The sequence below is a fragment of the Nicotiana tabacum genome, chromosome 17, assembly GCF_000715075.1.
Source record: "Nicotiana tabacum cultivar K326 chromosome 17, ASM71507v2, whole genome shotgun sequence".
Taxonomy (NCBI): Eukaryota; Viridiplantae; Streptophyta; class Magnoliopsida; order Solanales; family Solanaceae; genus Nicotiana; species Nicotiana tabacum.
The window spans coordinates 150,549,136-150,621,224 of record NC_134096.1 but is presented as its reverse complement, the minus strand read 5'-3'; the positions used below and the strand labels follow the sequence as shown (position 1 = coordinate 150,621,224).

At 37.4% G+C, this 72,089-nt stretch overlaps 3 protein-coding genes across 6 annotated transcripts; 2 read left to right on the top strand and 1 right to left on the bottom strand.

Moving 5' to 3' along the window:
• Positions 1 to 34,419: 34,419 nt before the first annotated feature.
• On the bottom strand, positions 34,420 to 46,831 carry LOC107821800 (kinetochore protein NUF2 homolog). 2 transcript variants are annotated; one of them, XM_075235295.1, is made up of 11 exons: positions 46,503 to 46,831; positions 46,194 to 46,412; positions 45,966 to 46,056; positions 45,705 to 45,884; positions 42,725 to 42,814; positions 41,905 to 42,012; positions 41,022 to 41,075; positions 40,032 to 40,146; positions 39,794 to 39,951; positions 39,615 to 39,710; positions 34,420 to 34,835 (listed from the first exon to the last, which is right to left on the bottom strand). In XM_075235295.1, exons 1-11 carry the CDS (start codon positions 46,661 to 46,663, stop codon positions 34,794 to 34,796), a joined length of 1,314 nt encoding a protein of 437 aa, XP_075091396.1. In that variant the 5' UTR covers positions 46,664 to 46,831; the 3' UTR covers positions 34,420 to 34,793. The 2 variants fall into 2 exon arrangements, with proteins under 2 accessions (XP_075091396.1, XP_016503745.2); XM_016648259.2 differs by lacking the exon at positions 34,420 to 34,835 and adding an exon at positions 37,661 to 37,913.
• Positions 35,346 to 37,421, top strand: LOC107821803 (putative glutamine amidotransferase GAT1_2.1). Its single transcript, XM_016648262.2, has 4 exons — positions 35,346 to 35,639; positions 35,739 to 36,469; positions 36,577 to 36,786; positions 36,944 to 37,421. The coding sequence occupies exons 1-4, from the start codon at positions 35,552 to 35,554 to the stop codon at positions 37,193 to 37,195; spliced, it is 1,281 nt and encodes a 426-aa protein (XP_016503748.1). The 5' UTR covers positions 35,346 to 35,551; the 3' UTR covers positions 37,196 to 37,421.
• Positions 46,832 to 48,624: 1,793 nt separating the features above from the next.
• LOC107821802 (LEAF RUST 10 DISEASE-RESISTANCE LOCUS RECEPTOR-LIKE PROTEIN KINASE-like 1.4) lies at positions 48,625 to 67,649 on the top strand. Of its 3 annotated transcripts, none has more exons than XM_016648260.2 (4): positions 48,625 to 49,508; positions 65,948 to 65,983; positions 66,070 to 66,423; positions 66,503 to 67,649. In XM_016648260.2, the coding sequence occupies exons 1-4, from the start codon at positions 48,689 to 48,691 to the stop codon at positions 67,387 to 67,389; spliced, it is 2,097 nt and encodes a 698-aa protein (XP_016503746.1). In that variant the 5' UTR covers positions 48,625 to 48,688; the 3' UTR covers positions 67,390 to 67,649. The 3 variants fall into 3 exon arrangements, with proteins under 3 accessions (XP_016503746.1, XP_016503747.1, XP_075091395.1); XM_016648261.2 differs by lacking the exon at positions 48,625 to 49,508 and adding an exon at positions 53,377 to 54,274; XM_075235294.1 differs by lacking the exon at positions 48,625 to 49,508 and adding an exon at positions 61,597 to 62,822.
• Positions 67,650 to 72,089: the final 4,440 nt, after the last annotated feature.

Sequence of the window (72,089 nt, the reverse complement as noted above, 5' to 3'; positions counted from 1 at the left end):
CCTAAATGAGCTACGGACCCACAAAACGCAATCCGGACACGCCCCTAAGCCCAAAATTACCCAACGGAGCTAACGGAATAGACAAAATTCCATTTTGGAACTATCTGCACACAGTTTCAACTACGGTCCAAATTCTAAGACTTAAGCTCTCATTTAGGGAATAAGTGTCCCAAAACACTCTGAAACTCAAAATGAATCTTCCAGGCAAGTCACATTAGCAGAAATAGATACAGGAAAAGCAGTCAATAGGGGATCAGGGCTCTAACTCTCAAAATAATTGGCTGAGTCGTTACACTCAATTGGTAAATAACCTAAGTTGAACAAAAATGGAAAAATATACTGTAACGACCCGGCCGGTCGTTTCGAGAGTTATAGCCCTGTTTCTCCCATTTATGCTTCTTGTTGTGTTCTTCAGCTATATTGTGATATACCGAGTTAGTTGGTTCGGGTCCAGAGTTATTTTAGAGTCAATTGAGACACTTAGTCTCTTTATTATAAGCTTAAGTTGGAAAAGTCAATCGGATATTGACTTATGTGTAAAAGATCTCGTATTTGAATTTTGATGATTCCGTTAGCTCTATCAGGTAATTTTGGACTTAGGAGTGCGTCCAGAATGTGATTTGAAGGTCCGTAGTGGAATTAGGCTTGAATTGGCGAAAGTTGAAAATTCGGTGATTTTGGTCGGCAATGGAAAATTTGATATCGAGATCAGAACGGATTTTCAGGAGTTGGAGTAGGTTCGTGGTGTCATTTGTGATATGTGTGTAAAATATGAGGTCATTCAGACGTGGTTTGTTAGGTTTCGGCATTGTTTGCGAATTTTGGAAGTTTAAAAGTTCTAAGGCTTGAATCCGAGGGTAATTTGGTGTTTTGATGCTGTTTTGAGTGATTCAAAGGCTCGACTAAGTTTGTATGATGTTATATGACTTGTTGGTATATTTTTTTGAAGTCCCGAGGGGCTCGGGCTGATTCCGGATGGCTAACGGGAGGTTTGGGACATGGAAATGCAGCTGAACTGTTGCTTCTGGTGTTTTTCGCACCTGCAGAGAGGGAGCACAGGTGCGAGAAGGTGGTCGTATCTGCGAGCCCGCAGGTGCGAGACCTGGGGCGCAGATGCGAAAAGGTGGAAATTGGCTAGTTCCGCAGAAGCGGAGGGAGATGCGCAGGTGCGCTATCGCATGTGCGAGATTTGTCCATAGATGCGGAACTTGGGATTTTAAGTGAGTTCCGCACCTGCGATGGGGCGTCGAAGAAGCGGAAAAGGGGACGGCAAATGCGGTTTCACTGGGCAGAATGTATAAACAGAGGACTTTGAGATTTTTCCTCATTTTCACCATTTTTTAACTTGGACTTTGGAGCTTTTGAGGTGAGTTTTGAAGGGGATTCAAGGCTATTCACTGAGGTAAGTCCATTGAGCCTAATTATCATTAGCTATGGTATTTTTCCGTTGATTTCTCATCTAATTAGTGGGGTTTTGAAGTGAAAATTGGGGGTTAGGGCTTGGGATTTTAGAGACTGTAATTTGGGGATTTGAGGGACCAAATGATGTCGGATTTTGATAAATTTTATATGGTTAGACTCGTGAGTGAATGGGCTTTCGGGTTTTGTAACTTTTGTCAGATTTCGAAACATGGGCCCGAGGGCCAAGTTTGAGTGAATTTCAGATTTTAGCTCTAATTTAGTTGTTTTCTTGTGGGATTGATCCCTTTAGCCTTTATTGATTGTGTTGTATTACTTGTGGTTAGATTCGGGACACTTGGAGGCCGAATCGAGAGGCAAGGGCATTGCGAAGTAGGAATTTGCTCGGATTGAGGTAAGTAATGGTTGTAAATCAAGTCCTGAGCATATAAAACCCCGGAGTTTTTGTGTCATGTGACTATTGAGATGTGACGCACATGCTAGGTGACGGGCATGTGGGCGTTCACCGTTGGGGAGTGTGACTTGGTCCGTCCCGTAGCAACTGTAAAGTTGAACAACTTGTCGTAGCTATATGCTCCTTATGTGTTTTAGAAAGATTTACTGTAAATCATGCTAGATACCATATCTAGGCTTTATACTGGCATTGTTTGGACCCTTAGAGGTCATTTCTTGCTGTCCTCTCACTGTTTTGGTTGATAATCCGTACTTAGTCATGCTCATGCATTTTTGCATCATAACTCAGTCTCGGTAATTCTATCTGATACATCATGTCAATGTTGTTTGGGCTGATTACTTTGATTTCTCAGAGCCCGAGAGACTGGAGATATTGATGACTGAGTTAGGCCGAGGGCCTGATTTGTAAGGACATTTATGGGATTGGGCTGCACGCTGCAACGTGTTTCATTGATTCTGCCATGATGGGCATTGATATAGCGCTTGGGCTGAAGGAGCCCCTCTGGAGTCTGTACATACCCTCAGTGAGCGCGAGTACCTACTGAGTGCGAGTTCCGAGTGCTGAGCGATTGTGAGGCATGAGTGATTGCAAGGTTGGAGTGATTGGGAGGACTGAGTGATGTTTGCACGAGATGCGGTATATGATTTCATCATTTATGCTCATAGTTGCTTTGAGTCCTTATTTGAGAACCGTTGAAAGATATTTTTAATTGATTTTACTTGAACTTGATTTAAACAAGCTGATTTGACTTAAACTTTGGTTGTAAAGCATGTCGTACTTTACTGAATTTTGTGATATGAACTGTACTTGTATCTAGATCGTCACTACTTCTCAGCCTTTATTTACTTCTATTGCTTACTGAGTTGGTGTACTCACGTTACTCCCTGCACCTTGTATGTAGATCCAGGCATTTTTGGCCATTGTAGCGGCTGCTGATATTTCTGTAGCTGATCATTGAAGATAGCAAGGTAGTTGCCCGATGATCGCAGCCCTGCTTTCTTCTTCTCTATCTTCCCCTTAGTTGTATTTTTGTATTTTTCCCAGACTATGTTAGTCTTGTTATTATCAGACTAGTTTGTAGTAGTTGCTCATGACTCAGTGACACCCTGATGTTTGGGGATTTTCATTCTGCATTTCTATTTTTGAGTGCAACTCTTGTTTCTTTTATGCAATTCGGTTATACAAAATGTCTTTTGGCATATCTTTGAATGAATTATTGTAGTATTGTGAAAATCGGATGGCCTAGTACCATCAATAGGCGCTATCACGACAGGTTTGAGTTTATACTTAGATTTGTGGATATTAACTAATGAATTAGATTCGACTAACTAACAAGAAAGTAAACTAGAAGTCGAGAATAACATAAGAAATTTGTATATGATAAAAAGGCCTAAGGTAGAGAATTGCATGGCTAACTCTGATTGAAATCATGAAACTTTGTTTAACATTATTCTATGGACCTTGGACCTAAAGTTGTTCTCTATAGTTTTCCAACTACTAACAATACCATTTCTAAACTTATTTTCCCAAAATAATCTAGATAATAAACTCATCCAATTCTAGGTCATAGTCGAATCATGATGCCCCCTTAATGATTCTAGATCGGGTTAAGTAATTCCTTAATTCAACCTGAAATACTATTGTTTGACTGACCCAACCTTGTCAATCTTTCCCAAGAATAGCAAGAAATAGGGCATAAACAATTGCGAGCTCAAACAATTGAATTCTTTAAAACCGCAGCCAAAACAAATAGAATAAGTATCAACGATTCAAGAATATTTACTCAAAACAATGGGTTCATCAATACCCTAGATTGGAAATTTAGCTGCTCATGTTTATACTAAAAAATATAATGATTATTCTCAAAACAATTTCCATAGTAAACAAAAATAAGAAAGGTTGAGAGAAATTCTTCAAATCTTCGATTAGGATGGTTTTTGGACGCTTCCAAGCCCTTACTTGCTTCAAAAGTAGCGTTCTCTTCTTTCCAGGCCGAGATCATCATTGGGGAGGCGAAAAGAAGCTTTTATGTCGTGTAAAAGTTTCTCCAAATACCAAAATTTCCTTATATTTTTTGCCAAAATTTCTGCCCGTGCGCACCGTGTGCTCTGCATTTGACCTTGTCCAGATGAGCGCACACTGAGCGCACATTAGAATGAAACTATACTATTTTTACATTTTGTCTTTTTCTTCAATTTGAGCAGGTTCTCATCCCAAAACTTTAAAAATTTCTTCAATTCTTCTTTCAACTCCTTATCAACCAAAGAGCATCAATTAGGCACATTTTTGGTGTTTTAACCACTAAACTATTCAAGAACACATGAAAATGAGGTTAAACTAATATCAAAATATAGGGAATTATGTCAAATATCAATACCCCACACTTAGGATTTTGCTCATCCTCGAGCAAAGAAGAGAAATAGCTCAATCTTAACACATAAGCAATCAAAACCAGTTCAAAACTTCTCAACAAGCAGATTCCGCTGAGATCAACCATGAAATTGAGAGACCCTTTCTTTTACTCATTCTCACGCAACGAAAATCGAAACTTCGTGACCACACAAATTTTGTTATACCTCACAAGCAAAGAAGTGCCCCAAAACTCACACACCATGTAATTAATCACATAACAATCGGGGAATTACCAATTAACAACTCTCACACTCAGCAATGAATTTCACATGCGCATGAAACAGTACCATAAGCTTGCCCATTTTGCCGTTATCCACTAATGTAGGCATCTCAAGTAAAGATCAAGTAGGACTTTTCTATGGTTGTGATGTAGGCTCAGGAACATGTAAGATAATATGGACAACAGTGACTCAACTCCCTATGGCACTATCATCACAGGATTATGTAAGGCTTTACATTAGGGAGATAGTATGACTTCATGGTGTCCCTAATCTATTATCTCAGATAGAGGTGCTCAGTTTACAGCTAATTTCTGGAGGTCCTTCCAAAAATGATTGGGGACTCCGATAAGTCTTAGTACAGTGTTTCATCTCCAGACAGACAGTCAGGCTAAACGTACTATTCAGACACTAGAGGATATGCTACGGGCTTGTGTGATGGACTTCAGGGGTTGCTGGGATGATCATCTTCCACTTATTGAGTTCGCATATAATAATAGCTATCAATTAAGCATTCAGATGGCTCCATACAAAGCTCTTTACGGACGAAAGTGTAGGTCACCTATCAGATGGTTCGAGATTGGGGAAACTAAGTAAGTTGGACCAGAGTTGGTACAACATGTAGTTGAAAAGATTAAGCTTATAAGGGAAAGGCTATTAGCAGAATAGAGTTGTCAAAAGTCCTATGCAGCTAATCGACGACGAGAGTTGGAGTTTCAGGTAGACGACCGGGTAATCCTAAAGGTATCACCGATGAAAGGCATTATGAGATTCAGTAAGAAAGGAAAGCTTAGCCCTCGGTACATTGGACCTTATAAGATCATAAGCAGAGTAGTCCAGATAGCATATGAGTTAGACTTGCCTTCCAACTTGGAGTCAGTACATCCATTTTTTCACGTGTCTATGATCCACAAGTGTATTGGAGATCCCTCTAAAGTCATTCCAGTTGATGATGTTCAGGTCATAGAGCAACTATCATATGAGGAAGCTCTCATTTCTATACCAAATATGCAAGTTCTGAGATTAAGAACTAAGAATATAGCTTTGGTTAAAGTACTTTGGATTAACAATAATGTGGAGGAGGATCAGACTGAGACATCACAGCCTTTAGGTACGTATATGGTACTTGATTCTTATGTTAGTTATTGTTATTGGTCGTGTGAGGCCATTGGTGTTATTGATGATTGTGGCCCTTTGTGTCTTTGTATTGTTGGATTTTCTGTGTGACAGGTTGGCAGTAGTACCGTTCCAGAGGAGACTCTACCAAATTTTCTATAGATTTCTGGGAGTTTAACATTCGAGGACGAATGTTTCTAAAGGGGGAAGATTGTTACACCCTGTGCGTCCCAAGGTGACGTAATAAATATGAGATTTGTTAATCATGATTTAAATAATTTTAAAGTCATAATATGGTTATATATTATGTTTGGATAGAAAATATGAAGTTTGGAAAAAATCGGATTAAAGTTGCGGAAAAACTGACTAAAGATTTACCTTGTAATATAGCTTTTTGAGAAATACATTTCATGTACTATATGAGGTCTTTTGGGACATATTATATACCAAATTGAAGGTCTTGGAATGGCGTTTCCAACGCACTTAACCGTTCATTCATACAATATCTGGATAACAAGATATAAGCGTCGGAAGATGGGCGAATGAGAAGGTGCCAAGCTAGAACCTTTTGACTTTTCAAAAGTTGATATATATGTCTTAACTCATCTTTCTCTTCATTTCTACATAGAACCTGACCAGAGAACACCATAAAACCTTTCCTTGAGCTCTCTAATAGTGCTTCAAATAATACGAATATTCCGAGTACGAAATCGAGAAGCGATAACATCAGAACGATCCCTACGATGTAAGTATAGCTATATCGCCTCTTTTTTTCTTTATAGTTTGAGTTTTGGAATGTATTTAATAGTTAATAAAATTCCTAATTTCTGTATTTAAGCTTGAAAATATCAAGGAAGGTTGATAAATTATTTTCCTAATAATTAGAACTCACGGGACGGTGATCGGAAGCCGTGAGTTCGATTTATTTCACTTTTAGTGGACTGTTTTGTAGTCCACTCGTGTTGGATTATTGTGCTGCTGATTTATGGAGTTTGGAAGAATGAATGTCGTGGATAAACGCTACATGTGGTAGGGTAGTAGGCTGGTCGCTCGTTGTTGCAATTTCAGGTTAATTGATAACTTATTGATTGGGTATGTTATAGTATATTTGGGGGTTTTGTTGTATTGAAGGTCCCGAATTGTAGTTGGGTTGTTTTTGAGCTGGTGATTGTATTGTGTTTTTATATAGCCTATAGTAGGATTGATGGAGCCGTGAAATCAGGGGAAATGCTGCCCGTTTTATTTTAGAATCGAGTTATCGTTTAAGATACGTGATATACCACCGCCATCTAAGTTGTACATGTATTTCTATGTTATAGGATTGATGCGCTAGTTGTCGTAAGCTTGTTGTTGAGTTGCATTGACGACTTGAGTTATGTTAAGGCTATCCCTTATTTCTTTTTGGCATGATCCAAATGATACAAATGAAACGAGCAAAATACGCAACTTCCATAAATGACTCTATTCATAGAAATGCTAGAGATGCTTATGTTATTGATTCCCCATGTGTCCTATTATTCTATCATCTATTCATGGGTCTCAAAAAATACGTAAGTTGATAAAGTTTACTTCATAATATTAATCAAAGGCATAGTGGTCTTATGACATTCCGAAAGATTTTATTGATGTACTTCTCATGCATTGCATTCATTTATACATGTACATTGACCCATGACCAGATGGCGTTATATACGCATATATATGTATATATATGTATATATATATGTATATGGGATATGGAAAAGGTTATGGCGTTATATACGCACTACCACCTGATCAGCTGGTATACGTTGATGATTTGCCCACAGTGGCCAAGATGATATGTTGGGATGCCCTCAGAGGCTTGATGATGTTATGAACGCATATACCTATGCATGGTATGACATTTATACGCATATGCATGACATTATAATATTAAATGATTCACAGAGCTTTTCAGACTTATATGTCGAGTCGTTTACTCTATGTTTCTCTCATGTTTATGATTTACTGATTTTCATTCCTTACATACTCGGTAAATTATTTGTACTGATGTCCCTTTTGCTTGGGGACGCTGCATTTCATGCCCGCAGGTCCCGATAGACAGGTTGAGAGTTCTCCTAGTAGGCTATCAGCTCAGCAGAAGGTATTTGTGCACTCCACCTGTTCCGGAGTTGCATATTTGGTTAGTATAATTTGAATATGTATTGATTGGTATGGCGGGGCCCTGTCCCGACCTTTATGACATTTATGTACTCTTAGAGGCTTGTAGACAGATGACATGTATATGGATACTTGTATGGCCTTATCGGCCTATGTCTTGAGTATACAAATGATTATGTCGGCCTTATAGGCTCGTATGTCACATGTATAAGTTTCTATATCATGTTGGGTCGTCTTATGTCTAGTATTCCCTTATGTTTTATTCTAGTTATCTCATGACGACCTTTCCGGTACATTTACCCATGATAGTATGATAAGAATTATACATAACGTTGGTACTCGGTTGAGTTAGGCATCGGGTGCCAATCGCGGCCCTACAGTTTGGGTCTTGCAATATGTAACAACGGTCCCACAATGTACGGTTCAACAACAGGGAAATTAACACGAGTCAAATAATTCCAAATAAGGGAAAGTCAACTAAGTCATAGGATATCTAAGCTTCTTTTAAGTTTGGGCAATTACGAAAGAGATACAACTAATTCAATTAAAGGTAGGAAGCATTGAAGATAATCATAACCTTAATTAAGGATGAACAATTACAAAAGGGATAACTATAACTTCAAATAAAGATAAGCAGTTAGGGAAAAGATAACATGGCAGTAGAAGAGATAACAGTTTCAATTAAGGCACATATGAATCAAGTAAACAATAAGAGCGGATCATGAAGAAATTGATTCTAATTAAGTAGGTAGTGGTGAAACTGGTAATTAAGGAACGTAATCATAACAAGAATAATTGCATATTCAATGAATACCAGGACCTAGGAACCCTAAAGGGCCAATTTCCACAAATAAGTCTGAGTAAGTACTCGTCACCTCGCGTACACGGACTATAATTAGCATAGAAGACTCAAATCCTAAGGGGTAGTTCCCCCACACAAGGTTAGGCAAGATACTTACCTCAAAGAAGACAAACTGGTACTCTAAAATTAACTACTCGGGCGAATTGACCTCCAGACGGCTCAAATCTAACCAAAATAACTTTAAAGCACAAATAAAACTCATAAGAAACTATTCCGGATCATAAAGTCTCAATCTTTATCAAAATCTAAAAATCGACCCCCGGGCCCTCACCTCGGAACCCGACAAATTTCACAAACCGAACACCCATTCCGATATGAGTTCAACCATAATAAAATTACCAAATTCTGATACAACTCAAATCATGATTTTTCATTTTGAAAATTTTCTTCAAAAATAACCATTTTCCTCAACTCAAAATACAAATTAAATGATAAAAATTAAGATAAAATCATGGGATATAATAAATTTTAGGTGAATAACACTTACCCAATCGATTTGCTTGAAAATCCCACAAAGAATCGCTCAAAACCGAGCTCTACATGTCAAGATATGATAAAAAATGGCCTAACCCTCGATTTGAAGATCTTATATTCTGCCCAGGTGTCTATGCATCGCGAACGCGGAGAAAGGATCGCGTTGGCAAAGAAGAAAAATGAGGCTGCCAAGACAACTCTTCGCGAACGCGAGTGAAGGGATGCGAACGCGAAGAACAAGGGACAGGAACCTACGCGAATGGGTAGGGGAACACGCGAACGCGTAGGGGAACATGCGAACGCGAAGAGTTATGACCACCAGTGCTCAGGGCCTGGTTTCTACTACGCGAACGCGGAAGGGAGGATGCGAACGCGAAGAAGAAAAAATGCAAACCTTCGCGAATGCGAGAGTGTGAATGCGAATGTGAAGAAGAAATATGAGGCGGGTCCGCAGAACTCTACGCGAACATGAAAGGCACTTCGCGATCGCGAAGAAGAACATCAGATGACAGAAAACAACAGTTCAAAATAGGAGGAAATGACCCGTAGCCCATCCGTAACACACCGGAGGCCCCCGGGACCCCGCTAAACAAACAAACAAGTTCTATAACCTAACACGGACTCGCTCGGGGTCTCAAATCACATCAAACAACTCTAAAACTACAAATCGCGCCAAGAATTGAACTTATGAACTTCCAAATCTTCAAACTTCTAAAACTCGTGCTGAAACCTATCAAATCTACCCGGAATGACGTCACATCTTGCAGGAAAGTCCCAAATGACATAACGGAGCTGCTCCAATTCTCATAATCGCATTCCGACCCTGATATCACCAAAGTAAATTATCGGTCAAACCTCTCCACCTTCTAAATTTTAACTTTTCCAACTTTCACCGAAATTCTTCAAATCACCCTACGAACCTCCAAATCCAAATCTGAACGCACGCATAAGTACAAAATCACCATATGAAACTTTTGAAATCATCCAAAACCCATTCCAGATCTGTTTACACAAAAGTCAAATTCCGGTGAACTCTTATCGCTTAAGCTTCCAAAACTTGAATCCTTCTTCTAATTTGACTCTGAATCATCCGGTAACCGAATTCAACCATGCACGCAAGTCGATACATATAATATGAAACTTCTCAAGACCTTATGCTGTCAAGCAGAACTTAAATTCTTAAAATGATCGGTCGGGTCGTTACACAGCTGGTGCAGTAACCATGTCCTGAGGAGCCTGAGGGGCCTATGGAATGGGTGGGGCTTGAGAAATCTGTGTAGGTGAACCTCTCCTAAATCTGGGACAATCCCTCACTATATGACAAATGTCACCACACTAAAAACAAGCCCTCAGAGGATGTTGCTGCTGGGACTGGCTCGGGCCTGATCGATTGGACTAGCCGCTGAAAGCACCTTATGTAGGGGTACAGTAGACAATGGCGGTGCATAATATGGAACCTGAGGTCTGGAGGTAGCCGGAATACCGATGGAAGATGGAAGTGCTGAATGAATAGGACGACTCACATAGACTCTACCATGATGGGCTGCAGCTAGGGCACGAGAACTGTTATATGTGCCAGAATCTCGAGGCCTTTTAGCTTCCCTCTCTTCTCTCTCCCGGGTCCGCATACCCTCTAATCTCCTAGCGATTGCCACCACCTGCTGGTATGCGATATCCATCTCCAGCTCTCGAGCCATACTGAATTTGATACTAGGGTGGAGACCCTCAATTAATAGACGAACACGCTCTATGACAGTAGCAACCAAGGCAGGTGCATGCCTGGATAAATCATTGAACATGACTGCATACTCCGATACTGTCACAGAGCCCTAGCGCAACTGCTCAAACTCTGTGCGCCATGCATCTCTGAGGCTCTAGGGAACAAACTCTCCCAAGAACATATCAGAGAACTTAACCCAAGTGAGTGATGCTGCCTCTGCCGGACTACCCAACTCATATGCTCGCCACCACTGATATGCCGCTCCCTTAAGCATGAATGTAGTAAAAGCGACCCCGCTAGAATCCACATACCCATAGTATGAAGGATACAATGACAAGAAAACCATGAGTATCCTCTGAAGCCAAACCGCTGAAAGTAGGAGGGTGGTACTTCTTGTACCTCTCGAGCCTGAGTTGCTCCCTTTCAGAAACTGTTGCCCTAACCTCGGGCCGAACTGGGGCAACTGGCTGCACTGGTATAACCTCTGGGGCATGATCAACCTGGACCCGTGGCTCTGGGGTACGGGCGGCGGGAGTCTGTGCTTCTCCCCCGGCCTGCGATGTGAGAGGAGTGAGTGGAATCAACTCTACCTGAGCTAGAGTGCCAAACATGCTCAAATACTGGGCAAGGGTCTTCTGAAGTGCAGGGGTAGTAACAGGCGTCTCAGGGGCCTACTCTCCAAGTGGAGCTACTGGTGGCTCCTCTACAGCAGCTCGTGCAGGTACTCTCGCTACACCACATGAACGTCCTCGGCTTCTATCCTGGCCCCGGCCTCTCGCGGCTCTAGTAGGGGCATAAGTGTCTGATCATCGGATCCAGTTATGCGTATCATCACCATCTGTGAGAGAATAGAAAGACAATGGTTTAGAATTTTGAAGTCAACAAATTCGCACGATAAGGAATCAAAGAAGTGAACCTTTTCCTAACAGTTCAATAGCCTCCCGAAGATAAGTGCAGATATCTCCGTACCGATCCGCGAGACTCTACTAAACCTGCTTGTGACTTATAACACCTATGAACCTAGAGCTCTGATACAAACTTATCACGACCCCAATTTCCTTCAGTAGGATGTCGTGATGGCACCTAGTCTCTAAGACTAGGTAAGCCTATCAATTATGCGGAATACAAAACTGAAACTCAAATCTCAACATATAAAATAAATCAAATCGCGACTCAAATAGTTACAACTCTCAAAATCCGGTAGAAATAAGTCACAAGCTTCTAAGAGAAATACTAAGTGTCTATATACATCAATCTAAAGAGAATAAGGAAAACAAAATAATAAGGATAGAGGGGGACTCCGAGGTGTGCGGACGCTGGCAGATATACCTTGAAGTCTCTGCGTACAGACTAGCTCACTGATACTTGGTCTGGTAGGAAGTACCTGAATCTGCACAAAAAGATGTGCAGAAGCGTAGTATGAGTACACCATAATGGTACCCAGTAAGTACCAAGCCTAACCTCAGTAGAGTAGTGAAGAGGTCAGGTCAGGTCAGGTCAGGGCCCTACTGAAAATAATAAAAGACAGGGTGAAAGGTTTAACATTATAATAATAATAATAATGAGGGCAAATAATACATCACGGAAGAAAAATAAGAATTTACATATTTAGGGAAAATAACACAATCAAGACAAGTACACCAATAGAAAAAATATAAACAAGGGCACTCTCGAGGTACCACATCGTAGTCCCAAATCATAAATAAATTCACAATATTATTTTCTCCTTATATTACCGTGGGAGCCTTCACATTTAGTATAAAGGAAATTATTTTTTCCGAAATAGCATCCCATGTTTTAGCTCACCTTATCACACCGCATGGCTTTTAGTAGTTCCTCTACTAGCCACGCGTATCAAGCCCACCTTATCTCACCGCATGCGTTTCAAGACCCAGACTTTATACCACCGAATGCATATCAATATCACAATATATCACAATTCGCACCTCAAGTGCCCAAATATTTTAACTTGCCAAATAAATCAACAACAACATTATTTTCCATAATAAAGAGCTCACGTCTCAATCACAATATGTACAAAAATCTCAACAAAATATTCGAGAGTGAATAACTCAACAAAATAATATTTCACAATTTAACACTTTGCCTCAATACCAAATTTTAATGTCAGATACTTCATACTTTTAATAATTCAATTAAGAAATTCAACTTTCAAATAATGAGCACAAAATAAAAGGAACAAAGCTTCAACTAAATAAGTAAAGCAATTAGCAGGAAAAGGTAAGGCAACTTAATATATAAAAATAAACTAATGATGATGAGTATAACAGTTTAAAATGATCTAATTAATATGTGATATAGATCTACACAATTTAAAGCCAGAATTTTTTATATTTAGCCCGTGTACACACCCGTCCCCTCGCGTGTACGGCTTTCAATACATCATAATTTTTACATCAAAACCAATCCTAAGGAAAACTTCTCCCACACAAGGGTAGACAAGTCACTTACCTCGACTTGCATTAATTCAATCCACTAGTAGACTTTTTCTTCGATTATCAAATTCCAAATCACTCGAATCTAGCTAAAAAATTTAATTCGATGCAGTCAATATAAGTTAAAGGAATTAATTCCCTATGAAAATACTAATTTTCCAACAAAAATCCGAAATGCCACTCAAAAATTGCCAACGGGGCCCTCGTCTCGGAACCCGACAAAAGTTATAAAATATGAACGCCCATTCAACCACGAGTTCAACCATACCAAATTTACCAAATTCCAACATCAACTCGACCCTCAAATCTTCAATTTAACCTTAAGGATTTTCAAAAAAAATTCCAACTAAAACACCAATTAAATGCTAAAAACTTTTCCAACAATTGCCTCGCGTTCGCGAAGCACAAAAATATTACTGCCCATTTTCATCTTTCGCAAGCGCGAGGGTCCTCCCGCGAACGCGATGACCAGAGATCCCAGGCCTCCGCGAACGCGGAGCCTCACTCGCGAACGCGTAGGCCAACGTGTGAGGCTACCCCAGCCCTCTCTCTTTTTCGCGAACGTGACCGCCTTCTCGCATTCGCGATGCACACTGACTCCCAACCTTCGCAAATGCAAAGAACTAATCCTCGCCCGCTTCCAGTTGCCCTTCGCGAACAAGAAGAAGGAAACTTGACACCAGAAATTTGTAGCTTCAGCCATCTTCCAAGACCAAATTCTCATCCGTTAACCACCCGAAATCCCGGGACCTCAATTAAACATATCAGCAAGTCCTAAAGCATCATACGAACTTAGTCGAACCTCTAAATTACATTAAAAAAAAATGCTAAAAACACGAATTGCACATCGATTCAAGCCTAATGAACTTTAAAACCTCAAACTTCTACATACGATGCTGAAACTTATCAAATCAAGTCCGATTGACCTCAAATTTTGCACACAAGTTATAATTGACATTATGAACCTACTCCAACTTTCGGAATCGAAATTCGACCCCGATATTGAAAAGCCCACCCCTGGTCAAACTTTCCAAGAATCATCAAAGTTTTTTAACTTTCGCCAATTCAAGCCAAATTCGGACCTATAAATCACAATCCGGACACGCTCCAAATTTCAAAATTACCATACGGAGCTATTGAAATCATCAAAATTTTATTATGGGGTCCTTTACATATTAGTCAATATTTGGTCAACCTTTTCAACATAAGTTTTCAGTCAGGAGACTAAGTGTCTCAATTCCTTTCGAAATCTCACCGGATCTGAACCGACCACCCGGCAAGTCATATAACAACTATAAAGTATAAAATGAGCAGTAAATAGGGGAACGGGGTTACAACTCTCAAAACAACCGGTCGGGTCGTTACACTTAACAAATAAAAACCAATTATTTCGAAATTGTTAAAATGAATAAACACATGGCTAGTTCACCATTGGCTTGCCTAGCGACGACGTTGGGCGTCATCACGACCTATAGGAGAAATTGGGTTGTGGCAGTTTTTCAATCCTTAAAGGTTAAAGGGGGTAAAGTGAATTTGACTCTATAAATAATGGTCGTAACTTTTGATAGTAACACTTGAATTTATAAGCGATTGTTTCTTTATTAGTAACAGATTTTGGATATTTTTAAATAATTAAATAAAAGGAATTGAGTAACATTTCAACAAATTGAGAAATAGATAAATAATAATGCTGACCTTAGATATGCAAGTTACCTTATATATATATATATATATATATATATATATATATATATATATATATATAGTTTAACACGTCGACTTATAAAAAATGTATGATCTCATCTTGCTTCAAGGAGATTAAACTTGTATGAAGTAGAGCAACATCAAAAATCTCCCAAGCACAATAAAATTGATTTTTTTTTACACACAAGGCTTGTGAAGCGGCTCTTAAGCATCTCAACTCAAGTTAATAACTTGTCTAGTGAAATAAAACCTTTCCGTTTATATGTCAAAAATTTTGAAGTCTAAAAAATATCAAGATATACGTGGGAAAAAGGTACTTGATATATATGAAGATAAACTGTGCTAAGTAAATAAAGTTACCAAGGTCTAATTCACATATCTTTTTCCTGCATTTGGAAACTGAATCCCACATGCAATAACAAAATATCAACATCTCATACAAGTGATAAATAACCCGATTCTAAACTAAAACTATAGTAGTTAATTTTTTTTTTAAACCCCTCCCAAATTAGGAGGATTTATAGTGTTTCCATACTTCCCCTCCAGCGTGAGTGTTTTTACCAACTGAGCAAACCTCACTTGTCAACTATAATAGTTAATTTGAAGTACTTTAGATAGATCATTGTAAAACTTCAAAATATATTCTAGTTATTGAAGACTAAAAAAAATAATAACCAGCTAGCGAACGAGATTCAAATAAAATTCAAGAAAACAAATGAATATGGAAAGAATCTAACGCCGAGTCATTTGAACAATTCTATTGACGAGATAGAAGAACAAATTCAGAGAATTTTTCTTTTCCGTATTGATTGTGTATCTTTCACTGTGCAAGGACTGTATATAAATATAAAGAGAAAAGAATATGTGCATAACTAACTATCCGATGTGTCCTTATTGTATTGGCTATTCTATAACAAACAAGGAATAATATTTACAGCTGTTATCTCTCTTTTATTCCCTTGTATTAGGCTTCATAATGGACAGACGGACAAAAGGACCAAAAGAGTGATATGAGTTGAGTTGAAGAGGTCCAAGTCGATGAAACCAGCCTATATATAGGAATAATCTGGAACCTGCATGTGCCAAACATGTGCGATCAAAACAATACAAAAATCTTTGGTCTTTACATACAAATTAATTTGACCAAAACCTAGATTCAACTGAAACCCTCTTCTCTGTCAAACACCATCGAAGGATCAGAAATTCCTTCATCTTCAACACACTCCCCCCCCCCCCAAGTTGAAGGGCGATGCAAGAACACCCAACTTGCCCAAAAGTCTATGGTGAAGTGGCCCTATGAGGGATTTTGTGAAGAGATCTGCCAATTGGGAAGAGGAGCGAACAAAGAATAGAAAGATCAAACCTGCAAGAAACTGCTGACGAACAAAATGGCAGTAGATCTCCACATATTTCGTTCTCTCATGAAACACGGGGTTCTTCGCGATATGGATTTCTGCTTCGCTATCGGAGAGCAAATTCCCACAGAGGGAAATTGGAACGTTAAGGTCATCAAAAAGACGCACAAGCCATGTGAGCTCTGCAACTACATGCCTCATTGAGCGATACTCAGCTTCAGCAGAGCTGAGGGCGATGGAAGTCCGTTTCTTTGACTACCAGGAGACGGGAGAACCTCCAAGTGAAATGTAAAATCCACTAACGGATTTATGCAATTCAGGACAAGTACCCTAGTCGGAATCACAAAAAGCGAGCAGCTGAAAAGAGGGTGACGAAGACATAAATAACCCAAGACCAGGGTCCTTGAGCAAATATCGAAGTACACGAAGGGCTGCGCATATGAGGCTGTCGGGGATCCTGCATATATTGACTGAGGTGTTGCACCGTAAAGGAGAGATCCGGTCTTGTATGGGTTAAGTAATGTAACTTACCCAATAAATAGCGATACAAAGTTGGATCTTGAATAGGATCACCAGTTTTGGTCAAGAGTCTGCTAGTTGGATTAAGTGGGCAAGAAATAGGGGTTTTGTTCAATACATCAAATTCAGTGAGGAGATCCAGTGCAAATTTACGCTGGGATAAAATCAGATCTTCAGATTCTCGTAGTACTTCCATGCCCAAAAAATAATGTACAGTCCCTAAATCCTTGATTTTGAACTCTTGGTTTAAGAATAACTTTTAAGCATGTAGTTCTTCAATATTATTCCTTGTTAGTAACGTAGACTGCAACAATGGATGTTGAGGAATCCATCTTCTTAACAAAAAATAAGGGGTAGTCATTTAAGGTATGTGAATAGCCCTTAAAATTTAGAGTTGTTGTTAACTTAGCATACCAGTGATGGGAAGTTTGGCGTTACCCATAAAGTGACTTCTTTAAACGACAAAATTGAGTAGGAAAAGAAGGTGAAAAACCAACGGGGAACTTCATATAAACCTCTTCATTAAGATCACCATGTAAAAATGCGTTATTAACATCTAATTTGTAGATCCCCCATCCCTTTTTCACAGTTGTAGCAAGAATACATCTAATTGTAGTCATTTTTACCACTGGTAAAAATGTTTCATTAAAATACACTTTTTCCCTTTGAATATCTCCTCTTACTACTAGTCGAGCCTTTAGTCTTTTCACACTACCATCAGAATGGTGTTTAACCTTATACACTCACTTGCAAGGTAGTGCTTTTCTACCAGGGGTAGTTCCACTACTTCCCAGGTTTGATTCTATTCAAGAGCTTCAATTTACTTTGCAATGGCTTCCTGCCAACTTGGGTGATGTGCTGCTTGACTGTAGCTAGTAGTCTCTTGAATACTATAAAGGGAATTTTGTAAATTCTGATTGGAAGTGGAAAGACCAGAGAAAGAAAAACTAGATGGTGTAACAGGGGAGAGGAAACAAGTATTGCTCACATCTGTAAGTTGAATAACATTGCAGATATAATCTTTGAGATAAACTGGAGGGTTATGGGGTCTAGATGATTTTCTGATCAAATTGTCTATCATAGGTTCAGATGTAGAAGGCAGGCAGTAGGAACAGGAGAAGGTGAGGCAGTAGGAACAAGAGAATGCTGAATATGGGAAGATGTGAGTGAGGTAGTAGGAATAGGAGAAAAAGGGATGATAAAAGGAGAGATAGGGTCAGAGTTAGATGTAGGAGGGATAGGGTCTGCATTATCATCAGTAGGTGGTATGGGTTATACTTTTGGGATTAAGTCAAACGCAATAGTGGTGGAATTAGTTATGGGTGACAGAGGCAGAAAAGAATCGGGAGAATATTGAGGTAGTTTAGAAGAGAAAGGAAAAACTTCCTCATGAAAAACATCTTTGGATATAAAAGTCTTCAAAGTTTTGAGATCAAAAATATTGTAACCTCTTTTACCAAGTGGATAGCCCAGAAATACACATGGGATTGCCCTGGGTTGAAACTTTGTTATATGGATGGAAAGGGTAGAGATAAAACATAGACATCCAAAATATTTTAACTTTGTGTAATCAGGTTTAGAATGAAAAAGAACCTCATAAGGTATTTTAAAATGAAGAACCCTTGAGGAAAACCTATTAATGAGATAAATTATTGTTAAAAGACAATCACCCCAGTAAGAAATAGGTAAATTAGACTAAAAAAGTAGGGCTCTAGAGGTTTCCAACAAATGCTTGTGTTTTCTTTCCACAACTCCATTTTTTTGTGGGGAAGCAATACTTGTAGTCTGATGTATAATCCCTTGGGCAAGAAAATATTCTGACTGGGCAGTCCTGTAACGACCCGATCGGTCATTTTTCTTTCTAGAACTATGTTCCTTTAAATAAGACTTTTCGTACGTACTTTTACTGTTTTATGACTTGCGGGAATAGTTAGTTCAAAATTTGGAAGGGTTCGGGTTGAAATCGGAACACTTGGTTCCTTAAGGTTGGCTAAAAGGCTAAGTTTGACTTTGGTCAACATTTTGAGTAAATGACCTCGGAATTGGGATTTGAAGGTTTAAATAGGTTTGTATGATGATTTTGGACTTGGGTGTATGTTCGGATCGGGTATTGGATTACCCGGGAGCATTTCGGCGCCTAATAGTGAAAGTTAGTTCTTTGAAGGTTTTGAAGTTCTTTAAAATTGGTTTGGAGTAGGTTTTGGTGAAATCGAGGTCCAAGTGGTATTTCGAGACCCGAAATAGTTTCGTATGGTGATTTAAGACTTGCACACATAATTTGGTGTCATTCCGTGTAGTCTAAGTCTGATTCGGTGCGTTCGGAGCGATTTGGAAACTTGAAGTTCATATTTTGATTCAAATTGGTTTTGGGGTGTGATTCTTGGTTTTGTTATTGTTTTATGCATTTCGAGAGTTCGAGCAGGTCCATATTATGTTTATAGACTTGTTGGTGTAGTTGGACGGGGGCTCGGGTGTGTTTCGGACTGCCCGGAGCTAAGTTGAGGAAAGCAGATTTTCCAGTTCTGGTTTCCTTCTTCGCGAATGCGGAAGGACTATTGCGTTCACGAAAAAGGATTTGGGCAGTGGGGAATTTGCCCTTCACGATCACGAGAAGGGTATCACGTTCGCGGAGCCTTAAGGTCCCATGCCTACGCGTTCGCATAAGCTCTATCACGTTCGCGTAGAAGGGAGGGACCTGGGGAAGGGTCAATGCCAGTGCTCTTCGCATTCGCGAAGGTGCTCTCGCGTTCGCGAAGGACATGGCTGGTAAGCCTTCACGATTGCGAGGACCTGATAGCGTTCACGTAGGCCAAGTCATTATGGGCATGGGTTGTTGCCTTGATGAACGCGAGGCTTGTTCCGCATTTGCGAAGAAGAAAGCAGTTGGGCAGAGAGTTTTAAAATTGGGAACTTAGCCATTTTTGGGTTCATTTATTGCACTCTTGGGCGATTTTGGAGCTTCAAAAGGGGGGATTTCGACCTAGCTATTGAGGGTAAGGAATTTCTACCTAATGTGAGTTTAATACATAAATTTTGGGTAAATTTTAACATATATATTTGTGAGATTTATGGGTTAGATGAAAAACCTAGGTTTTTGATAAAAATGAAATTTACCCACAAAATATGTTAGGGAATGAAGTAAAAATCATATATTCTTGATCCTTAGGTTGTGGGTAACAACTTTCTTCAAAAATTTCCAGAATCCGGGCACGTGGGCCTGGGGTGAATTTTAGGAATCCTACATTTGGGGTTAGGTAATCACTTTAATAGTTGGAATATAAACTTTTGAACATTTGTTGATTAATTTATATATTATTTTACTAGCTTTAGATAGTTCGGCACCGAGTTGAGGCTTTAGAGTGAATTTGAGGCCGGAAAGTAAGCTTTGAGACTAGGTAAGTCTATTTTCTAACCTTGTAAGAGAGAATTAACCCCATAGGTGAATCGATTTAATATGTGCTTCTATTCGTGGGGGGATATGTACACACGAGGTGATGAGAGTCCGTACGTAGCTACAAATTATGCTTATGTCCGGGTAGACTAGGACCCATACCATATTATACTTGTGATGTGCGCACCCTACTTATTATCTTAATTGCTTAAATCATGTTGGAACTTGATAAATGAAATTGTAAAAGGTTAAATTTCACTTACTTGAATTCTTGGACGGGGCACTTGACTGTTATTAAGAATTGGTGTTTCTTTAAATATTTTCCTAAGGTTGTAGCAAGAGGCAAAGATGACTCCACACTTAAAACCGAAGGCTCCATGTACGATATTGATCATGTCTAACTATATCTTATAAAAAGGACCAAGCGATCGTTGTAAATACAATCCGGTTTATAGGTCCGGAGTCGAATCCCACAGAGATCTAAGGCTTATATACAGTTGTTTAATATTTCTAAGAAACACAAGTCCAAACAATTTTTCTCAGTTATAAAGATTGAGATTTATATTTCTAACTAATTAACTAACAAATACTAGAAAGCAGTAAAATTATCAACTAAGGAGACTAAGAGTTGGAGACAAGATTAAGGAGGTCTAGAGTTATGATTTTCCCAATTGTCAAAATCCTTCTCGTTACATCTTCTATAATTTTGCCTCAGTATTCTCTCTCGAGCGTGAGTACTTTGGGTGTCGTAGATCTCTCTCGAGCAACTACCATAATTTACTAGACGTATTTTCTCGAACTATGCTAGCTTGCGATAATTCACGGCTCACTATAATCGCTCCAAGGTTTCGTTATTTCTAATCCTGTCTTTAAACCCTCCGTATTGATCTCTCAAATACGTTAGAAGTGGTGTTGTTCAATAACTACCTAAATATGTACTCTCTCTTGAGCAATATACACTAAATAGGTACAGTAAATTGATGGACATTCAATCAACATCAACAAACACATAGTTGAACAAGTAGAGGAATTCAATGGCTCAATTATATGAAAACATAACAAGAATTTATCCTACAATAGGTTATCAAAACCTAGATAATAAATTAGCTATTCATAATAGTATGCATAACTACAATACTAGAATTCATAATCGATAATGGAAATAGAGGAAGAAAGAGGGAAAAGCTTGAAGTTGAATCCTTTTCCTTGCTCCTATGGTGTTCTTGCCGCCCCAAAGTGTCTTCTACCTCAAGAGTGGCGGCTCCCGTTGCCTCTCTAATCGTCTCTCTCCTAAAAAAAATAGGTTTTGAACCCCTTTTATACATGTTGGGGGTGTGTAGGATGAAACTTGTCCTTAGCCGTTTCGCTTGGCACCTGGCGCCAACCTAGAAACCAAAATTTTTACACTTCTGTGCTCTTCTGCCATTGGCGTTTTGGTTGGTGCCTGGTGCCAACCTAGGCACCAAACTCATACTCCCTCCAAATTCTTTTATTTTTACTTCACTTTGTATGCAAGCTTGCCAAATCACTTCAAATTGGCTCCTATACATATAAACACAATTATTAAGCTCGAGTCACAAATATTTACACCAAAGTTAATAAGGTTGAGGTATAATGTAAGGAAAATTACATGCGAAAACATGGATTTTTAGCCTAACATCTCCACCCTACACTTAAGCTCTTGCTCGTCCTCGCGCAACCTAAAACCTTATTACCCAAACAATGCACGCAAGACATCATACAATGGAGAAACATTTAGCAATTCAACACACTACACATATGACCATGGTTAATACCAACAATTAAGCCCTTAAAATGCATTCATAACTTTCCTAACTTTCACATGCTGGAATATTAGTGACCAATTACAAACACTCAAAAAACCTGCCCATAACTACCCAACCTCAAAGACCGACTCGTCGCCAATAAGCACTCTCAACGCGTGCACTCACCCAACAAGAAATGTTTAATAATGTCACTTATCCGTAATGGGCTCATGTGCCTCACCAAAGAATAAGAGCGTATTTCGTCAATACATTCCAATATGCATTAGAATATAATTTAAGGACATCACATATATGAACAAAGAACCACTCACTCTCACAAGAAAATTCATGTGCACTCTATGGTTGTACCATAAGCTTGCCCGTAGTGTATATCTCCACTAATATAAGCTCGCACAGTCTAAGATCAATTAGGTCTTTACGGGTTATAATGTAAGCTAAGGAACGGGTATGATATATTTTTGGTATAATGACTAACCATCCTAAGTACTTTAATACACTATACTTAACTTTCAAATACACACTTTTCATGACCAATTCAAGCAATGCCACGAAACCATATACAACTTGGCCCTTCTTCTTTAAGCACAACTATGCATTCACTAGCCCGGATCACGATGAATAGGAGGTGTATTTTCTATATATATTTTTTTTTTCTTTCTTGAACACTCTCCATAGATTTAGGTTGCCCAACTAATGATCTTCCAAAATATACATGCACCTTTGGCCTTTCTATGGTTCCACTCAAAAGCTACCCCAACTCTCACTTTACTCTTCTAGCGACTTAAGTACTTTCGGAGGTAAAGGTTTTAAAAGATTTAATTAAGAACAATATGGGAATTAGCTTGTAATGTGAGTTCCAAAGAAAGGCTTATAGGCTCAAATGGGCTATCTACAGATAATTTTATATATGGTGGCATAATAACTTCATGGACAATCAAAGAAACGCCTATATCATCTCTTAGACTCACAAAGCTTACTTATTTCGCTTCGACTAACACACATGGCAAGTTCTAGACAAACACAGGATAACACAGAATGTAATCAAAATATCACATCACACATTGTACATGACGCAGTCGGACGGTTCCATTACAACTCTCAAGTTTAGGCAAGTAACCCAAAGTCAAGAAGTATTAAGCAATGAAGCACTACATGAACAATTAGCCAAGTAACTGAGAGAAGGCGTCGCAGACATGCGATTCAATCTTTCACGGCATATTTTTCATTAAAACATGTTAGGAAGATAATTTGCATGCTATGGCCTAACAATACTAGCATCAAACAGATCAAAAGGCAAACAGAACACTTAAGTTTCCTTTCCTCAATTTCCTAAAAATAAATATTAACCGGTTCAAGTTACATCCCCTAGAAAAGAATCGATGCAAAAAGAAAAAATGAAGGGGGATTATTATCTACCTACGACTAACTAAAAATAAAACAATATATATATATATATATATATATATATATATATATATATATATATATATATTTGGGATGGTTCATCGGACCTTAATCCCTCAAGAAAGTTGTCCAAGAGATCCATCGTCAGGAAAAGTCTAATTTATATATATATATATATATATATATATATATATATATATTTGGAATTTTTCATCGGACCTTAATCCCTCAAGAAAGTTGTCCAAGAGATCCATCGTCAGGAAAAGTCCTAATTTTTTTTATTTTTTTAGTCAAACTAACACAATTAAAATATCATAGAAAATCATACATGCAATCTCTTCACACCACACTTAAAATTGTGCATTGTCCCCAATTCACACCATAAATAACAAGAAAGTGAAAGAAACTCCATGGTAGGTCAAAGGCCGAAGCATTAGCAGCTCATGGGATACTCAGACTTCTCCCAGGCATGGTCTTTTATGCGGGCACCCCACACTTAGTTCCAACCATCTGATTTGCTTTTGCTTCCTTACAATGGATTTATTTCCAAGATCCTACAAAATAAAAATAAAAAACTACACTATAAAATAGCAAATTTAAAATAAATAAATAAAAGAAAAGAAAACAGTAAAGTTGGGTTGCCTCCCAACAAGCGCTTAATTTAACGTCGCGGCATGACGCTAATCAACTTTACCACTTTTCTCTCCACTTGGAAGATATGCATTGGGCACCTAACATGGAATCAAGCTTGTGACCACGAGCGATGGGGGGTGGTAAGTAGATGATCAAGCAAAACATCATTTTCTTCATTTTGCATTTCTTGGCTCTCTTTTGAGGGATGTCCTTTTGCGTTTGAGAATATGCAAATTGCAGGATGTATGGCTCTTGTATTTCTTCTTTGCACTCCCATATGGACTCACACGGCTCAATTTACATATCACCATGAAATTCCAAAGTTGAAAAATACTTAAAATGTGACATCAAGCCTTTAAATTGCCACTTTTTCCAGATTTTCACATCCTCTTTTTCCCCGATAGAGTCGTTTTCAACCATCTTTTCAACTACATCGGTTGACTCTAATTTCATATTTTTTTTTTCATCACCAACAAGCATGGAGTCGGTTGGCGGATGTTCAATTCTTGATTCCTCGAAATTGGACTTTTCTTGAACTCTTTCCACACTCTCAAGTTGGTGGGCATAATGAGTCGCTACCAATCTTTTCATTCGATCTTCCAAGGTATAGATATTCTCATTATTTTGAGTTAGTACTTGTTTCAAGTCCTCGAGTGCCAAGTTGTCCTTCTCCTCATTTTCAAGAATGGCCTCCAACATAAGCACCATCCTCTCATTTTGAGAATTTGAGAGTTCTTCTTGGTTTTGATCAAGTACCAAAGAGGATTTTTGGCTTCAACCTCTAAGGAATTTTCTTGGATATCATCCACTTCCGAAGCTTTTTGGACCTCTAAAGCTTCAAGCATTTATCCCATTTGTAAGTTTAACCTTTTAAGCACCAAATAATTTTGGAGACTATTTTCCAAAAGTTTCTCCAAGGCCTTTTGCTCTTTGTTTCCTCCTTCAAGTAGTCATTCCATTATGAGTTTGAACTCTCTATTTTGACCATGCTCAATTTCTTACACTTTCATATCCCTATAATTATCATCACAAAAAGTAAAATCATTATAGCGGGGGTTCAGGGAAGGGAAGGACATATAAGCACAATTAGTTCGATGACCATTTTTACCACCACATTTATCACATATACTCCACTCATGGGTTTGATATTGTGCGCACAATCCACCCCCGGGAGAATTTAAATAATTTTTTCACAAGTGTGGTCCTCCACAATAAGGACAGGGGTCATCAAAGTATGAACAACTACCATCCGATCAATTTTTATCATATGATGCCATTCTTTCAAAACTAAAAAAAATAAACAAGAAACGAATAAAGGAACTACAAGAAAAATAAACAAATATTAGAATAATAATTACACAAATATTCACCAGCGTTAGAATTTCAATATAATGAATTTAAAATGAAGAACATTGACTAAACTAAGAATCCTAGAAATTCTTCTAGTTGTAATTAATAACATGGTTAGGTCCCAGGTAACGGCGCCAAAATTTAATCACGCCCAACTATGCCTTACAAAAAGGACTAAGCGGTCGTTGCAAATATAATCAGGTTTATAAGTCCAGAGTCGAATCCCACAGAGAACTAAGGCTTATATACAGTTTTTCAATATTACTAAGAAATACAAGTCCAAACAATTTTTCTAAATTATAAAGATTGAGATTCATATTTCTAACTAATTAACTAACAAATACTAGAAAGTAGTAAAATTATCAACTAAGGAGACTAAGAGTTGGAGACAAGATTAAGGAGGTCTAGAGTTATGATTTCTCCAATTGTCGGAATCCTTCTCGCTATGTTTTCTATAATTCTGCCTAAGTATTCTCTCCCGATCGTGAGTACTTTGGGTGTCGTAGAACTCTCTCGAGCAACTACCACAATTTACTAGAAGTATTCTCTCGAACTACGCTAGCTTGCGCTAATTCACGGCTCACTACAATCGCACCAAGGTTTAGTTATCTCTAATCCTGCCTTTAAACCCTCCATATTGATCTCTTAAATATGTTAGGAGTGGTGTTGTTCAACAACTACCTAAATATATACTCTCTCTAGAGCAATATACACTAAATAGGTACAGTAAATTGATGGACCTTCAATCAACATCAACAAACACATAGTTGAACAAGTAGAGGAATTCAATGGCTCAATTATATGAAAACATAACAAGAATTTATCCTACAATAGGTTCTATCAAAACCTAGATAATAAATTAGCTATTCATAATAGTATGCATAACCACAATACTAGAATTCATAACCGATAATGGAAATAGAGGAAGAAAGAGGGAAAAGCTTGAAGTTGAATCCTTTTCCTTACTCCTATGGTGTTCTTGCCTCCCCAAAGTGTCTTCTACCTCAAGAGTGGCGGCTCTCCCTCAAGAGTGGCGGCTCTCCCTCAAGAGTGGCGGCTCCCGTTGCCTCTCTAATCGTCTCTCCTAAAAAAATAAGTTTTGAACCCCTTTTATACATGTTGGGGGTGTGTAGGATGAAACTTGTCCTTAGCCGTTTCGCTTGGCACCTGGCGCCAACCTAGAAACCGAAATTTTTACACTTCTGTGCTCTTCTTCCATTGGCGTTTTGGTTGGTGCCTGGTGCCACCAAACTCATACTCCCTCCAAATACTTCTGTTTTTACTTCACTTTGTATGCAAGCTTGCCAAATCACTTCAAATCTACTCCTACACATATAAACACCATTATTAAGCTTGAGTCCCAAATATTTACACCAAAGTTAACAAGATTGAGGTATAATGCAAAGCAAATTACATGCAAAAATATGGATTTTTAGCCTAATATTAGATTCTCACAATCGTGGTTTAAGGCGCACAAGTGTTGCACCACAAGGAAATGGGTAATCAAGACTTCCCCATGTTGCACAATTTTAGCTCACGAGCTATGCCACACAAATCAAGTGGTCAATCATTAACCTGTACAACTACGACACTATATTAGCTAATTCTACAAAGTGCTACAACATACATAATAGAAGATACATGGTGTGGGCGACATGTGCACATTAAAGCCAAACTATGAATTATGTAGAATCATTCCCAAACACCCCACACTTATCCCAATATCACATACAACTACACTCATCTACTCAGATTTCACTGGTGCACAAAATACTCATTCAAAAATTTTAGCAAACACCTTGTAAGCATGAAGTGTGTGCAACTTAGTTTAATAATATTGGAACATGGTGGCCCTCCCAAATTTCAACGAAGTAGAGGGAATTCTAGTTTACTTATCCATATACATTACAACAACAAGGTTGTCACAACCAATTTCGTCCTACATTCGGGCCACCCACCATACAACAAGTCTTAAAAAGCAACGTAGGGAAAATTTGGGGATTAGGGCGTTTGGGAAGGGGATGTTTATTATCATCTGAAGAAGAAAAAGAGGAGGAGGACATACCTGTAGGATTTAGGATGAGAGCAAGAGAGAAGCTTAAGAAAATGAAGAAATAGAAGGAAGAGGGGTCGCGGTTAGAGAGTGAGAGCGTGAGAGAGTGGTAAAAGGGGGAGTATTTTAGAGTTAAGGTGTTTGAGTGGTGATGTCTAAGAAGAAGAAGAAGAAGAAGAAGAAGAATAAGAAGAAGAAGAAGAGGAAGAGGAGGAGGAGGAGGAGGAGGACATACCTGTAGGATTTAGGATGAGAGTAAGAGAGAAGCTTAAGAAAATTGAGAAAGAGAAGGAAGAAGGGTCGTGGTTAGAGAGTGAGAGTGTGAGAGAGTGGTGAAAGGGGGATTATTTTAGAGTTAAGGTGTTTGAGTGGTGTTTTAATTTAAGGTGTGTATGGGCGTGAATAGTAATGTGAGGGTATATGGGTAAATGGGTCGAGGTTTTATGGGCTTTGGGTTAATCAAATAAATAATTAAACAAAACAAGAAAAAAAAATTAAAACTTACCTGACCCCCGGCCCAGTGCCCCACGCTAGGCCTGGCGTTGGGGGCTTCGAACATATTGTAAATTGCGCCCCAGGCAGCGTGGGGCACTGGCCTGGGCGCTAATTCGCTGAAAATTATTATTATTATTATTATTGAATGAAGTCCCCGACCCTCCCCCCCCCAGCACTTTATATATCCAATTTACATGCCCTACACCATTCTACCTATAATTTTTATGTGTACAAAGAAAATAACAACTCTAGTCTACTCTAACTAAAAAGAATTTAAAACAAACTAAGCTATGAAAGCAATAAAAATTGGGTTGCCTCCCAACAAGTGTTTGATTTAACGTCGCGGCACGACGCAGGACCCCGCTTACTCATCAGAGAGGACTACTTTGGTCTTCTCACGATCAATGATTCCTCTCCAATAGTGCTTGACTCTGTTTCCATTTACTAAAAAAATCCTTTTACCATGTAAAGCGCGCAGCTTAATTGCACCATAAAGAGTGACTCTCACCACCTCAAATGGACCTCATCATCTCGATTTTAACTTTCCAGGAAACATCTTGAGCCTAGAATTGAACAATAACACCTATTGGCCTGGTTCGAAGTGTTGTGACTTGATACTCTTGTCATGCCATCTTTTTGTTTTCTTTTTGTAAAGCTTAGCATTTTCATAAGAGTGCAGCCTGAACTCATCTAACTCATTCAACTGCAAAAATCTCTTCTCGCCCGCGGTTTCAAGGTCCATATTCAACTTTTTAATGGCCCAATACGCCTTGTGTTCAAGTTCAATAGGCAAGTAACATTCCTTCCCATAAACAATCTTATACGGCGACGCCCCAATTGGTGTTTGTATGCGGTTCTATATGCCCACAAGGCATCGTCTAACTTTGCAGCCCAATCCTTCCTATTCACACTCACCGTCTTTGTAATATTTTCTTTATTTCTTTGTTGGACACCTTAGCTTGTCCACTTGTTTACGGGTGATATGTCATGGTAACTCTATGGCAGACTCCGTATTTATCTAGAAGGTTATTCAACAACCGACTGCAAAAATGTGTCCCTTCATCACTAATCAAGGCATGTGGAGTCCCAAACCTCGAGAATATATTCTTCTTCACAAACGCAACTACCACCATGTCATAATTTGTTTGCAATGCGATCGCCTCTACCCATTTTGACACGTAGTCAACTGCTAGCAAGATGTATTTATTTCCTCTTGACAATGGGAATGGCCCCATAAAGTCTATCCCCCACACATCAAAATCTCTACCACCATGACATTATTCAAAGACATCTCATGCCTCTTTGTGATTGTTCCTGTCCTTTGACATTGGTCATAATTATTAAAAATTGTATGGGTATCCATGAATAATATTGGCCAAAAGAACCCAGATTGTAATACCTTTGCAGCTGTCCTATCGCTTCCGTGATGTCCCCCATAAGGTGATACATGACAATCATACAACACTAATTCCACCTCCTTTTGTGGAATGCATCTCCTCATCAACTAATCAGCAAACTGCTTGTACAAGAATGGCTCATCCCAGTAGTAGAAGTTCACATCATGTAGAAATATCTTTCTAGCTTCATATTCGATTTCAGGAGGAAGTACCACACTCATAAGATAATTCACATAATCCGCGTACCATAGGGAAGGGTCTTGGGTGATAGCAAAAAGTTGCTCTTTAGGAAATGCCTCTTTAATTTGTCCACATTCCTCCACGTGGTCATAATTTTCCAGCCTTGATAGGTGGTCAGCTACTTGGTTTTTTGTGACCTTCCAATCGCGTATTTCTACATCAAATTCCTGCAACAACAAGACCCGGCGCATCAATCGAGCCTTGGATTCTTTTTTTGTAAATAGATACCTGATTGTTGCATGATCGATATGGACTATGACTTTTGTGCCCACCAAGTATGCCCGAAATTTCTCAAAGGCCCACACAACGGCCAACAACTCCTTTTCTGCGGTGGTGTAATTCAGTTGTGCATCATCAAGAGTCTTACTCACATAGTAGATGGAATAAAATATCTTGTCCTTCCTCTGCCTAGCACTACCCCAATAGCATGGTCACTTGCATTGCACATAAGTTCAGGACCAATCCGATGCTGCAATAATAGGGGCAGCCACCAACTTCTTTTGGAGCTCTTTAAATGCATTGAGTCATGCTTCATCAAAATTGAAGGTTACATCCATTTCAAGAAACCTGCACAATGGAGTGGCAATTTTTGAAAAATACTTAATAAAGCGTCTATAGAATCCCGCGTGTCCTAAGAAACTCAGGACACCCTTCACAGAAATTGGTGGAGGCAATTTTTCAACCGCCTCCACCTTCGCTTTATCAACTTCAATGTCGCTCCTTGACACTCTATGGCCCAACACGATGCCTTCTTGCACCATAAAATGATATTTTTCCCAATTTAACACCAAATATATTTCTTTACAACGGGCCAACACCTTGCTCAAATTCTTCAAACAATCATCATAAGAAGACCGAAAGACTGAAAAGTCATCCATGAAGACTTCAACAAACTTTTCCACCATATCGGTGAAAATAGCCATCATGCACCTCTGGAAAGTGGTTGGTGCATTACAAAGACCAAACGATATTCACTTGAAAGCGAAAGTGCCATGAGGACAAGTAAAAGTGGTCTTCTCCTGATCCTTCAGGCATATGACAATCTAGTTGTACCCCGAATAACCATCAAGGAAGCAATAATATCCATGCCTCGCCAATCTGTCCGACATTTGGTCAATGAATGGAAGTGGGAAGTGGTCCTTGCGGGTTGCTTTGTTGAGCCTTCTGTAATCAATACAAACTCTTCACCCCGTCACGGTGCAAGTAGGAATTATCTCATTCTCTACCACAGTCATCCCCTCTTTTGGGAACACATTGCACTGGCTTACCCAGTTACTATCAGAGATAGGAAAGATGATACATGCATCGAGCCACTTAATTACTTCCTTCTTCACGACCTCTTTCATAATGGGATTTAATCCCCTTTGTTTCTCAAAACTGGGGTTGTGTCCATCTTCCAGAAAGATTTTATGCATGCAAAATAATGGACTGATTTCTTTGATGTCAGCAATTGTCCACTCAATAGCCTTATTATGCTCGTGAAGTACTCTGAGCAATTTTTCTTCTTGTACATTAGTCAAGCTGGATGAGATAATCACTGGCAGTGTCTTAGAGTTCCCCAAATAATCATAGCACAGATACGTTCGAAGGGGCTTAAGAGTTCTAGCTTTGGAGCTTCTTCAATAGATAGCCTATGAGGGGTTAGAGTGACGGGCATGTCCAACTCCTCAAATTACCCAAACCCATGGACATAATTGCAAAACATGTCAAGTACTTGCTCAATTTCATCCATTATCTCATCTTCACTGTCTTCTTCATCCCCAATCAAGGATTGTTAAAGGGGATTTATGGGGCTCATAAGGCACCAATGACGTCACATCACCTTCCACCACAGAAATCATGGATAGCTCTTCATAATCGGTTGGAAATCTGAGTGATTTATACACATTTAATACCTCCACTCGATCACCTACTCTCATCGTCGTCTTTCCTTCACATACATCAATAATAGCTCGGTCTGTGTCTAAGAATGGACGCTCCAAAATAAATGTGACTTCCTGATCAAGCTCAAGGTCCAAGATAATGAAATCAGTAAGGAATATGAAAGAACCCACTTGAACTAACACATCTTTAATCACTCCTTTAGGATGAGCAAGGGAGCGATCAGCCAACTGTAAAATTATCGTGGTTGGGCGCAGCTCACCCAACCCCAATTGTATGAACACAGATAGCGGCATCAAATTGATGCTCTCTCCAAGATCACACAAAGCTCGCCCGACTGCATGCTTACCAATCGAGATTTGGATAGTGAAACTACCTGGATCCTTTAATTTTTAAGGTAGCTTGCTTTGGATTCATGAGCTACATTCTTCAGCGAGTACCACGGTTTCAAACTTTGTCAACATCCTCTTATTTACCACTATGTCCTTGATCTATTTGGCATATTTGGGCACTTCTTGCAGGATGTCTACCAGTGGAATGTTGATTTGCACCTGCTTTAGAATATCAAGAAACTTTTTATAAGTGGCATTATCCTTCACTTTCTGCAATCTCTGAGGGAACGAAGGTGGTGGCCTCGCAACTAATGGTTGGGGTTGCTTAGCCACCGCCTCTTCATCTAGCTTTTTTGACTCCTTTGATTTTTCCGATTCTGCCTCTATGGTGGTCGGTTTCTCATAAAAGATCACTTGTTTTCTCTTTTTCGACTAGACTTCTTCTAACTGTCTCCCATTCCTTAATGACGCAGCATTAATAGATGCTTTATGATTAGCCTCAGTGTCGCTTGGAAGAGCTCCAACTGGTCGAGTATTTTGAGCACTAGTAAGTTGTCCATTTGTCGCTCCAAATTTCTCATCATTGCTGCTTGGGCCTGCTGGTCAATCATTAATTTCTTCATCATCTTCTCAAAGTGACTCGTTGGGTTTGCAAATTGTTCAGCCTGAGGTAGTCTATATTTCTCTTGAGGCGCTTGTGGCCTGTACTTATTCTGAGAACCTTGGTTTCCACCCCAAGAGAAGTTTGGGTGGTTCCTCCAGTTAGGATTGTAAGTGTTCCCATACTGATTTGTCTGACCCCTATTTGCATTACCCACAAAATAGACAGACTCTAGATTAACTGGGCATAGGTCACTCATGTGACCCTTTCCACATACTTCACAAAATATTTGAACTTGTTGCACTGGTTGGGCTTGTTGTGTGTTAATAACCAAGGTAATCTGATTGACTTGGTTGGTCAATGTGGAAATTTGCGCTGATAATGCAGAGACGACATCTAACTCGAGAACCCCTGCAGATTTTTGCATTGTGTGTCTACCCATCTCTCATTGCCAATCAAGATTGCTTTTGGAGAATTTGTTCAATAATGCATATATCTCATCGAAGCTTTTCTATAACACTTGACCTCCAGCTGCAACATCTACCATAATCTTTGTCTCAGGATGTAGCCCTTCTATGAAACTGTGAGCTCACTTCATTTGTCTGATTGTGATGAGGACGGCCTCTGAGCAGCCCCTTGAACCTTTCCCAAGCTGAGTATAAGGACTCCTCCGATTTATGTTTGAAGGTGAATATCTCACTTCTGATCTTTACAGTTTTGCCTGAAGGGAAGAACCTTGCCAAAATTTCCTCGCCAGATCATTCCATGATATAATAGAATTAGTTGGTTCTACCTTCAACCATCGCTTTGCTTCGCCCAACCGAGAAAACGGGAACAATGTAAGCCTCACATAGTCTTGAGTGACTCTGTTAGTGATATAAGTATCACTAATCTCCAAGAAGTTCAGGATGTGTTGTTGTGGATCCTCGTGTGGAAGACCCGTAAATTGCCCATTCGCATATAGTAGCTGGATCATGCTCTGTTTCAGCTCAAAGTGCCCAGTGATTCTGGGCTTCACAATGTTGGTGGTGACATAAACAATGATGGGCATCGCCACCTCCTGAACATCCATATATTGCTCCTCTGCCATATCCACAGGAAATTGAACAAGTGCTTGAAGATTATTTGTGTCCCTTGCTTCCCTCAACCTCCTGTGAAATATTCTCTCAGGTTCTGACCCTTCGCATTCAATCAAGGTTCCTGAGAGCAGAGCAACAATTAAGTAACATTAGACTTGACGAAATAAACAATTAAAGCTAAAACTAGAAAGCAGTCAATATTCAAGTCCCCGACAACGGTGCCAAAAACTTGTTGCTCCCAGATGCACATGTAAGTATATGTGGTCGTACAAGTAATAAAATGACAAGTCGAGTGTCGAACCCATAGAGACTTGTATTAACTACCTACTAAATTCACCAAGATTGTTATTCAGTCGAGTCAATCCGAGTTCAAAATTGTGATTATACTAAACAATAATTCTATCTAGTAACTAAATTATCAAGCAGCAATGGTTGTTGTGTATTCAGTAGAGCCGAATATTCCAGGGTTGTGATCGATTCACCAATCCTTTTGTGTTCTAGTTAACTCTCTCTTTCATACAATTCACTCATGGTTGCTTATTAATTGAACAATTGCTCTCGTAGCCTTCTCCCGAAGTACTACTCGCATATTCAAAATAGATTAACGTCTATATTCCTATGAAATTAATCTATTAAGAACGCATTAAGATTACGATATTTAATTAAGCACGATGCCTAGGTATATTCCTATCATAACCACAAATCCTCCTCCCCTAGAGTTAAGATCACGCTCTTTTCAATTCTTCTCTAATCTAAACATGGCTTTCCCAAGCATAGCATAGATAGTAAATAGATTCTAACTGTTTGCCAGACAATTAAGCAATTAATCACAGAATTAAAGAAACAATCACATATTGGTAAATTTTAATAAAGTTAAGTCAACGTTAAACAATAATATTCATGGCTAAATCACAACCCCAGAATTATGGATTTTAGCCACTCATGATAATATCAAACAATTTTATAATATTGGATAATTGAAAATACTAAGAAAAGATGAAGAAAACTGAGATATCCTCGCTCCCGGATGTTCCTCGTGGGTATGTTTTCTTCAAAGTGACGTATCCCCCCTCAAAATAGGCTTAGTCTTGCTTTTATACGCGTTTAGTAGGTCTTAGGACGAAATAACCTTGTCCCGGAAAAAGTTGGAGAAATTCCCGTCACCAGCACCCAGGACAGCGTAGGACGCTAGCCCTGGCGCTGGCCCTTTGAACATTCTGTAAACTGCGCCACAGGTAGCGTGGGGCGTTGCCTGTGGCGCTGGAAATCCACCTTTTTCATTTTTTTCTCCTTTTGGCTCTAATCTCGCACCTTTTGCCCTCTATTGCCTCCGGGTGATTCCTACATATAAAAATACCACAAACTAACATAAATCAATACATTTTACATCTGAAATCCACGAAACACGAGTAAAATATGAAGCGATATACATATAAATATATATACTTTAAGCAATGTATCACCTGGTAATCAAATGACCCCTTAAAATTTAATCCTTTAATTAGTGTAAACATATGTATACTTTCGAAATATACAAAGCTGCACAAGGTAATTTTCATTCATTCATAAAAGTGACAGAGATTAGCTCTCTCTTCTCTTGATTTATTTTGCCTATATTGAGTAGAAAGGTTATCCGAATATAGGCAGATCCACATCAGCAATTTCTCAGCGTTGACCCGTCTTAGAAAAGCCTCCATTAATGTGCATTTATCCACGTGTTATCCAACATTAATTATTTAACAAATCCTCAAAAGTTGTTTATTATTGGATCAAATCTTGTACTCTCTCCTAGTCACCTTAGACACAACTATTAATAGCTACATTCGCAATTACGCGGCGATCTCCTTATAAAAGCCCCACACTTTTCTCTCTTTTTCCTCTTAACCGTTCACTAATTCAACTCTGTGTTTCTCATTTCTCGCCCCCTAAATAGCTGCTTTATCTAATTATAATTTCAAACTCTATATATTATCCCCCTTAATCTTCTTTTGTTTTTACAACTTAGATAATTAGTATTTGCAAATTAACAAAAAGACTATAAAAATTATAGTGCTGCCATGGCTGCCAATCTCTCAGTAGTTCTACCTCGTGTCCTCATCGTCTCTAGACGTACCGTTCGCAAAAACAAGTTCGTCGATTTTGTTGGTACGTTACTTCTTCGTCTTGTCTCTCTTCATTTTTTCACATTTAAATGGAAAAAAGTTCTTAAAAAAAATTGTTGGATTTTCATTGTGTTATTTTCAGGAGAATATCATCTTGATCTTATAGTAAGTTATGGAGCTGTACCCGTGATTGTACCACGTGTTTCAGGGGTCCATATGTTATTAGACAGTTTTGAACCAATTCACGGTGTTCTTCTCTGTGAAGGAGAAGACATAGACCCTTCTCTATACAATGATGAACTCTCTGATCTTTCCCCTGAAGAATTGGAAGAAATCAGGAGATTACACGCTAGTGATACTGCAATTGACAAAGAAAAAGACACAATTGAACTCAGATTAGCTAAGCTTTGTCTAGAAAGGAACATACCTTATTTAGGTATATGCAGAGGTTCACAAGTACTAAATGTTGCATGTGGGGGCACCCTTTTACAAGATATTGGCAAAGAAATATCAATAAACCTACCTGAAAATCAGAGGGTAAGTCACATGGATTATGATAATTACGATGGTCATAGGCATGTGATCAACGTCGTCGCGAAAACGCCGTTGCACCACTGGTTTGAGGATTCTTTAGAAGATGAAAAAATGGAAATTTCAGTCAATAGTTATCACCACCAAGGAGTTAAAAAATTGGCTCAGAGGTTTGTTCCTATGGCATTTGCACCTGATGGTTTAATAGAAGGATTTTATGATCCAGATGCTTATAATCCTACAGAAGGTAAGTTTATTATGGGACTTCAATTTCATCCTGAACGAATGAGGCAATCCGATACTGATGAATTTGATTATCCTGGATGTACATTTGCTTATCAGGTAACAAGAAATTGTCACATGTATATATATATATATATAGTATAGCACTATATTGTACTACTTCTTGTTATCTTTTTCTTACCCTATGTTGAATGTTATTTTGGCAGGAGTTTGTGAAGGCTGTAGTTGCTTATCAAAAGAAGTTAATTAACAGCTCAATCAGAATACAAAAACCGTTGAAGCTTAATCAAGAAATGGAGAAAAAGAGGAAAATTATAGTCAGAAGTTTTTCCCTTGCTAGAGATATATATGAAAAAGGTCGAACAATGCAGCCATCTAAAACTGCAGACTTAGATGCAGGAGCAGAATTCCTTGAGGTAGGACATGATTCTCAGCAGCTTTACACCACATTTATACAAAGTTATGCACTACTAACGGCAGATTTAGGACGGATTTTGTGGGTTCAACTAAACTTACTGACTCTATCACATAAATTCACCTGTATAATAAAACTTGATTATGTCAATTTTGCAGTCTAATACAGCATTGAGTTTGGCACAAGAGGCAAGGTTAATGCAAATGGGAGCAACAGTAAGGAATGCATCATCCTATTTGGAGAAACTGAAGATGAATGAAGAAAAAGAGGCATTGGCGAGGAAAGTAATGGGGAAAATGTCAATGGAGCAACTATCTGATCTCAAGTCATTTTACCATATGATGGGACAGATTTGTTCAGAAGTTTTGGAGAGAAAATTCCAAGGAATTGTTAATGAAGTTACCTTTTGAGATCTATCTGCACGAGTTCTCGGTTTTAAGCTTTATTTGTTGTCAAGTTTATGTACTTGTAAAGTCACGTGAATGAAAATGTCAGCTTAGTAGTAAAGTTCTTTTTTCCCCTTCATGTGTAGCATGTACTTATTTTACTGGGCGCCCTAATTCCTAATTAAGTTATCAATAAGCTTTGGTTATTTTAAGGAGCAAAATCACAGCTAGTTATCCATGAACGGCATTGAAGGCCATTTGTTTTTCTTTTTCTGCAACGTAGAATATATATTGAAGTGGTAAAAGATGGATTTAGGGTCTAAAGTCGGTGAATCAAAGAAATACCATTTATAATTTAGATACTCCAGTATATCTATGCGATTATTAACTTATCACACTTATATATATGATTTGAATAAAGAAGTAGCTGGATCTACGTAAGTTTTGCTCAAACTAGTCCGTCTTAAAGGCGTAGGAGAAGGATATGGACACTCCAACCCATGCATTTCAATGCTTAAATGTTGCAGATCATAATATCATCATCTGAATCATGAAGGTTTTTCACGCTCTTTCCTACGGGAGAAAAAGGAAAAGGATATGGACACTCCAATCTGTTACTGTAGAACGGCTCTACTCTACATAAAAATGACAGAATAAAATATCAGCTCCTTTTATCAACAACTGCCTGGTCCACTTCAGTTTGCGGTAGCAAGTCTAAGGTTGAGCTTGAGTGCCGATAAAACTGACATAAGAACAAGATTAATCAATCACACATGATCAAGAAGACACTAAAATGCAGTTCTATTGCTTTTTTAATATCTAATGTCGTGGCAAAAAACACATAAGCTATATTTGCGTTCTAAGTTAGCAATGAGAACATTGTAGTGTAGCAATGCAAACCAAATAACTATTAAAAAAAAAAAAGATAACACAAATACAGCATAGACAAAGAAAACTGTTGGATCCACTGTTGAGAATCGGAAAGAGAAGAATCAATGTACTAAGCCCATCTTCAAAAAAGTGCTTCTCCTAAAAAGAAAGGTAAAGAGGGAACTGAAAGAAGGAAAGTAATTGTGGCTGCCAAATGAAACTAAAAATAGTTGGTTGGAATGTGAGGGGACTAAGCGACAAATCTCATATTAATATGGTGAATATATATATATATATATATATATATATATATATATATATATATATATTGTATTTACTGGAAACAAAGTCTGCTCTTCAAATCTCTCCTTCATTCGACAACTTGGGGCAGCAGGTGGGTGGAATGGGCAGTAATGGATGCACAAGGAAGTAGTGGAGGAATCATTGTGTTTTGGGATAAAAGATGGAATTGCAAAGAAAAATTATTTGGGCTCCACTCTGTAACAGTATTTCTGAAAGAATCAAACACAGGTTTTAGTTGTATCTTTCCGGAGTTTATGGGCCTTGTAACAGGAAAGAGGAAGAAAGAATCGTGGCAAGAGTTGGCAGAAACCAGTGATCTGGCAGAACTTCCATGAGCAATTGGAGGAGACTTCAATGTTGTAAGATTTCAGGACAAAAAAACTGGGAGAATAATTGGCCTTGAAAGATGTTATGGAGAACAAAGGAAGCGCCTAAAGAAGCTTGCTTTGGTTGGGGTAGCAGCAAAAGATGCTTGCGTAACTCAAGTTGCATTACAGAGAAGAGGCTGTTCTCTCTGCAACAGGTGTATTTTATGTGAAGATGCAATTGAAACCAGCAATCATCTCCTTTTTCATTGCAAATTCACTTGGCAGAATTGGTCCCTCATTCTTATATATCTTTGGAGTTCTTTGGGTGATGCCCCAGGATGTGAGAAGTCTATATCTTGCTGGCAGGGTCAAAAGATTGAGAAAAGTAGAAGGCAAATATGGAAGACTATGCCATTATGCATCACGGGGATTATATGGTTGGAAAGAAATTAGTAGATATTTCAAAGGAAGGATACAACACTCTTCTTTTGTAAAGTATAGATATCTAGAATCTTTGTATTCAAGTTATAGGTTTAATATGTTTGACAACCCAGCCTTTCTTTTGGAATTTCTTGATGCAATGATGCTGTAACTATGTAGACGAACTTGATGCTCTCTGTTGTACTTCTATAGTACCTCCTTGGTACTATTTATTAATAAAATACGTTAATTTATCAAAAAAAAAGCATAGAGAAGTAGGGTTTGGGTCAGAAGTCCTACTTTATCAAAAAAAGCATAGACAAGTAGGGTTTGAGTGATCTGCTTATAGTGTATCTATCATTGACCCGGGGGGGGGGGGGGGGGACAGAGAGAAAAAGACAGACAGACAGAAAAAGATCCAGATAATAGTAAACAGATATTAACACAGCCATCGGCCTCAATTATATTAGCTCCCATTGTTTGAATCCCCATTTGAATTACCAAAATAGATATGTAGAAGATAGATGTCGAGGGAATTGTACCTCTGCTACAACTTCTTCGCAATGACGGCCCAACTCTTGGCATTTAGATGCTCCAGACTCCCTTACTGAATTAATTTTTGCAGTTACTGCATCCGCCTAATGAAAAAGGTGGTATTTAAGTATGGAGCAAACCCGAACAAGATATACTGTTTTAGCAAATAAAGACATGATAACAGTACCTCTGCAAGCACACCTTCCACCTCTTTTTGCCTTGCTTCAAGACCATGCCTCTTTGATTCCATTTCCAAATTAAAAAATTTCATTTCTTTGGCAGCCTCCTCACAACTAAGATCTCTTTCTTTCTTTAATTGCTTTCTTAATTCTTCCAATTGGTCCGCTGGATAAGATATGTATTTAGTGTTGGAGGTAAGAGGAAATTACAGATGAAAGTAATAAAACAGCTAAAAGTACGCTTACCTTTTCCTTGCCTTTCAACTAGTTTAGCTTCAAGGGATTTGTCCAGTACTTCCTCATCACTCAGCTTTTGTTTGAGAACCTTAATATCTTTCTCAATAGATTTAGTTGAATTAACCTGTCAGTATCATTCATATTATTTTGGCAAAATGTAAAGGGATTCATGACTGCTTTGCTTAGAATGATGACTATCAAGGACAAAAATAGGGTAGAACTCTAGACAATAATGGTCTATAGCGAGTGACTCTCACAACTTTAAATTTCACCGTAATCATTCTTAGACTTCGTTGTTTTTTCCTTCTTTTTCTTTTTAAAAAAAAGGAAAACAATATACAACCAAAAGAAGAAATTAAGTGGCATATGTTGATGTGAAATTCGAACAGTTCCATGTCATCAACGGAATTCAGAATATTTGACATCTTATATCAGAATGCACAAGGATTTAGTTCAAGTTTTCATACATGGACTTAAACAAAGAAATAATTCACATATATTTCTCAGCCCCATTATACACATGTTAGCTATTCATAAATTATTCCTTTTCCTTATTCTACTGAATAAATATTTCACTTGTTTCCATACAATAGTAAATGCAACAACAACAACAATAACAACAACAACAACAACAACAACAACAACAAACCCAGTAGTTTCCCACAAGTGGGGTCTGGGGAGGGTAAGATTTACGCAACCTTACACATACCCCTGGAAGGGCAGAGAGGTTGTTTCCAACAGACCCTCGGCTAGAGAACGACTAGAGAACGACTGAAAAAGAAAAGGTAATTGCAACAAGTAGGAATAACAGCAAGATGAACTAAGATTGAATCCAACATACAATAGTAAATGCATTCAAATAAAATAATTTATAATGGAAAATTAAGAGGTATCCTCTGAAAAATGCAGAAGAGCTATGAAATATTACTAATCAAACAAAAGAGCTAAGAAAAACTTTATCTCAAAACAAGACATGCAAATACAGCAGAAAATGATAACCTGCTCCTGTATAGCCTGCATCTGATTGAAGTGCTTGGACATTTTTTGGTGAGCCTGATATTGAAAAGACAAGATTTAACAATAATAAAAAACAAATAAAAGCAAAATGAGAGTGAATGTCACCAAACATTTCCACTCAAAGTTGTACATCATAACAATTTCATTGCATCTGGTATGAAGGTAACAGTTTTTACATGCAAGCGTACATGTCATATATTAGTTATAATCATCCCAGCCAACTCTTCTTCAGAATGAGAAAATTTGAATGCAGACGATACATTCACTCAAATTCTTTCTTTTGCAATTTTCTATTTTCCCTTCTCAAGAAATAGCTTACAACATGTCCAGCAGCAAACTGTCCACACATGCCAATCAAATATTCTTACCTTGTATAATAAGCTGCTAAGATCTAGTAAACAATTATCCAGTCAATTGGACGCATAACTAAACACTTTGTGGCTTTTTACTCGTGCAATGTAGAAAAGGGTGATTTGGCCAAATAGGCTGTTTCTTCCTGGCCAAGTAGCACATTCGTGCAAAAGGAGATGTCATGACTCATGAGGCACTCATGCAAGGAGTAAACCACTCGAATAAGAGGTTAGTACAAAAAAGTTCTGCAAGTTTTCTTGTCAAAGATTTTTCTGTTCTACTTAAAACCAGTAACGTAGAATCAAGGAGTTAAGATTCTATCTATATTGTTATTAATTGATCAGAAATCAAAGTTCAAACAAACTCAAACAGGTCAAAAATAAAAGATTATATATTATGAGTATGAAAGCAAATGGACGCTTGATTTCTTCTAGTGAAGCGAAGATACTAGTATATAGTACTTGTTAGTTATTACAAGATAGGAAAGTAATATAGCATTTTGCATGTGAAGTACCTTTGTGTAAACCTCAAGAATGGAAGTTTTATTTTGAAAAGACTGCATTGCTGCTCTTTCAGCATTCCTTGCCTCAGCTTGAAATGATTTCTTTTCCTCCAGTGCTCTCTAAAAATTTCAAATAGTCAAAAGATAACACTTCAAATGTGGGAAAAGCTGTAGTAACTTGATATCAGAGGAGCAAGTGCAGAAAATTTGTGATTAATCTCACCAATAGAATATGTACTGATCTAACTAAAAGACAGGTAGAGTTATTGAAACCAAGCGACATGCAGCAAAGAACCAAGTGATATTGTTTTAGCAAATAAAGATCAAGAATCTTGGCACTTCTTCGAAAAAGCTTAGCTACTAAAGTAGAGAGTCAAATTTTCAAGAGAACTTGAATTACCAACACAGAAACAAAGTCTACTGCTTAAGAATTTTGACCATGAACTTTTAGAACAATTCAACCATGAATCTTAGCTTGTGCCACGCAGTCCAGTTCAATCTAGCCAGCAAAAAAGAACAAAGGAAGATATGTCATAGGCAGGGTACTATTCTACCACTAGATAACTGGTGCAGGCAGATATGTCATAGGTTCACCAAAGAAAAGAAAGAAAAAAAAAAAGCAAACAAATCCAGCTTAGAAACTTTAGCTTCAGCATGTAAATAAGTCATATTTGAAATTGTATTCGAGATAAATATATCTGCAAGTGTAATGTCATCAAACCCTTGCCTTGACAAATAACAAATCACATCCTTTGCACAAGATATCTAGAAGACATAGTTGATGCAGATACTAAATTTAAACAAGCTCAAGGGTCCATAATAAAACTCGTACCTGAAGCTTAACCGGTGATTGGACAATCTTAGAACGTAAATTGGCATTTTCATGAACAGCTTGCACCAACACAAAGTCTGCATTAGAAATCTGGAAGGAGGCGCAAATGCAAATGTTATATTAGGTTAGAAACATATACTCCCTCTGTCCCAATTTATGTGATGCACTTTCCTTTTCAAACAGTCCCAAAAAAGAAAGAAACCATTCTATTTTATAAACAATTTAACTTTGAACTTCCCATTTTACTCTATACAAATTTCTATGACTTGTTTTACACAAGTTTCAAAAGTCTTTCATTCTCTCTTAAACTCCGTGTTCAGTCAAACGGCATATCATAAAATGGGACGGAAAGAAATCTTTTTGGAACCAGCATAAATCCTAAATGAATATTAAACACATTTAAATTGCATTGAGGAAAATGTAGATAAGAGGAAATATTACTAAAGTCTCAAATATATTGGCTAAGAGCTATGTTCTAGCTTGTATTGAATAATAACAATTGGACCAAGGGTACGGCCTAGCGGCCAATGAAGTCGGGGAAAATCATGGAAAACCAAGGTTCAAATGCCAACAGAGACGCAAAAGCACCAGATATTTTTCCCATCTAACTATACCTTGGTAGGTAGAGTTACTCGGTACTTTTGATGGGAAGTAGCAAATACCTGTTGAAATAGTCGAGGTGCGTACAAGATGCACAGACACTACTATGATACAATCAAAACTACGTTTCAATTCAAAGTAAGTTGGGGTCGGTAATACCAATCCTCATTGACCATGTCGCTTCATTTAAACTTATTTCATACTAATATTATACGGAATACAAAATTAAAATAAAAGGTACTAGATCAAACAAAAGAAGCCAGGAATTCTTTGTAAATTAGACATAGAGAAGGCATATGATCATGTCAACTGGAACTTCTTGTTGAAAATGTTAGACAAAATGGGTTTTGGGGAGAAATGGATCAAATGAATAAAACATTGCATCTCCACTGTTAGATTCTCTATTCTTATTAATGGATCTCCTGAAGGATTCTTTCCTGCATACAGAGGTTTAAGACAAGGAGACCCTCTGTCTCCTTTTCTATTCATATTAGCAATGGAAGGTCTTAACAATATGGTCAAGACAGCAAGAAATCAGGGTTAGATCAAAGGTTTTGAGGTAGCCAAAAATGGAAACAATAGTCTGGAGGTTACACATCTCCAGTATGCTGATGACACTTTAATTTTTTTGATGCAAAAGAGGAACAACTGAGGTTCCTGAGAATTATCTTGGTACTATTTGAAGGCATTTCAGGACTGCACATCAATTGGAGAAAAAGCCACTTGTTCCCCGTCAATGAAGTTCCTGAAATGGAGCAACTGGCAATGATCTTGAGTGGAAAAGTAGGAAGCCTACCTACTATTTACTTTGGTATGCCCTTGGGAGCAAAGTCTAAATCTAAGGTGATTTGGAATTCTGTTATTGAAAAATGTGAAAAGAAGCTGGCTAGATGGAAATCCCAATATTTGTCTTTGGGAGATAGATGCAGGGGTTATTCAGAGGCTTGATAGACTTAGAAGATCCTTTCTTTGGCAAGGAAACAAAGAAAAAGGGGTTGTTCATTTGGTTAAGTGGAAATCTCTTACAATTGGCAAAGCTCATGGTGGTTCAGGCATTAGGAACCTGAAGAACCAAAAAAAGGCCCTAAAGATGAAATGGTTATGGAGGTACTCACAGGAAATTGAAACCTTATGGAGCAACGTAATCAAAGCTAAATATGAAGAGGAAGACAAGTGGGTATCAAACGTAGTTAATACAGTATATGGAGTTAGTTTATGGAAGTCCATTAGGTCACTTTGGCCTGTGATGAAGAGTCATTCTTCCATCAGAGTAAATAATGGCAACAAAACCTCCTTTTGGAAAGATAACTGGTTGGGAGTTGGTTGTTTAAAGGAACTCTTCCCTGATATATATGGTTTAGTTCAACATCAGCATAGAACAATAGTTGAAGTATGGACTCCCCAAGGTTGGGATCTTATATTTAGGAGGATGTTAAATGACTAGGAGGTGGCTAGGTTGACTGAGTTTTACGAACAATTGGAAGACTTTAAAGGGTTACAGAGTGGGGTGGATACACTATGGTGGCAGGGACACAACAAAGGTATGTATAAGGTGAGTTCAGCATACAAGCTCTTAAACCATTCAAATAAGCAATTAACTAATTGGCCATGGAAGCATATTTGGAAAGTAAAAGTTCCATATAAGGTAGCTTGTTTTACTTGCCTGCTAGCAAATGAGGTTGTCTTGACCCAAGACAATCTCAAAAAAAGAGGGATTCCACTTTGTTCAAGGTGCTTTCTATGTGGGGAAACAGCTGAGACAATCAGCCATCTATTTCATCACTGCAGGACAACAAATCAGCTATGGAAAATCTTTATTAATCTCAGAGGTATAGCTTGGACAATGCCTAGTAAGATTACTGAAGTGCTTTTTAGCTGTGATGAAGCTGGAGCTGGAGCAAGAGACAGAGATAGAGATAGATGGAGGACTGTCCCAGCATGTATTTGGTGGACAATCTGGAAAGAAAGGAATTCTTGATGTTTTGACGACAGAAGCAACTCAGTACAGAAGATCAAACTAAATTGTGTTTTACTTTTTTTGTTTTTGGTGTAAGCAGAGCTACACAGAGGACACTATGTCAATCCTAGATATTCTAGAACTTTGCTAGGACTGCATAGCAGAACTTTTCTTTTCTTTTGCCTACTTGTAAATATGGTTTCAGTACAACCTATGTACTGATTTGATTAATATATACAAATATGTTACCATCTCAAAAAAAAAAAAAAAAAGTTCTCTCCATTTTTTACTAGCATATAAATCTTTGACAGGACTAAATAGATCCCTGAAAACGTAAGACCTAAAGTAAGGCAACACCATGACAATCGGCAATTCATGAAGCAAATATGATGTTAGAAGGAGCTAACAATCCAAACAACTAACCTTCTCATCCATCTCTTTAGACCTCTCCTTGAGTTTTTTTAATGAGGCCTTCAAGGACATTTGGTGATTGTTAAGACCAGAAATGGTTTGCCTTAGTTCCTTAACATTAGAGTCTATTTCTTGAACCAGAGGCATCTCCCTTTCTCTTGATTCAGTATATTCTGCAATCTCTTCGTTTATCTGCGAGGCACAATGTAAGTAACTCGAGAGTAACTTTGAAAAACAAGCTTCCAGTCAAAAAGTTTTTACAACTTGAGATACCTGAGATATTCTAGCCTCCACAGCTCGTCGTTGCTCATCAATGAGAGTCAGCTCTTCCACAATCGGACTTATAGCACTTAATTTAGTGTCCCTATATTTATCAAGGACATATAAAAAAGAAAAATCGATATGTTTGCCTCAGCACTAACAGAATAAAACGAATTTATGTGCAGGCAATTGGGCTACAGTTGTTCCAGAAAAAAAAAAGAATGGGAGAGAGAAATGGACCTGTGAAGAGAAAAATTGAGCATGGCGCCGACAAAGAACCTAGTGCGTTCAGGGTCAGGCTTGATTAAATCCCTGAGAGTAAATGGCTCGGGACAATCTAAAGTAGTCAACATCTCCCGTATCTTATGAAACAAATTCATGATCCGAAACGAGTCCACATGAACATCGGGGTTCTCTAGGTGCTCCAGAGCCGCAAAATCCACCTGGTCATCATCTTCCCTAGCAACCAAAAAAAAAATCAGAAAAATAATGAAAAGGATTAGGGCTTTTGCCCTAAAGGGTGGCAGGGGTGGAAGAAATGTACTGAACTGGAGAGAGTCGACATGGAGAAGAACGGTGGAGTAGAGGTTGGTGACGAAGTCGGGAGTGGGTTTGAGGAGATCTTGGTCGGAGACGGTGGCTAGTTGAGATTCGGCTAATACGGCGATGATGTCTTGCCGGGAGAGCGTTGGATAATCAAATCTCGACATTATGGAAATGGCGGAGAGCAGTAAAGAGATAGTGCCCCTTGTTTAGTTGTGGAGGTTATCGGCGGTGTGCCAGCACATACACACACTACGCCAACAAATTGTTCCCGCCAATACCAAAAGGAAGAGGGTATTTTTATTCAAACAAATTTTATTGTCCAATTAAAGAGTGAATATTTTCCTACTGTATTATATTTCAAATAGTGGCTAAAAGTATGTTTGGCCAAGTTGGAAGTTTCGAAAAGTATTTTTTTTTAAAAATTATTTTTCAAAAAAGTAATTTTGTAAAAAACAGTTTGAGTTTGGCTAATCAATTTGAAAAATACTTTTAAGCAAAACTTTTCAAAAAGTATTATTAAGTATTAAATTACGGATAAGGACATAAAGAGATTTACTTAATAGTTAATATTATATAAGTAGATAAATTATTATAAATATTCATTATGAAGGACAATAATTAAGCCTTTTATTTTATTTAAGTAAAATATAAAAATAAAATTTGAAAGTACTTTATTCTTTCATGATAATTTAAATATATCAAAAAAACATTCAACAAATATGAAAGTTCACCCCAAAAGTCATTATATAATATTTAATAGTAGTTTAAACTAAGCAAGATTATTTGGGTATATATAATATTTTGCTAAGGGTATTTTTAATATGAAGAAAATTCAAAACTGCTTATGCTTATGCTTATGCTTCTACTTCAGGGGATAAGCTATTTTTTTTCCGTTTCTCAAAAATTACTTATGTTTCTATCCAAAAGTACTTTTTCTCCACTAAAAACTTGTCTAAACACCTAAGTTAAGAAAAAAGTACTTTTTTGAACTCCAATATTATTCCTTAAGTTCCGACTACACATTTCAAATTACTTATGGTATTTTTATTTAAATTTTATTTTCGGAATAAAAAAGTGGCTATTTTCCAGTTAAATTTCAAATAGTAGCTAAACTCTAATTAGGATGGGTAAAAAATGGCTATTTTCCAATTTCTTCCAAAATACAAGGAAGAGGCCAGAAAAGGAATTGGGTTTCTAATCTTTGCTGATTCAACAAGCCAGGCCCATACAAGCTCAGGTTAGCACATTAGGCCCATATAAGCCCAGGTGCTATTGGATTGGAAATCCTTATTCGCGCCGCTCTTTGTACAATGACAACCAAATATTGACAAGATGAATGACGGTTACCAGCCACCTTTGTTCCAACGTATTATAAGTCAAATTAATAGATCACTCAAAAACAAATAACAGGTAAACATATATTAAACATGAGTTTGTAATTTGAAAAAAACGTGAACAGCCGTAAATACAAGTGTACTTTGTTTTCTTTTTTCCAGTGAAGATATACTATGCTCCCATTAGAACTTTTATACGTACTTTTACAAATTAGACAGAACGTAAAGTTTTATATAAAACTAGAAATATCACATCATTGTATGAGAGCGTGACATCTTTAGGAATTAATCATAGGTCCCATCTTATTACACATATAACGTGTTGTAGTTAAATTCCATTCTACATCACCCATACTACTAATTATCACATAACACATGCAATTATTAGTTCTTTAAGTTAGAAGTTGTTGCAATGAGATTTAGGATAAGTCGATCATATTTTCTGAAATAATTTAACATATATAAATTGACAATGTAAATTTTTTTGCACTATCAAGTCACCTAGAAGGTAAATACAAGTACAATTCATAATGAGTGAAATTAGTATGTAACCTACAAAATAGGGAATTTAATATGTTACAATAGATAAAAATATTTAAATCCTTTCTTTAAGAGTTTAATTTCTACACACTCAAAGTATTAAAAAAATTATACAATATTAGATAATTAAGATAAAAGATAACTAATTTAAAACTATTTTAAGAAGTCAAGGGAGTGCTCTAATTCTTGTTTATGTCCATCATCAATATCTTACTTATAAATTCGGCGCCCAGCATTTATTTGTTCTTTCTATACGCCTACTGCATTACTAGCTAATAACTACTCGGTGCAACGATTTGTCTTTGGGCGTTCGACATGGAAGGCCTTCTCTCCTTTCAATTTCTAGCTTACACTCTACTTTTATTCTTAATTCATCTTCCTCCTCTTTCTTCTCTAGAAAACCAGTGGTTTGGCAGCTGTGGCAAGTCTTTCAACTGTGGAAACTTAACAGGGATTACTTACCCTTTCTGGGGAAATGACCGACGAAAGGAATGTGGTTATCCTGGATTCGAGCTTCAATGTGACGATCAAGGTAGCACCATACTACAAATTTCAAACGTAAATTACTTGGTTCTCGATATTAAAATGGACGCCCAAATTATAACAGTTACTAGAAAAGATCTAGCAGAAGGGATTTGTCAATTTAACACGACTATGGATTCCAATATATTTGAGTATGCTTTGAGCTTAGTGAATGTCACGGTTAATTACGTGTGTCCACCTTGGGCCGGAAATACTGGAATTGCACCTTCGGCTGGGTTTAATTGTGCGATAAACGGAATGAGTTATAAGAATGATTTGGACGGAGTTGGGACATGTCATGCTAGTATAGTTATACCAGCTCGTAAGGAGTATTCGTCAGGAGGAACAATTGGAAATTTGGGGGATTTGAAGCAGTTGCTGAAACAGGGGTTTGATTTGAGATGGAAAGTGGATACCAGTCCTTGTAAGGAATGTGAAAAGTTTGGGGGAAGTTGTGGATTTGATGCTGATGCGAAACAGTTCACTTGTTTGTGCCCTAATCATCAATCTTCTTCTTCTTCTTCGTCAAACGCTTGCACCAGTGGAATTCCTGCAGCTGGTGCAGGTTCCCCTGGAACTGGAAAAAGTAGTCCGCTTTCATTTACACCGTCGGGTAAGTTTGCCTATGCCTTCTTAAGCTCTGCATTTCCCTACCATTAATTTTGAATTTTAATCATCTTAAAGATAATTCTATCTAACTTTCTGTAATAACTGAAACTAGTTACACTTATATAGGTTATACTGCTGAGATGGTAAAAATTTTGCATTGTCAAAAGTTAAATTCTTAAGTTCTATACAATGATTAAGTGCAACTGAGAGTTTTATTGCAGACATGAAGATAGTTTCGTATCCAATGCTTGGGACCAAATTCCACTTGAATTTGGCATTTGTCTGAAATTCTTTTAGCGTGATTAGTAACTAGCTAGAAAAGGAAGTAGAGGAAAAATACCTCAAAGATATTTGAGCCAGTGCACAGCACCAAAAGTTTATTTGTATAGTATAAAATTTTAACCCTGCAACTTCTAGTCTTATTTTTCAACTTTAATTGTGTGAATACATGGTGTTTTGTACATGGGCTGTCTTGCCTAATAAAAAGCAAAAATAATATATTTCAAATGTGAGAGTCAAATCACTTAATTATATATATATATATATAATTGTAGTTAAACAAAAGAATTATCTAATTAATTCTCTTAAAGAGCAATAGTGTAATATTAAATGAAGTCGAGAGAGTATTATATTCTTAGATTTTCATAGTAGAAGCCAAAAGGATTTCATTCTACTAATTTGTGCTTCTCTACGTTTCCAGTTTCTCGATTTGAGAAGAGTGCGGATTTTCTCCTACTAATTAATTCCCAAGTTTCTTGCTGAAGTCTTATAGTTCCATTTAAAGATTTATTATGGTTGGGGAGTTGAGCGTTGGGAGAGAGGTGGCGGCTGGTAATGTAACGTCAGTATTTGGCATGTCACTGAACAAAGAGCGGTGCGTAGATAAGGATTTCCAACCCAATTTACACAATATTTTGTCTTCTTAAAGTTGAATTGTCCTGAAAAAATGGCATCAGGTAAAACACAGGAATTGACAATTTTTTAGCTTTATATTAGGTTTGGCAAGATAGCCCCAAACAATTAGCATTATATAGTCAAATCCTATAAAAACTATTCTCTTATATATTCTCTCTCAAATAATTGGCCCCAAACCGTCTGCTTCCCCCCTCTTTGCCGCTCACATCTCTTCTTGTTCACTGCTTCCCTCCCCCTTTCTCTCCTTGTATTTCTTCTTCTATCTCTTCTCTTTCGCTCTCATAGTTTAGCAAAAATTCTTGCAAATTATGCAAAAAATCAGTGGGATGAAAAGGTAAGATTGATCTCACATCAGAGAAAATCAGAAGCAAAAACTAAGAGAGAAAAAATACATTTCAAACTTTTTTTTTTTTGGTTGGATTGAACGAGTGGATGTGATTGAAATTGGTTAAAAATACCTAAACGAGGCTATATACAAAATTTTAGCAAGATTAGAAGTGATTTAAACTGGTTTCAGGTAAAAATATCAGACCTAAAAATCTAATTGCGACATGTGTATATCACGTTGTATATCGTGTACATCAGTATATATCACACATAGGTTTTTAAGAACATATGTGTATATCACTTTGTATATCGTGTATACAGCATAATTTGTTATGGATGCCCGTGTATATGACATTTTATATCGTATATATAACACAAATATTTATGGATATACACAGATACATATGATATACATGAGATATCATTGATGTACATAGAGATATACACAGGATACAATAGGGGATACACATGTGGAGTCGTCTTGAACTTGAATTTTCAATCTGAATTGTGTTATACAAAGAAGAAAAATAAAATTTTAATATACTTTTTTGATATACACATTATTATTATGTTATACATTGTGATATACAAATAATATAATTATTATTGTGTTATATATATTTGGATATACAGATAAAAAAACTAAAAAAATAATCAAAAAATATTTGGGAGTTTTTACGGATAGTAATGAAGGAAATGAAACCTAATTTCTAGGATGATGGTTGCTACGAGAGAAGAGAGAGAGGGTTTTAAATATTTTTTGCTATTCTTAAGGAAAATAATTTTGATGAGGCTTATTTTTAGGATGGTGGTTGAACCATTAGAAGAGAGAGAATAATTGTATGCTACCATATGCCAAATCTTAAAACATTGGCTTTTTTATGCCAATTGTTGGACCTAATTGTCATGTCATGCCAAATTTCGCTACTATTCATTCACAGTGCCAAAATGGACTTGTTAATGTAACCCCCAGTCAATTTCTTCCAATTTCATACTAATGTTATCACTTGGGCTTCTATGGGCCTGGATTGTTGAACGTTGCACCTATTGACAGTGAAGATTAGAAGCCCCGCTCCTTCCCCCCCCCCCCCCCCCGTTCTTTTCCTTTTACTAGTTGGAGCGTGGAGGCAGGGCATCCAATACTCGGGGCACATCGTCGAATACTAGTTGAATATTAATAGTTCGACGATGCAAGTATATATTACAACAATACACAGTGTCGGTAATATAATGAATTGTATTTTAAGCATGTGAGTTTAACTTTAACACTAAATGGAGTTTGGGACACTTTACGGGCATGTTCATGGCAAAATTGAACTTCTATGAGGCACTTTGAAATTTCTTTATAGTACTTCCCTTTTGATTCTTCTTTAAAAGAATCAACTAGGGTCTCCCTACTTTCAGTAATTTGGGAGAAAAGGAACCTATCATTTGTTGGGTAATTTTGTGTCTTCAAGTGTATTAGATTGGTCCATATTCGTCATGAGTAAATACTTTTCGTCCTAATGTCTGATATTTGTTATGTCGACTGTGGGAAAGACTTGTCTGCTAGATGATATACATTCTAAATAATTTGAAAAATTATAGTAGTATTTATCTTATTTAGTAAGTCATATATTAATCACTATCCAAATTAGATTACATATTTCTCCCTTGTATAAATCTTTACCTTATCCTTGATTTTATATTTATTTCCTAGAGATAATCTATATTGTGCAAGGTTCCATATCTATAACCAGGGTCCTCCTTGCACTTGTCAAAAGCACTTCATTTGATGCATTATATTTTTGAGTTGATTTGGTCTGTCACTTCTCCTATCTATCTCTGTTCTTTTCTCTCCGTTCTTCCCCCTCCATTTCAGGCTACATTGGCAGGTGCATCTTCATTCTAAGGAAGTATCTCAATGAATAAGCCCACTTTTCGGTCTGGTTTTTTTTCTTTTTTCAATTGACAAAGGTACTACAATCATACATCTCTATAATATCATCCTTATATAACAACACTTCACTATATAAATTAAGTTTTTTCCGAAACCAATTTTCAATTTGGAACAAACGAGGCTGTTATAGAGAGGTTTGACCGTAATATATTTCGGACAAATAGACCTCACTAAATAATCTTGTACACCAGTCATCCATGAACTAGGAAGCGGTCTAAGTCTTATAAGTGCCACCAACCGGGTTGTTCATAAGCAAATTATAGTAAATGTGGTTGTTGAATAGTCCATGACATACTTGTCCTAATTAGATAGAAACGCTTAACAAACCTCACATCGTTTTCTTATGTCCAAGTAATTTCCAATTGACTTCTCTCTGGAGTAGATTTCCTAATCCCAAATAAAATAAATATATACTTAAAAAAAAAATGAGACAAAGGAAACAGGTAAGATGATATCTTTTTTTCCTTTATCCAATTCAAAAATCAATAACAATAGGTAGGTTTTTCTTTTCTTTAAGAGAGTAACTTAGTTTCCTCCACAGTTTAGTTTCACTCTTTAGTTTCAGTCAATGTGATACCGTGACTCCCGTAATTTTTTTTGCCAAGACTTCCATTATTAAAAAAGTATAGTAGTCATCAAGTGAAGTCATTTTTATCACCCAATTTCCTCTGTATATCATCTTCTTCATGCTTTAATTTCACCTACTTTTCTACTTACCATAGACTTCTTTAATAAACCATTACCCTTCTTCCTTTAGCCACATCCATTTTCTCATTTCCTCCACATGAATTCCCAAAGCTTTTACTTGTTATCTTTGCTCACTCTGTTTTCCTCCCTTATACTAATTCATGTACCTCGAGGTTCAAGTAATCCCGATGAATTTTACCAGACTTGTGGGAATACATATAGCTGTGGCGATATTATGGGATTAAGTTATCCTTTTCGCAATATGAATGATCCTCCCTACTGTGGCTATCCTGGTTTAGAACTCAACTGCAATCAGGATAGCAGCACCACTATGATCATCAACAAAATCAAGTATCGAATTTTGGACGTACGTCCCACAACCCAAACAATAAGGATTGTGAGGGAGGATATCATGGAATCAACCTGTCCTGTTTATTTAGTTAACACCACTCTGGATTACTCCCTCTTTGATTATGCCACTAGCTACACAAACTTGACCTTCCTATACAACTGCCCTGTTTCGTCCAACTTTGCGGAAATGGATCATATCGCTTGTCGAAATAGCAAATATGACAATGTTTTTGTATGGCCGGGGGCTCAAGGCCCCGGGAAATGTAATGCTAGTGTCACAGTTCCAGTACTCCAGATGACTGATGCTACTGTAGGGTCCATGAATTCAACAAGTTTGGCACAAGTTCTACAACAAGGGTTTGATATAAGATGGAAAATGGATAGTAAAACCTGCAGTGAGTGTACTGACACAAAGGGGAGATGTGGGTACAATGCTTTTATGAAGCAAACAATTTGCTTTTGTCCTAATCCTCCGTACGAATCTGCTTCTTGTTCAGTTGCTGCTTTTGGAGTCTCACCACCTTTACCAATATCTAGACCATCCCCTGCAGGTACATATTCTTGTTTTCCTAAGAACTATTTCCGCCTCGATTTGCCTTCTTAATCTTGACTTAGTCGATGGATTTGGTTCGTTTAGTCAATGAGGTTTTATTTTTCTTGTGCCTAATTGACTAATTAGCTAAAAAATTAATTAGTTTGAGCTAACTCGAGGAACACGACAACAGGGACAACTATTACTCCGATGTAGATACATATATTTATATTATATATACAACGATAGTTTAAATTTCACGCTTTCAGTCTAGTTTAATCACTCATAGATAACTTATTTGCCTTTTGAATTATCAATCAATGCTTAATATATAAAGCTATACTGATTGGGTATAAATAATTTGATAGTATGAAAGTACTTTACGCCGGCAATGTGTAAAAATTAAACATCCCAACTTAGATATTGCACTGTTATAAATTTTAGTTGTCCAAAATCTTTTAGTTAATTTGTTCATCCCTGAAATCGTGTATCACTTACACTACTGTGTAAGTCTAGTCTTACCATTCGATAGCTGTCATTATAGTTGGTATTAGGTATGCCTTCACCAACCAACCTTTGATCATAAAGTCTATTGTTGACATAATGAGCTTTTCTTCTTTTCCTATCAAAGTTTAAAATATCGTGATAGTTGCATAGCCAATTTCACATGGATGATGTAGTTGATATCTCAGTATCAAGACTCAGTAAAACAAAAAAACCACTTAGCATGCGTCTTCATTAACAAATTTTGCAAGACACATGATATTCGGCAGTAACGTCATGGTTAAATTAGTACATTAGGTTTTGGGGGGGGGGGGCGGCGGCTGAGTGTTGTCCAATTTCTGTTTTAATTTCTAGCAGGAGTGTGTATTGAGTTTCCCACATCGGTTGTGGATGGGGACTTAGTTATGATCTTGGGCAATCCTTACCCCACAAGCTAGTTTTTGAGATTGAGTTAGGCGCGAGTTTCATTTCTTATCGGTATGTAGATATCAAAGACATCAAATGCTCTTGAATAGTATATGTTAGGATCGGGAAATCGGGTAGTGCGAAATTTAACCAAACAACGTTATAATGACAATAACAAAGACAGTGCAAGAATAGCGGTAATTAAAGAAGATACGGAAAACACAAATTTAACGTGATTCGTTCAAGGTGACCTACGTCTACAAGCGGAGAGGAGCAATTTTACTATACCAACAAGAGTACAAAAGAGAGTACAAAATTAGAATAAATACTCTAATTAGTCCCAAATACCCCAAGAGAATAACCTCACAAGATCACTCCAAAGAAAGGGTTCACACAAGTGTTTACCAACACTCACTCTCTTACAAAATACTCTATAATAAAATAAAGGAGGAGAAAGAAAAACAATAGTGAAAAGCTCTTGAATTGGTGTGTTCTCAAATGAGGAGAAACTCCTCTATTTATAGCAAGAAATTCTTGGCCTAATAGTGGATATTATGTCATGGCAAATGTCATGAAAACTTGATCCACAAATTGTGTTATAGTGGATATTATATCATGGCAAATGTCATGAAAACTAGGTTCACAAATTGTGTTATAGTGGATATTATGTCATGAAAATTTGGCCTTCACTTGAAAATAAGCCAAATTAATGGTCATAATACAAATCTCTACCTTGGCCTAATTTTGGCTTATATATAGTAAATTTGCTCCACCTTCTCCGCAAAAATCCCAATGGGCAAAATCATTCTTCATAAATGCCAATCAAGTTCAGGCAAAGCTTGAACTTGGACACTGGAAGAGATTTTGTAAACATGTCAGCACGATTGTCTCTAGTGCTGATCTTCTGAATATAGACTTTTCCTTCAACAATAGTTTCTCGGATGAAATGATACTTTATATCAATGTACTTCATCCTCTCATGATACATTTGATCTATAGTCAAGTGAATGATATAGAAAATGGTAATACCACCTTGGTGTGAACTGAGTTTCGCAAATAGACCCTTCAACCATAAAGCTTCTTTGATCGCCTCGGTCACTGCCATATATTCTGCTTCGGTAGTAGATAAAGCTACTACATGTTGTAATGTAGCTTTCCAACTAATAGCGCAACCACCAATGCAAAATACATAGCATGTCAATGATCTTCTTTTGTCAAGATCACATGCATAATCTAAGTCTACAAAACCAACCAAAGTGTTAGTATTTATCCCAAACTCCAAACATGTGTTTGAAGTACCTCGCAAGTATTTGAGAATCCATTTCACAGCATGCCAATGTGCTTTACCAGGGCAAGCCATATACTGGTTTATCACGCTCACTGCTTGTGAAATGTCTGGACGTGTACAAACCATTGCATACATAATACTGCCGACTGTACTGAAATAAGGAACCTATGCCATGTACCTCTCTTCTTCCTCTGACTGCAGGGACTGAGCAGCTGATAGCTAAAAATGAGCAGCAAGAGGGGTACTAACTGGTTTAACATCTTTCATGCCAAAACTCTCCAAGACTTTCTCCAAGTACTTCTTATGCGTCAGAAATAGCCTGTTGGCTTTTCAATCTCTTTTAATCTCCATGCCAAGGATTTTCTTAGCTGCTCCCAAATCTTCCATCTCAAATTCACTTTTCAGCTGACTTTTCAAATTGTGAATTTCTGTTAAATCCTTAGTAGCAATGAACATGTCATCAACATATAATAATAGGTACACAAATAAACCATCATTTAACTTCCGGAAGTAAACACAACTATCATACATGCTCCCATGACCCAACATAAAGGAAACAAACCTTTTATACCATTGTCTTGGAGACTGCTTTAATCCGTACAAGGATTTTTTCAATTTACAAGCAAACATGATCTTTTTTCCCTTCAATTTCAAATCCTTCAGGTTGATGCATGTATATATGTTCCTCAAGTTCGCCATGTAAGAAAGTTGTCTTAAAATCAAGTTGTTCTAATTCCAAATTATACATGGCAACGAAGGCAAGCAAGACACAAATAGAGCTATGTTTAGTAACAGGTGAGAAAATATCATTAAAATCAACTCCTTGTACCTGACTATAGCCCTTTGCAACTAATCATGAGTTATACCTCGCATCTTTAACCCCTGGAATGCCATCCTTTTTCTTGAAGACCCATTTGCAACCAACAATTCCTTTTCCTGATGGCGGCTTCACAAGAGACCAAGTACCATTCTTGTGGAGAGACTCAATTTCTTCATTCATTGCAATCAGCACTTGGCTGAGTCAGCACTAGAAACTGCTTCTAAATATTTTGATGGTTCTTCAATTTCTTCAGTTTCCTGTGCAACTGAAAAAGCAAATATAACATAATCTCCAAACCTTAATGGTTGTTTACCTTCTCTTCGTGGTCTATATTTGGCAATATAATACTCCACTTCTTCTGGTTCAACTTCAGGAGTCTCATCTTTAGGAATTTCAGCTTCTGGCTCAACTTCAAGAGTTTCAACTATATTTTGCTCCAAAGTTGATGAGCTTGGCTTAGAAGGAATGCCAATCTCAACCTCCACCTGCTTCTATGTACTCTTTCCTTTATTTGTATTACAAGAACTAAAAGACTATTTTCTAGAATGTAAAAGGATTCATCAAAGGTTATATCTCTGCTAATTATAAATTTTGGTGTCATGGGATCAGGATACCATAGTCGGTATCCTTTTACCCCATATGCATACCCAAGGAAAATGAACTTTTTAGCCCCTGGCTCTAATTTTCCATCATTTACATGCATGTATGCATGACAACCAAATATCTTTAAATCAGAATAATTAGCAGGAGTACCTGACCACATTTCCTCTGGAGTCTTAAAGTTCAAAGGTGCAGAAGGAGCTCAGTTGACAATATAACAGGTTGTAGAGATAGCTTCTGCCCAAAAGGTGTTTGTCAACCTAACATTTGAAATCATGCAATGAGCCATTTTCGAAAAAGTTCTATTCATCCTTTATGCCACACCATTTTGCTGAGGTGTCATTCTTACAGTATGATGCCGATCAATTCCTTCATTCTTGCAAAATTCGTTGAATTTATCATTACAAATTTTCAAGCCATTATCTGTTCTAAGCCGCTTAATCTGTTTTCCTGTTTGCTTCTCAATCAAAACTTTCCATTGTTTGAAATTTAAGAAAATATCACTTTTATTTTTCAGAAAATAAACCTAAACTTTCCTTGAATAATCATCAATGAAAGTTAACATATACCTGGCACCACCTTTCGATGGGGTACATGAAGGACCTCAAAGATCTGAATGAATGTAATCCAAAGTACCTTTTGTTCTATGAATCGCTGGAGATTTGAAGCCGATTCTTTTCTGCTTCCCGAATACACAATGTTCACAGGACTCCATATTTCTGGTACTTTGGCCACATAATAGACCTCTTTTGCTGAGAATGGAAAGACCTTTTTTCACTCATATGCCGCAATCGTATATGCCAGAATTTGGTGATGTCAGAATCTGATTTATCTGATATTGAAACTGCAGCAGCACCTGTAACACTAGATCCCAATAGAGTATACAATGTACCAGATCTGCGTGCTTTCATGATCACAAGAGTATCATGAGAAACTTCCAGAACTCTCTTTCACCTGTGTACTTGCACCCAAGAGATTCTAGAGTGCCCAAAGAGATGAGATTTTTCTTCAAGTCAGGAACATGTCTAACATCGGTGAGAGCACCATCGTGCATTTTGATTCGGACTGTACCTTTTCCAATAACTTTGCAAGCATCATTGTTGCCCATCAAGACAACTCCAGCTCCAATAGATTCATATATGGTAAATAAATTCCGATTGGGACAGATATGGTAAGAACAATCCGAATCTAAAATTCACTCATTATTAGATTTGAAACTATTATTAGTTGTTAAAAAAATAGTTCTCTTAGTCTCATTAGCAACTACACTTGCTTCGGCAGTGTCAGTATTTTTGTGCTCATTTTTCTTCTGTATGCTTTTGTTTGTTTTTCAATTTAAAGCATTGAGAAATAATATGACATTTCTTATGACAATTTTGCACATGACATTTTGTATCTGGATTTTGACCTTGATTTAGGTCTCTCACAACTTGAATCTTTCTTATTGGATCTACCTCTTATGAATAAGTCTCCCCCTTGGTTCCCATTAGTTTTCCCAATAATATCTCTATCTATTTGTTCTTTTGATTTCAAAATAGATTTGATATCTTTATAAGAGATATTATCCTTTCCATAAAATATAGTATCTATTATATGCTTAAACGACTGGGGGTATGGAAACAAGCAATAACAGAGCTTGATCCTCATCTTTGATTTCATCATCTATGTTACTTAAATCCATAAGAAGAGAATCAAAAGTATCAAGATGTGCAAGTATAGAGGTATCTTCAGCCATACGAAAAATATAGAGTTTTTGCTTTAGGTAAAGCCTGTTTTCTACTGTTCTTTTCATATATAGGGTTTTCAGCTTTTCCCATATGCCTTTGGGTGAGCTTTCTGCTGCAACTTCACGCAAAACCTCATTTGAGAGATTTAAAATAATACTTGCTTTTTCCTTTTTGTCTATGACGGCAAACTACTCGTCCGTCATTTTGTCCTGCTTCTTCTCCTTTCCTTGTAGTTTGCACTTCTATCAAATTTCTCAACATAAGACTTTGTTAGAGTCGTTTTGGCTATTTAAACTAACCTGGTTAGATCTCGTTCTGATACCAATTTGTTAGGATCGAAAAACCGGATAGTGCGAAATTTAGCTAAACAACGTTATAATGACAATAACAAAGACAATGCAAGTTGATAATAACGGCAATTAAAGAAGATAAAAAAGACACAAATTTAACGTGGTTCGTTCAAGATGACTTACGTCCACAAGCGGAGAGAAGTGATTTTACAATACCAACAAGAGTACAAAAGAGAATACAAAATGAGAGTAAATACTCTAATTAGTCCCAAATACCCCAAGAGAATAACCTCACAAGATCACTCCAAAAAATGGTTCACACAAGTGTTTCCTAACATTCACTTTCTTACAAAATACTCTATAATGAAATAAAGGGGGAGAAAGAACAACAAGAGTGAAAAGCTCTTGAATTGGTGTGTTCTCGAATGAGGAGAAGCTCCTCTATTTATAGCAAGAAATCTTTGGCTTAATAGTGGATATTATGTCATGACAAATGTCATGAAAAATTGATCCACGAATTATGTTATAGTGAATATTATATGTCATGGCAAATAAAAATTTAAACCCCACTTGAAAATAAGCCAAATTAATGGTCATATTACAGTAAACCAACTTATCTCCCACGGTATATTTGTTTCCATACTACAACAGATTTATTGGTCCTACTATCTTCTGGTTTTGGAGGCATTTGTCCATTTTTACTATGATCAATATTCTGCCACCAATTCTCATCTTTTATGCCCAAACCAATTGGTGGACAACTATCCGTCAAATACCCTCTTTTCATAATAGGATCTAGTTTTGATGTTACTTTCACCCAAACATGGTTAGGCAATTTTGATACAAGGTTAACTTCTAGAAGAATCCAAGCTATGTAAACGTTAGGATCATCCAATAAAATGGAACGTCCAATAGGTGTGATGATAGATTTTATTGCTGAAATATAAAGCCAATAGCTATGTATTGTAAGCCTGGCAAATAGTCTTATCGGACCGAGAGTGGAGAAGAGTCATTCTTCGAAATGTAGTACTCTCCTGTGTATCTGAAATTACGCATCCACATCTTACAAACTGTCCAAAACCTCTGAAAAACATTCGGTTGAATTTTGTTTGATATATGGAACAGGATATGCACAGTATCCAATCTCCCAACCGAAATATTTCCTCTAAAATTGTGCTTCAACTTAACCCTTAGTTTAAGAACATCCTCTCCTTATCCCTTTGAATACTTTTCACCAAAATCCGTCGGCACATAATTTTGAGTTATTCACTTAAAGTTTTCTCAGAAATCGTAGTACAGGTAAAGATTTATGGCATGTACCTGAACTCTGGATATTGTACTGATAACGTGACGGCACTGGTTTCTACTGATAGACCTGCCTCTGCAGAAGTTTGGAGGAAATGTTCCCGTTGAATTTCTGGTATTTATAGTTGAATATGACTGATACGAAGAAAATAGCAGAACTGTGAGGAGCAATCGTGGAATGATCTTATAGTCCCTCAGGTTGTTCCAGTCTTGACGCGTTAGAAGCTTCCACAGAACACACTATTTAGCCAACTTTCTGGTAGTTTATGCGTCTTTGGCGTGTAGTGTCTTTAAATTTATGACCACTCTAGTCTTAGCTAGATGGTTTCTTTCAAAGTACTAATCAATTCATACTGACCAAGTATAAATATTTGACTCTTATCATAAATAAATTTCATGAGTCACGGTAGTAGTTGGATATAAAATTATTTTTCCATCTTGAAAAAATAATTTTATTAGTACACAATTTTTTTTGGCAAGTAGACCAAGTCTGCTACCCCTAAATTCCAATAGAAGCTTCTATATCTCGTTTGACAATATACGCGAAATTGGTATCATCCGTTTGTCAAATATTTTTCTACAGGTTGCTATATGTTGACCAAAGAATAACAAAATAAAGCACCCCATCTTTTTCTTTGTATTTTACATCTCATCTTCCTAATTGAATTTGGTGTTCTTCCAAACCGTTGTATCTTCCTCCTCTGTCCCTTAGTTACACATCTCCTCCCCACCTCCTCTATCTCTTTTCTAGACGAGAAGATCGTAGAACTGGGTAAAGCTTTTGTACACTATTTCTAGTTGGTAACTCTCTTTCTAGATGCTAATTCCTTTAATCAGACAGAAAATGCATCAACAACTCCATCCATACTTTTTGCTCTTCAGTTCCTTAATCTTTATCTTGATCAAAACACCGGTTTCTTTCTGTCAAGATGACGAGCGATTCAGCAAGTGTAGTGAGCCAATTCTCTGTGGTGACATCGAAATAAATTACCCTTTCTGGGGAGGTGGTAGACCAGATTACTGTGGTCATCCAAGTTTCGAGATCAACTGCGAGAGTAACATCCCGAATATTGCTATTGAATCAACGTCATATAAAGTGGTAGGGATCGATACTCCTACTCGAATACTAACCTTGGCTAGAGATGATTTACTGAGCAATATTTGTTTGAACAACCCTGAGAACGCCTCCTTGGATTTAAACATTTTCAGCTATGTTTCCAGTGACCAGAATATTACTCTGTATTATGGCTGCACCTTCTCTGGTCCGCAAATACCTACTCGGCGTCCGAATATGTTCAGTTGCCCTAGCAATATATTTGGTATATACACTATGATTGGCGTATCCTTCGACTTCTCTATAGTGAGATGCGAGAAAGAAATAATAACTAGGATCAATCAAACGAGTGCTGTGGCATTAGCCAGCGCTACAGCAACTGTTGAAGTTCTGAAATCAGCCATTTCTGGCGGGTTTTCAGTTAATTGGATGGCAAATATCGATTCGCCATGCGAGCAGTGCGGCAGGTCAGGTGGAAGATGTGGATCCAACCCAGATTCCGCAGCCTTTGCTTGCCATTGTGCCACTGGTACTCATGCTTTCAACTGCACCGACGCACAAAATCAAGATGGCGGTAATCTTTTCATAACTATTTCCACATGTTTTTACTAGAAATTATGGATTAATTTGAGCGTTAAGGTCATATGGCGTTGATACATAGGTAAGTTCGTCCGTTCATTTCCAATTAGCTTTGTTAATTATGGAAGAACCAAAGAAAATGGAAAACTGCAGACCAAATATCTGCTGTATGCCTGTATGGTCATGTATGTTTTTTTACATATTGTTCGGAACCGTTCTAATTAAATTTATATAGGTGATAATTTAATTTAGGTAACTTAATTTTATATTTTAAAGCTTTCCTGTTGCCATGTTTGTTTTCGAGAAAATGATGAGTATTGAAGTTCCAAGTATTTTATTTATAGAGATGTTGAGCATTGACCAGTGTCAGTCCATGAAATTGAATATGATGTTATAATCTCGAGCTTGATATATGCATCCTGTTCATGTCTAGTCTACGTCCAAAATATTAAAAAAATGAGAAAAGAATTTTAATTTATGACAAAGAGTACAACAATTCTCTAACTACCCTAAAAGAAAATAAGTGCATGCTTCGTTGAACCAATGGATACAGAAATCCCGTTCTTTATTTGTAGTGCTTACTATTCTTTTTGTTAGTTTTATTTTTATTTCAAACTTGGTTGGCGTTAGAATGAAATGACAGAAAGACAATTTTGTTAAAAAAGAGATGACATTCACATTTCACCATTAGACTATTATTACCTAACTTATAATTTAATAAGACACCAGTAATAGGGCACATAAGTAGCCAAGCGAAGGTGAACCAAACGACTTTTCAAGTGTGATAATACTATCTTTCATCCTTCTAAATATATGGCGGTATTCCACATACTTCTCTATCAATATCTATATGAAATAACTCTATTCACTCATGTTTACATAGAGAGAGAAAAATTATTTAATGTAATTTTTTTATTTCTGTTGGAATTTTCATTTTAGTTTTATACAATACTTAATTATTACTCCCTCCGTTTCAATTTAGATGATGTAGTTTGACTTGGTACGAAGTTTAAGAAAAGAAAATAAGACTTTTGAAACTTGTGGTCTTAAAAGCTTAAGGGGTCAAAGTTTTGTAGGACTATGACATTTGTGTGGTTAGAAAAGTTTTTCATTAAGAATAAAATATATAAAATGAAGAGTTTAAATTTAAATTATTTTTAAATTTAAAAATATGTTATTTATTTTGGAACAAACTAAAAAATAAAATATTTCACCTAATTTGAACGGAAGAAATACTTATTACATACTAATTTGATCTTGGATTATATGGAAGTCTACTATTTAGATCTTGGATTCTAGGGTACGTTAGATGTTTCCAAACATTTTTATTTTTTAATCTTATATATAGTTCTGTGCATGGCGGCGACAGTCACATAGTTATAAGACAGAAAAAGCTAGCGTTTTACAATGGAGTACTATTCAACGTTCAATCAACCCTTTGTCTCTATGTCAAGATATATTCTCAACATTTCCAGACACCCTTTCACTACTTACTCACTCTGTCTCTTTGCATATTCCAAATGCCTCTCTCATACACCAATGGCGCCACAACTATTCTCTTCTTCGCCACCACCTTTATTTTCACGACATCCTTCTCTTTCTCTGATCATAACATCTTCTTCCCCAACTGTGTGCGGCTTCTCTTTCTCTGATGATAGCGTCTTCTTCCCCAACCGTGGCCGTACTTTCTCCTGCAGCTCCATTCGTAATATCACCTACCCGTTCACTGGCGGTGACCGTCCTGACTACTGTGGTCTCCCTGATTTCAAACTCCGATGTATGGACAATCACACCGAGTTCACTCACCATTCACTTACCAACAGAGTTCTTTCTACTAACCAGTCTTCAAGAACCATGACTATTGCTAGGCTAGACCTGTGGAACAATATTGCCCTTCTCAATTCACCAATACTACTCTCAACTCTACGTCCGACCATAACGAAGACGAAGAACTCTCCTTGAGCTACGGCTGCAATGTTGCAGTATTTGTTTTTAAGCCCCAGAATTTGTTCAGCTGTAGCGTAACTGGTTTGAATTTCACCGGCGCCTTCCATTTACTGGGTCCAATTCCAAGTGACCCTTCTCTGAAAGTCATAACGTGTGAAACTATTATTACTATTCCGTTGTTTAGAGCCGTAGGTAAAAGGCTATATAGCAATCAGACTACTCTAGGGGAAGCATTAATGCAGGCATTTAGCGTGAAATATGATGTCCCGTAAGATGAACTGTGTTATGGGTGCACGAGGCTAGGTGGAAATTGAGGATTTAATGTGGGGCTGGCCCAGCCAATTTGTATTTGTGAAGAAATCCCTTGTACTTTGCCTTTAGAACATGAAAGTTCCTTCGAAGGTACCTGGAACTTTATTCTCTGATATTAATACACTAATTAGGAGTATTAAACGTTATAGTTTGGAATGTTGGACTGAATGGATTTAGGTTTACAGTTGTCAGTGTGAGAATGTAATTACTGATGCTCTCTCTAACAACTTAAGTTCTTGGATGAGATGGTTAGGCATTTCAATATTTACTTTCTCACATTATTTGTCAACTAGACTGTTGAGCTTCTTCCTATGTTTTTTCCTTTTCTCTGGAAAGCAAAATTTCAGTCTGATTGTCGATCGTTCAAGTTGATGGATCCTAAGTTCATGGTTTATAACATTGTTTGTTCTAGTTCTACATAATTGCATTGCCAGGTTTATAGGTAGTCTATCCATGTTTACAGGAGTCTTTCTATTCTCATCCTATTGCATATTTGGCATGATCCGTAGATACTAGAGGCGTTTGATTCAATGGATACACCTAATAAAACACAACACTACTCAATTACTTCCTAACACAAAAGTGAACTTGGAACAAAGTGTAAGACAAAGTGATTTACTAAATTCTCTTGATTGGTTTTTATATTTCCATGGTATGTTTGTTTCGGGTATCCCTGGGTATTCTTCTGACAGTGTGCTTATTCCTTATAGTTTGTGCTTTTCAGATCTGACCATACCTCCATTTTATCTCACCACAGTTTTGTTATTTTCTCCTAATTCGAACCAGGTTTACTTTATGTACCTCAGCATCTATATATATCGTGTTTATCACTTAATTGACAACATTATGATTGTTTTGCAGAAAGTCGAAAGAAAAATCAGACGCCACTTGCAATAGGTATTGTCTTTAGTTCTAATTTTATAGTACAACTGACATGGTCAAATGCCTTGAGAAGATTTTAAACTCTCTTCTTTTGATTGCAGGCCTTGGTGTAGGTGGTGCTGTACTTGCTGGCATTGGCATTGGATGGCTAATCTTTTTCTGCAGACAAAAGAGAAAGCGGATTGCAGCACAGGCTTCACCTGTCCAAGCCGAAAAGAAAGACCTTCCAGTTTTAAGTTCAAGCAATGGCCTGACTACTTCTTCTCCTAATTCTTCAACCACTTTCACTAGAAGCATTCCCTCTTATCCCTCTTCCACATCTGAAGCTGATTATGGGAGGGGAAGCTCCTACTTTGGGGCTCATGTCTTCAGTTTCGCTGAACTTGAAGAAGCCACGGATAATTTTGATCAATCTAAAGAACTTGGGGATGGTGGTTTTGGCGTCGTGTACTATGGTATGTACTGCAAACTCCTGATTACATACTATTATTTGGTAAGAGAGTCTCCTAATAGTTCTAATTAATTGTTAATCAGGCAAGCTCCGTGATGGTCGTGTGGTAGCAGTCAAGCGCTTGTATGAGAACAATTTCAAGCGTGTAGAGCAGTTCATGAATGAAGTTGAGATTTTAACTAAGCTCCGCCACCAGCACCTCGTGACATTATACGGGTGCACATCAAAGCGAAGCCGAGATTTACTGCTTGTTTATGAGTACATCTCAAACGGGACAGTGGCAGATCATCTGCATGGAAATCGGGCCAAATCTGGTTTACTCTCTTGGCCTGTCCGAATGAACATAGCCATTGAGACTGCTGATGCTCTGGCTTATCTGCACTCCTCAGTTATAATACACCGTGATGTCAAAACCAACAACATTCTATTAGACAATGATTTCCATGTGAAAGTTGCTGATTTTGGGCTATCAAGATTGTTCCCAGATAATGTCACACATGTCTCTACTGCTCCACAGGGTACACCAGGCTACGTTGATCCTGAGTACTACCAATGTTACCAGCTCACTGAAAAGAGTGATGTTTATAGTTTTGGTGTGGTCTTGATAGAGCTGATCTCATCATTGCAAGCTGTGGATACCAACAGGCACCGCCACGATAGTAATTTGGCTAATATGGCTGTCAACAAGATCCAAACTCATTCAGTACATGAATTAGTTGATCCAAGTCTCGGATTCACGACAAACAGCTCTGTGAGGAGGATGACTACATTAGTCGCTGAGTTAGCTTTCCGATGTCTGCAACAGGAGAGAGATATGAGACCTTCAATGCGAGAAGTGCTGGAGACTTTGAGAGGCATCCAGAATGGGGAGTCGAATGCACACAAGGCTGAGGTACTCGACATTGTGGTAGATGATGTTGGGCTCCTAAAGGGCTCGGGCTCCCCTTCCTCACCACATTCCAGTGGATGAAATATCATTTCAGGTTGGTCGATTTCGTTGCCTAGATGAAGAAGCAACTACTATTTTGATACTAGTGATTAGTAACATGGTTCCGTTAGAATCTCCCGTCTTTTATGGACACTTCGTTCCTAATTTTTGCTTAGATGTAGTTATCTTGGTATACTACGATATGGTCTCTAGGAGATTATCTACTGCTGTTCGCATAAGGAATGTAAATATTGAATGGAGCTGCCAACATTCTAGTATATATGTGCTGTAATTTTTATGTATCTCTGCTCTTTGTTCATTTTTGCTGAGGACATGAAAGCCACAAATAGGAAAAACGGAGCGCTATAAATCCCCTTATCCCCCACCACACCCTATTTGGTGTATTGGTGAGCATATTTATAAGGTCGAAAAACAATAATGCAGCAAAAAGGTACTGCAGCACAACAAATTCTGAGCCTATATTTAGCCTGGAGTGCTACATTGATCTTATAGAGCAACATGTTCTGATATTAAATTGTAAAGAAAAAAAGGAACAGAACATTAATTCGTGAGAACATCCTAGTTTCACTACTAAAAATCCGCTTAAACCGTCCGAATAAACCGACCAATTTCGGTCGGTAATGGCCAATAACCGTTCAAAACCCGATCAATTAGGTGTGGTCGGTAATGGTCGGTAGAGCATACCAACCAAAGTCGGTCGGAATTTACCGACCAACTTCGGCCGACAACTATAAACGACCATCTGACAATTTAATTGACTAACCGACCAATATTGGTCGGAATATTATTTTAATAATTTAATATTACCGACCAACATTGGTCGGTGTACTAAATTTAATTATTTTGGTTACAAAATTTAATCAAATAATATTTTAATTACCGACCAACGTTGGTCGGTAATCTGGACATGACCACCAACTTACTGACCACAGTTGGTCGCTAAAGTTGAATTTCTAGGATTTAATGTGCATTAACCAACCAACATTGGTTGGTATTTTGCAATTTTATTTTTTAGTTACCGACCGAGGTCAGTTGGTTTTCTGGGAATAATTTTCGCAGAAAGTACATGTTTTGGTATCTACACCACCTACCAAATAAAAACATATATTTCAACATATCAATAACCCCCAATTCACATCAAACAACCCATAATTCACCACAAACAACCCCTAATTCACCACAAATTCAACCACACCCATATCCAACCAAACGTCCAATTAATACTTTAAAACTAACAATTCAATCAAACATCAAAATCCAAAACCAATCAAAAATTAAGTAATTACACCAAGTTCTAAATTGTTCATTCTAATTCAAACTAGTTCTATTAGTCTAGTTCAAAGTATATCAAAGTATTGGTCAAGGGGTGTTTTGTACAACATCACCACTATCTAATGAACTTATATTTATAAGACGGTAAGAACGGTCTTGTGGAGGACGGGAAGAACGATTACGTGGAGGACGGGCAGAACGATCACGGTGAGGACGGGAGGAATGATCACGTGGAGATCGAGCCTCTAGCGATGACTCACGAGACCGGGGCAACAAAAAAGCTCCACTAGAAAGGAGCGTTCTGATTTGAGCTTGCATACCAAGGAATTGAGCATCTCTAAGCCTTTCCCTTTACTTGGCCACTATTGGCTCGGATGTAAGCCTTGTCACTGTCTCCTGCATTGCTGAGAGGCTCTCCATATTAAGTGCTTCGCCCTGTGAGGAAGTCCCTATTCCTTGCATTTCACACCTGTAGTGATGAAAACTTTTCTCAGGAAGCCCATACACTTTTCCCTTTTTTGGACTGCTAACAACCTCCAACCATATTCTTTCAGTATCCCCGTCCGAAGGTTGGGTTGGCTCACCCGATTCACCAGCTGGCCTTGATACTAAACCAGATCGAGCCCGGGATCTTCTTGGAAATGGGAAGATCTAGGATAGGCTGCTGACTACGAATGAAGTCCTCCAAGGTACTTTGGTAGCGACCCTACGTTATTTTAAATAAAATTAGTATATAAAAATATTATAAAAGTAAATTATAACACTTAAGAAAAATTAAAAGCTTACATATGTAGTCTATGTCCGGTCTTCAACCTACCTATCTGCATCCTCCTCTTTCTTCTTCTTTAAAATATGTGTCTCTTTGAATAGCTCTTCTTGGTGCATTGGACGCCCATACTTATTTTCCTGAAAACAAATTAATTTGGTTAATAAATAGAATTGATATACTTAGAAAAGTAAAAGCATAATAATTAAGCAATTACCAATCTTCTTCTTATTATCCCGATGCTGATAGCACCCCCAGTGTGCAAGGATCTTCCCTTCTCGGATGAGCGAGCTTTCTTTCCTAGTTTGCTCCTCTTTAAGAAGTCCTCGGTCTGCCATTGCCTTAACAAATCATCCCATAAATACTGGAGACACCAGTCAGGCCTCTTGTTCTTCTTTCTACCATTCGAGAAATGATCTGCCAATATCTTGCGGGCTTTAAGACGAAAAATGGATTAAAATATGAATTAGAGCTTTAAAACTCAACTGAGTTGACTTTGGTCAACATTTTGAGCAACCGGACTCGGACCAGTATTTTGACTGTTCTGGTAGGTCCGTTCGTGATTTAAGATTTGGGCGTATGTCCAAAATCAAATTCCGAAGTTGCTAGCCCGAGATATGGAATTTTAATGAAAAATTAAAATTTAAGTTCAAATAGTGACCGGATGTCGAATTATGTGCAAATGACCCTGAAATAGAATTTTGATGATTCCAACAGCTCTGTATGATGATTTTGGACTTAGGAACGTGATCAGAATTTTATTTGGAAGTCCGTAGTGAAATTAGACTTGAAATGACTAAAATAGGAATTTAAAGTTTGAAAGTTTGACCGGGGAGTTGACTTTTCGATATCGGGGTCGGAATCCAGTTATGAAAATTTTCACAGCTCCGTTATGTTATTTATGACTTGTGTGCAAAATTTGAGGTCAATCGGACTTGATTTGATAGGTTCCGGCATCAAATGTAGAAGTTGAAAATTCTTAGTTTCATTAAGCTTGAATTGGGGTATGATTCGTGGTTTTAGCGTTGTTTGATGTGATTTAGAGGTTCGACTAAGTTCGTATGATGTTTTAGGACTTGTTGGTATATTTGGTTGAGGTCCCGAGGGCCTCGGGTGAGTTTCGGATGGTTAACGGATCAAAAATTAGATTTAAACAGCTACTACAATATTTCTCTTTTGCTGGAAATTTTGGGCTGTGATCGAGCCCAAGATCGAGGCCCAAAATCGAACTCCCTGATCGAGCTCCCAAGATCGAGCTCCCATGATCGAACTCCCAAAATCGAGCTCCCTAATCGAGCTCCCTGATAGAGCTCCCTGATCGGAGTGGACAGATCTGTAAGTTATAAAAACAGAGGCATTCGACCCATTTGCCATTTTTGACAATCTTGAGCTTGAGGAGAGGCAACTTTTGACAGATTTTCAAGGAAAGACATTTGGGGTAAGTGATTCCAACTCGGATTTGGTCTATATACACAAATATATCATTGTTTTCACCATTTAATTAGTGTTTTGAGACTGAAATTTGGAAAATTTTAGAAATCTCATAGAAATTAAATTTTGAGATTTCGGTATCGATTCAGAATCGGATTTGAGTAAAACTGGTATGGTTGGACTCGTAATTTAATGGGTTGTCAGATTTCATAACTGTCACCGAATTTCGAGATGTGGGCCCCACAGACGAATTTTTAATTAATTTCATGATTTTTATTAAAAATGTAGTATTTCTTATAGAATTGATTCCTATAAATTTTAGTGATTGTATCGAATTATTTATGGTTAGATTCGAGTCAATCAAAGTTGGATAATCGTGGAAAGGGTCTTCTAGTGGATTAAATTGGAGAAAATTGAGGTAAGTCTCTTGTCTAATCTTGTGAGGGAAAAATTTACCCCATAGGTGATTAAATTAAATAATTATTGCTAATTGCGGGGGCTACGTACGCACGAGGTGATGAGAGTCCGTATGTAGCTACTATTAATGCTAAAGTCTGGGTAATTAAGGACTCAAAGCATGAATTACTTGTGTAAATAGTATTCTTTATAAATTAAAATATTTGATGTATATATTGTGAATTGTTATGAAAGGTAGAAAAATATGAAATTTTCATATGCTTAATTTTTGTTTAGATTAATTAATTGTTGAAATAAATTGTTATCCTCTCGAATAAATTTTACAATAAATACTCTTATTCCGGAGGTACATAAGAAAATGTCCTCCTTTCTTGTGGATCGGACCGAACGCCTCGGCAGGATAGATGCATCTATGGATCGTGCCGCACGTCCCTCGGCAGAAATCGTGCTTAATAATAATAATTATACAATACTTTGATAGTTTATTGTAGCTTGTGAAGCTAATTGATAAATTTGGAAATCATTGAAATTTAAGGATTATTATCCCTATTAGCTAAATTGTTATTCATGTAAATGAGATTAATTGATAAACTGAAAATTTATTGAAATTGAAGGAATTTAGTTAATATATTGAGAATTGTTGCATTTGAAGGAATTTAATTATTTCTGCTCGTTAAATAAATTATTGTTATATTCTGTGAATCATGCTGAGTTATATATTCTAGTTTTATTTCAATTATTATTATTGACCCGTAGTGAGTGTCAAATTTCGGCCATCTCATCTCTACTACTTCGAGATTAGGCTTGATACTTACTGGGTATACGTTGTTTACGT

Excerpts from the sequence above, each read along its gene's own strand:
- LOC107821803 (XM_016648262.2), top strand. The coding sequence starts at position 35,552 with ATGGCTGCCAATCTCTCAGTAGTTCTACCTCGTGTCCTCATCGTCTCT. Across the intron at positions 35,640-35,738 it reads CAAGTTCGTCGATTTTGTTG|GAGAATATCATCTTGATCTT; the intron begins GTACGTTACTTC and ends TGTTATTTTCAG. Across the intron at positions 36,470-36,576 it reads GATGTACATTTGCTTATCAG|GAGTTTGTGAAGGCTGTAGT; the intron begins GTAACAAGAAAT and ends TTATTTTGGCAG.
- LOC107821800 (XM_016648259.2), bottom strand. The coding sequence starts at position 46,663 with ATGTCGAGATTTGATTATCCAACGCTCTCCCGGCAAGACATCATCGCC. Across the intron at positions 46,413-46,502 it reads CTCCATGTCGACTCTCTCCA|GGAAGATGATGACCAGGTGG; the intron begins GTTCAGTACATT and ends TTTGGTTGCTAG. Across the intron at positions 37,914-39,614 it reads GCGAAGAAGTTGTAGCAGAG|TTTTATCGGCACTCAAGCTC; the intron begins GTACAATTCCCT and ends TTCTTATGTCAG.
- LOC107821802 (XM_016648260.2), top strand. The coding sequence starts at position 48,689 with ATGGAAGGCCTTCTCTCCTTTCAATTTCTAGCTTACACTCTACTTTTA. Across the intron at positions 49,509-65,947 it reads GCTTTCATTTACACCGTCGG|AAAGTCGAAAGAAAAATCAG; the intron begins GTAAGTTTGCCT and ends ATTGTTTTGCAG. Across the intron at positions 65,984-66,069 it reads TCAGACGCCACTTGCAATAG|GCCTTGGTGTAGGTGGTGCT; the intron begins GTATTGTCTTTA and ends TTTTGATTGCAG.